The sequence below is a fragment of the Pezoporus flaviventris genome, unplaced genomic scaffold (genome assembly GCF_033815535.1).
Source record: "Pezoporus flaviventris isolate CSIRO_AGI_PZ_B2104156 unplaced genomic scaffold, CSIRO_AGI_Pfla_v1 ptg000116l, whole genome shotgun sequence".
Taxonomy (NCBI): domain Eukaryota; kingdom Metazoa; phylum Chordata; class Aves; order Psittaciformes; family Psittacidae; genus Pezoporus; species Pezoporus flaviventris.
In genome coordinates, this window is record NW_026892664.1 from 2,779,512 (window position 1) to 2,850,803 (window position 71,292).

The following is a 71,292-nucleotide window of genomic DNA, read 5'->3' on the forward strand; positions in this document are numbered from 1 at the left end:
AAGGCAAGGCAAGGAAAGGCTAGGCAAGGCAAGGCCAGTCCAGGACAGGCAATGTAAGGCAAGGCCAGACTAGGCCAGGCAAGGCAAGGCAAGGCAAGCCCAGTCCAGTCCAGGAGAGGCCAGGACATGCAAGGCAAGACGAGGTAAGGCCAGGTAAGACCAGGAAAGGCCAAGCCAGTCAAGGCCAGGCAAGGCAAGGCAAAGGAAGGCAAGGCAAGGCTAGGCAATGCCAGGCAAGGTAAGGTAATACAAGGCAAGGCAAGACAAGGCCAGGTGAGGTAAGACATGGCCAGGCAAGACATGGGCAGGCAAGGAAAGGCCAGGCCAGGCCATGCAAGGCCAGGCAAGGCAAGGTAAGACTAGGCAAGGCAAGGCCAGTCCAGGACAGGCAATGCAAGGCCTGGTAAGGCCAGGTAAGCCAAGGCCAGGCCAGACCATGAAGGCAAGGCCAGGCCAGGCCAGGCAAGGCAAGGAAAGGCTAGCAAGGCAAGGCCTGTCCAGGACTGGCCACGCAAGGCAAGGACAGGCAAGGCCAGGCCAGGCCAGGCAAGCTAGGACAGTCCAGTCAAGGGCAGGCCAGGCCAGGCCAGGGAAGGCCAGGTGAGTCTAGGCAAATCAAAGCAAGGCCAGGCAAGGCAAGGCAATGCAAGGCAGTGCAAGGCCACTCTGGGACATACCAGGACAGGCATTGCAATGCCAGATAAGACCAGGTAAGGCCAGGTAAGGATAGGTAATATCAGGACAGACAAGGCCAGCCAATGCCAGGCCACGCCAGGCCAGTAAAGGAAATTCAAGGCAAGGCAAGGCCAGGCAAGGCAAAGAAATGAGAGGCAAGGCAAGGCCAGGCAAGGCAAGGAAATGAGAGGCAAGGCAAGGCCAGGCAAGACAAGGCAAGGAAATCCAGGCCAGGCCAGGAAATGCTAGGCAAGGCAAGGCAAGGCAGCCTAGTCGGGGCCAGGCAAGGCCAGGCCAGGTAAGGATAGGCCATTAAGGACAGGCCAGGCAAGACCAGGCCAGGCCAGGCAAGGCCAGTCCACACCAAGGGAGCCCAGGCAGACAAGGCAAGGCAAGGCAAAACCAGGTAAGGCCAGGCAAGACCAGGCCAGGCCAGGCCAGGCCAGGTAAGCAAGGCCAGACCAGGGCAGGCAATGCAAGGCAAGGCAAGGCCAGACTAGGCCAGGCAAGACAAGGCAAGCCCAGTCCAGTCCAGGACAGTCCAGGACATACAATGCAAGACCAGGTAAGGCCAAGTAAGACCAGGAAAGGCCAAGCCAGTCAAGGCCAGGCAAGGCAAGGCAAAGGAAGGCAAGGCAAGGCTAGGCAATGCCAGGCAAGGTAAGGCCAAGCCAGGCAAGGACAGGCAAGACAAAGCCAGGCCAGGCCAGGCCAGGTAAAGATCAGGCAAGGCCATGCTAGCCCATGCCATGATAGGCCAGGTCATGCAAGGGAAGGCCAGGCCAGGCAAGGCAAGGCAAGGCAAGGCTAGGCAAGTCCAGGACTGGCAATGCAAGGCCAGGTAAGGCCATGCAATGCAAATCCAGGCCAGGCTAGGCCAGGTCATACAAAAACAGGCCAGGCCAGGCCAGGCAAGGCAAGGGAAGGCAAGCAAGGCCAGGGAAGGCAAGGCAAAGGCAGGCCAGGCAAGTCCAGGCAAGTCCAGGCAAGGCAAGGCAAGGACAGGCAAGGGAAGGCAAGGAAAGGCCAAGCAAGGCAAGGAAAGGCCAAGCAAGGCAAGGAAAGGCAAATCAAGGGAAGGCAAGGAAAAGAAAGGCAGGCCAGGCAAGTCCAGGCAAGTCCAGGCAAGTCCAGGCAAGGCAAGGCAAGGCAAGGTGAGGCAAGGCAAGGCCAGGCCATGCCAGGCCAGGCCAAGCCATGCAAGGAAAGTCCAGACCATGCCAGGCAAGGCAAGGCAATGCAAGGCAAGGCAAGGCCAGGGAATGCAAGGCAGGCCAGGCCAGGCCAGGCCAGGAGAGGCAAGGCTAGGCAAGGCAAGGCAAAGCAAGGCAAGGCTCGTCCTGAACAGGCAATGCAGGCCAGGTAAGGCAAGGCCAGGCCAGCCCAAGCCAGGCAAGGGCAGGCAAGGCCAGGCCAGGCAAGGCCAGTCAAGACCAGGACTGCCAATGCAAGGCCAGATATGGCAAGTTCAGTTGAGGACAGGCCAGGACAGGCAGTGCAAGTCCAGGTAAGGACAGGTAAGGCAAGGAAAGGCCAGGTCAGGCAAGGGAAGGCAAGGCCAGGACAGCCCATGAAAGGCCAGGACAGCCTATGCCAGGAAATGCAAGGACAGGCCAGTATAGGCAAACCCTTGGAAGGCCAGGCAAGGCAAGGCAAGGCAAGGCAAGACAAGGCAAGGCTCGTTCAGGACAGGCAATGCAGGCCAGGTAAGGCAAGACAAGGCCAGCCCAAGCCAGGCAAGGGCAGGTAAGGCCAGGTGAGGCTAGGCAAGCAAGGCCAGTCCAGGACTGGCCAGTACATGCAAGGCCAGGTAAGGCCAGGTAAGGCAAGCCATGGAAAGGCCAGGCCAGGAAAGGCAAGGAAAGGCCAGGAAAGGCAAGGCAAGGCAAGGCAGGCACGTCAAGGTAAGGTAAGGTAAGGGAAAACAAGGCTAGGCAAGGCAAGGCAAGGCCAGTCCAGGACAGGCAATGCAAGGCCAGGTTAAGCCAGGGAAGGCCAGGGGAGGCAAGGCCAAGACAGGCAAGGCCAGGCAACTCAAGGCCAGGGAACGCAAGGCCAGGCCAGGTCATAACAGGATAGGCCAGGCAAGGTATTTCAAGTCAAGGCAAATCAAGGTAGGGCAAGGCAAGGCTAGGCAAGGCAAGGCAAAGCAAGGCAAGGCAAGCAAAGCAAGGCAAGGCAAGGTAAGGCAAGTCCAGGACAGGCAGTGCAAGTCCAGGACAGGCCAGACAAGGCCAGGAAAGGCAAGGCAATACAAGGCAAGACAAGGCAAGGCCAGGCCATTCAAGGCCAGGCAAGCCAAGGCCACAAGAAGCAATGCCATGTAAGGCAAGGCCAGGCCAGGCCAGGCCAGGCAAGACAAGGAGAGGCAAGGCAAGGCCAGGCAAAGCAAAGCAAGGCAAGGCAAGGCAAGGCAATTCAAGGGCAGTCCAGGACAGGCAATGCTAGGCCAGGTAAGGTGAGGTAAGGATATGCAAGGCAAGGCAAGGCCAGACATTGCAAGGCAAGGCAAGGACAGTCTAGGACAGGTAATGCAAGGCCAGGTAGGGCCTGGTAAGTAAGGCAAGGCAAGGCAATGCAAGGCAAGGCAATGCAATGCAAGGCCTCTCCAGGACAGGCAATGCTAGGCCAGGTAATGCACTGCAAGGCAAGGCGAGGCCAGTCCAGGACAGGCAACGGAAGGCCAGATAAGGCAAGGCAAGGAAAGGCCAGGCCAGGGCAGGCCAGTCAAGGCAAGTCAGTCCAAGGCAAGTCCCAGGACAGGCAATGCAAGGCCAGGTAAGGCCAGGGAAGGAAAGGCCAGGCTAGGCCAGGGAAGGCAAGGCCAGGCCAGGCCAGGCAAGGCCAGGCAAGGCAAGGTAAGGCTAGACAAGGCAAGGCCTGTCCAGGACAGGAAATGCAAGGCCTGGTAAGGCCAGGTAAGACAAGGCCAGGCCAGGCCATGAAGGCAGGGCCAGGCAAGGCAAGGCAAAGCAAGGTAAGGCTAGGCTAGGCAAGGGAAGGGAAGGGAAGGGAAGGGAAGGGAAGGGAAGGGAAGGGAAGGGAAGGGAAGGGAAGGGAAGGGAAGGGAAGGGAAGGGAAGGGAAGGGAAGGGAAGGGAAGACAACCAAAGCAAGACAAGGCGAAGCAAGGCAATGCAAGGCAAGGCAAGGGCAGGCCAGGCCAGGCAAGTCAAGGCAAGGCAAGGATTGACAAGGCAAGACTACACAAGTCAAGGCAAGGCAAGTTTAGGCAAGTCCAGGACCAGCAAGGGTAGGCTTGGAAAGTCCAGGAAAAGTCCAGTCCAGGCCAGTGCAGGTCATACAAAACCAGGGCAGGCCAGGCAAATCCAGGCAAGGCAATGAAAGGCAAGACCAAGACAGGCAATGCAAGGCCAGGTAATTCCAGGTAATTCAAGGACAGGTGAGTCCAGGCCAGGCAATCCAATTCAGAGCAATGCAAGGGAAGGGAAGGGAATGCAAGGCCAGGGCATGCCAAGGCATGCCAGGCAATGCAAGGCCAGGTAAGGAACGGCCAGGCTATGACATGCCAGGAAAAGCCAGGACAGGCAAGGCCAGACAAGAGCAGGGAAGGCCAGGCCAGACCAGGCAAGAAAAGGCCAGGTAAGAAAAGGCCAGGCCAGACGAGACCAGAGAAGGTCAGGAAAGACAAGGCCAGGCCAGGTCAGGCACGGCAGGACAGGCAATCTCAGGGCAGGCCAGGCCAGGGCAGGCAGGGAGATGTAAGGGCAGGCCAGGGATTGCCAGTCAAGAAGAGGTCAGGCCAGGCCAGACCAGGCCACGCCAGTCCAGGCAAGGCCTGGACAGGCAAGGCCAGGGCAGGCCAGGTCAGGCAAGGCCTGGCCAGCAAGGCACGGCAAGGCCAGGCCTAGGCAGGCCAGGCCAGGCAATTCAGTGAAATGCAAGTCAAGGGAAGGGAAGGCAAGGCCGGGCCAGGCCAGGCCATGACAGGCAATGCAAGGCCAGGCAAGGCAAGACCAAACCAGGCCAGGCCTGGCAAGGCCAGGTAAGGAGATGCAAGGCAAGACAAGGTAAGGCAAGTCCACAACAGGCAATGGAAGGCCTGGTTACGCAAAGCAAGGCCAGGCTAGGAAAGGCAAGGCAACACAAAGTAAAGCAAGTCCAAGACAGGCAATGGATGGCCTGGTAAGGCCAGGCCGGGCCAGGTCATACAAAATCAGGGCAATGCAAGGCCAGGCAAGGCAAGGCAATACAAGGCAAGGCAAGGTAAGAGAAGGCCAGGCCAGGCATGGCCAGGCAAGGCAAGGCCAGGACAAACCAGGACAGACCAGGCCAGGCAAGGCCAGGAAAAGCAAGGCAAAGCAAAGCAAGGCAAGGCGAGGCCAGTCCAGGACAGGCAATGCAAGGCCAGGTAAAGCCAGGTAAACCAAGGCCAGGACAGGCCAGTCCGTGAATACAAGGCCAGGCAAAGCAAAGCAATGAAAGGCACGGCAAGGCAAGTCCAGGCCAGTCCAGGCCAGGCAAGGCCATGCAAGTCAAGGCAAGTCAAGACAAGGCAAGGCAAGGCAAGGCAAGGCAAGGGAAGGACAGGCCAGACAATCAATGCAAAGCAAGGCAAGCCTAGACAAGGCAAGGCTACACAACGCAAGGAAAGGCAAGTTTAGGCAGCTCCAGGACAGGCAATGGAAAGCTTGGTAAGGCCAGGCAAGGCCAAGCCAAGCCAGTCCAGGTCATACAAAACCAGGGCAGGCCAGGCAAGTCCAGGCAAGGCAAGGTAATACAAGGCAAGGCAAGTCAAGACAAGGCCAGGCGAGGCAAGACATGGGCAGGCAAGGAAAGGCCATGCCAGGCCATGCCAGGCCATTCAAGTCCAGGCAAGGCAAGGCAAGGTAAGGCTAGGCAAAGCAAGGCCAGTCCAGGACAGGCAATGCAAGGCCTGGTAAGGCCAGGTAAGCCAAGGCCAGTCCAGGTTATGAAGGCAAGTCTAGGCCAAGCCAGGCAAAGCAAGGCAAGGCCAGGCAAGGCAAGGTAAGGATAGCAAGGCAAGGTCTGTCCAGGACTGGCCAGGCAAGGCAAGGACAGTCAAGGCAAGGCCAGGCCAGACAAGCTAGGACAGTCCAGTTAAGGGCAGGCCAGGCCAGGCCAGGTAAGGACAGGTGAGTCTAGGCAAATCAAAGCAAGGCAAGGCAAAGCACAGCAATGCAAGGCAGTGCAAGGCCACTCCAGGACATGCCAGGACAGGCATTGCAATGCCAGATAAGACCAGGTAAGGCCAGGTAAGGATAGGTAATATCAGGACAGACAAGGCCAGCCAACGCCAGGCCAGGCCAGGCCAGTAAAGGAAATTCAAGGCAAGGCAAAGCCAGGCAAGGCAAGGCAAGGAAATGAGAGGCAAGGCAAGGCCAGGAAAGGCAAGGCAGGGAAAGGCAGGGCATGGCAGGGCAGGGCAGGGCAGGGCAGGGGAAGGCAAGGCAAGGCAAGGCCAGGCCAGAAAAAGCAAGGCAAGAAAATGAAAGGCCAGGCAAGCCAGGTGCTGCCAGTCCACACCAGGCAAGGCAAGGTCAGGCCAGGCAAGGTAAGGGAAGGAAAGGCCAGGACAGGCAAGGTAAGGGAAGGAAAGGCCAGGCCAGGCAAGGTAAGGGAAGGAAAGGGCAGGCTAGGCAATGTAAGACTAGACAAGAAATAGCCAGACAAGGCAAGGTAAGGCTAGGCAAGGCAAGACCAGTCCAGGACTGGCCAGTCCATGCAAGGCCAGGTAAGGATAGGTAAGGCCAGGCAAGGCCAGGTAAGGCCAGGTCAGGTGTTGCAGAATGGCGCCAAGAGCAAGGCCATGGATCCTTAGAGGCCTTGTGCGAGCAAAGCAAAGTGTAGGCCTCACAGGTAACCAGAAACCAGACATGGGAAGAGAATGTAAAGGAAGCCATGTAGAACTAACCAATACCGCTGTGACTAGTAGGCGTCGCTAACACCACGTGGATATAAGGGATGTGCGCCATGAATAAAGTAGAAGCTTGCTTATCACCCATATTGGGTTGGCGTGTCTTGCTTCTCCTCACCGCTAACAGCCTTGCCTTGTCTAGCCTTGCCTCGCCTTGCCTTGCCTTGCCTTCATTGCCTGGCCTGTCCTTCCCTAGCCTTACCTTCCCTTGCCTTGCCTTGCCTTGCCTGGCCTTACCTTGCCTTCGCTTGCCTTGTCTTGACTGGCCTGGACTGTCCTAGTCTTGCCTTGCATTGCCATGCATTACCTTCCCTTGCCTTGCCTTGCCTTGCCTGGACTTACCTTGTCTTCGCTTGCCTTGCCTCGCTTTGCCTTGCCTTGCCTCGCCTCGGCTGGCCTTGCCTGGCATGCCCTGGTTTTGTATGACCTGGCCTGGCCTGGCCTTTCCTGGCCTGGCCTTTCCTAGCCTGGCCTTGCTTTGCGTTACCCGCCCTTCCATTGCCTGTCGTGGACTTGCCTTACCTTGTCTTCCCTTGCATTGCCTTACCTGGCCTTGCCAGGCCTGGCCTGGTTTGGTCTTGTCTTGCCTGGCCTTGCATTGCCTGTCATGGCCTCATCTGGCCCAGCCTTGCCTTCTCTTCCCTTGACTTGCATTGCACTGAATTGCCTGGCCTGGCCTGCCTAGGCCTGGCCTTGCCATGCCTTGCCTGGCCAGCCCTTGCCTGGACTGGCCTGCCCTGTCCAGGCCTTGCCGTGCCTTGCTGGCCAGGCCTTGCCTACATTGGCCGGGCCTGACCTTGTCTTGCCTGGCAATCCCTGGCCTGGCCTGGCCTGAGATTGCCTGTCCTGCCATGGCCTGACCTGGCCTGGCCTTGTCTTTCCTGACCTTCTCTGGCCTCGTCTGGCCTGGCCTTTTCTTACCTGGCCTTTTATTGCCTGGTCTGTCCTGGCCTTCCCTGCTCTTGTCTGGCCTTGTCTGGCCTGGTTTTTCCTGGCATGTCATAGCCTGGCCTTTCCTTGGCATGGCCTGGCCTTGCATTCCCTTCCCTTCCCTTACATTGCTCTGAATTGGATTGCCTGGCCTGGACTCACCCGTCCTTGAATTACCTGGAATTACCTGGCCTTGCATTGCCTGTCTTGGTCTTGCCTTTCATTGCCTTGTCTTGCCTTGCCTGGCCTTGCCATGACTTGCCTTGCCTTGCCAGGCCTGGCCTGGCTTTCCTTGCCTTGCTTTGCCTTGCCTTCCCTTGCCTTGCCTTGATTGTCCTTGCCTGGCCTGGCCTTGACTTGCCTGGCCTGGCCTGGCCTGGCCTTGACTTGCCTTTCCTTGCCTTGCCTTGATTGTCCTTACCTGGCCTGGCCTTGACTTGCTAGGCCTGGCCTTCATTTTCCTCACCTTTCCTTGCCTTGCCTTTATTGGCCTGGCCTGGCCTAGCCTGGCCTTGCCTTGCCTTACCTTTCCTTGCCTGGCCTTGCATCTCCTGGTCGGGCCTGGCCTGGCCTGGCCTGGCCTTGCATTGTCTTGCCTTGCTTGTCCTGGTCTGGATTTGCCTTGCATGGCTTGGCCTGGCCTTGCCTTACCTTGCATTGCACTCACTTGCGCTGCCTGGCCTTGCATTGTCTTGCCTTGCTTGTCCTGGTCTGGATTTGCCTTGCATGGCTTGGCCTGGCCTTGCCTTACCTTGCATTGCACTCACTTGCGCTGCCTGTCCTTGCCTTCTCTGGCCTAGCCTGGCCTGGCATGGCCTGGCCTTGCTTGTCCTTGCTTTGCCTTGCTTTGCCTTGCCTTGCCTTGCCTTGTCTTTAATGGCCTTGACTGGCTTTGCCTGGCCTGCCCTTACCAAGCCTTCCCTTGCCTGTCCTGCCCTTATATTACTTGGCATTGCATTGCCTGGCCTGGCCTGGCCTTCCCTTTCCTTGCCTTGTCTTGCCTTTCCTTGCCTTGTCTTGCCTTTCCTTGCCTGGCCTTTCCTTGCCTTGCCTTACCTGGCCTTACCAGGCCTTGCATTGCCTGTCCTGGGCTTGTATTGCCTTGCATTAACTTACCTGGCCTTACCTGGCCTAGCATTGCCTGTCCTGGACTTGCCTTGCCTTGCATTGCCTTGCCTTGCCTAGCCTTGCCTTGCTTTGCCTAGCCTTGCCTAGCCTTGCCTTGCTTTGAATTGCCTTGCCTGGCCTGGCCTTGCCTGGACTGGCCTTGCCTGGCCTTCTGTTGCCTTGCCTTGCCTTGCTTTTCCCTGCCTAGCCTTTCCTTGCATGGCCTAGCCTGGACTGGCGTTGCCCTGGCTGGCCTTGATTGGCCTGAGCTTGCCTGCCCTTGCCTGGCCTTGGCTGGCCAGGCCTTGCCTTACTTGGCCTTACCTGTCCTGGGCTTGCCTTACCTGGCCTTACTTGGCCTGAACTGCAACTACTGTATGGGCCTTGCCTTGCCTTACCTTGCCTTACATGGCCTTTACCTGGCCTTGCATGGACTGGCCAGTCCTGGACTGGCCTTGCTTTGCCCTGCCCAGACTTTCCTTGCCATGCCTGGCCTTAACTTGCCTTGCCTGGCCTGGCCGGGCCTTGCCTTCGTGGCCTGGCCTGGCCTGGTCTGGCCTTGCCTTGCATTCACTTGTCTTGCCTTGCCTTGCCTTGCCTGGCTTTTTTCTTGCCTTGCCCTACCTGGCCTTATCTGGCCTTGTGTTGCCTGTCCTGGACTGGCCTTGCCTTGCATTGCCTTACCTGGCCCTACCTGGCCTAGCAGTCACTGTCCTGGAGTTGCTTTGCATTGCCTTGCCTTGCCTTGCATTGCCTTGCCTTACTTACCAGGCATTACCTGGCCTTGCATTACCTGTCCTAGACAGTCCTTGCCTTGCCTTGCCTTGCCTTGCCTAGCCTTGCCATGCCTTGCCTTGCCTTACATTGCCTTACCAGGCCTTAACTGGCCTTCCATTACCTGTCCTACACTGGCCTTGCCTTGCCTTGCCTCTCCTTGCCTTGCCTTGCCTTGCCTGGCCTTGCCTCTCCTGGCCTGGCCTGGTCTTGCCTTGCCTGGCATGGCTTCTCCTGGCCTTGCCTTACCTGGCCTTGCCTGGCCTGTCCTGGATTTGCACTGCCTGTCCTGGCCTTGCCTTGCCTGGCCTTGCCTTACCTTGCCTTGCCTGGCCAGTCGTGGACAGGCTTTCCCTTGCCTAGCTTTGCCTTGCCTGGCCTGGCCTTGCCTTGCCTTTATGGCCTGGCCTGGCCTTGACTTAGCTGTCCTTACATGATCTTGCATTGCCTGTCTTGGACTGGCCTTGTCTTGCCTTGCCTTTCCTTGCCTGGCCTTGCCTGGCCTGCCCTCCTTTTGTATGACCTGGCCTGGCCTGGCCTTTCCTGGGCTGGCCTTGTCTTGCCTTATCAGGCCTTCCATTGCCTGTCCTGGACATGCCTTACCTTGCCTTTCCTCGCCTTGTGTAGCCTTGCCTTGCCTTGCCTGGCCTGGCCTTACCTTGTCTTTGCTTGCCTTGTCTTGACTGGCCTTGCCTGGCCTAGTCTTGCTTTGCATTGCCTTGCATTACCTTCCCTTCCCTTGCCTTACTTCCCTTGCCTTGCCTGGCCTTGAATGGCGTGCCCTGGTTTTGTATGACCTGGCCCGGCCTTTCCTGGCCCGGCCTTTCCTGGCCTGGCCCTGCCTTGCATTACCAGGCCTTCCATTGCCTGTCGTGGACTTGCCTTACCTTGTCTTCCCTTGCATTGCCTTACCTGGCCTTGCCAGGCCTGGCGTGGTTTGGCCTTGCCTTGCCTGGCCTTGCATTGCCTGTCATGGCCTCACCTGGCCCGGCCTTGCCTTCCCTTCCCTTGACTTGCATTGCACTGAATTGCTTTGCCTGGCGTGCCCAGGCCTGGCCTTCCCGTGCCTTGCCTGGCCAGCCCTTGCCTGGACTGGCCTGCCCTGTCCTGGCCTTGCTGTGCCTTGCCTTGCTTTGCCTTACCTGGCCTTGCATCTCCTATCCTGCCCTGGCCTGGCCTTGCCTTGCATTGTCTTGCCTTGCTTGTCCTGGTCTGGATTTGCCTTGCATGGCTTGGCCTGGCCTTGCCTTGCCTAGCCACGCCTTGCCTTGCCTTGCACTGACTTGCCCTGCCTTTGCTTTCCTTCTCTGGCCTAGCTTGGCCTGGCATGGCCTGGCCATGCTTGGCCTTGCTTTGCCTTGCTCTGCCTTGCCTTGTCTTTAATGGCCTTGACTGGCCTTGCCTGGCCTGGCCTTCCCAAGCCTTCCCTTGCCTGTCCTGGCCTTATATTACCTGGCATTGCATTTCCTGGCCTGGCCTTGCATTGCTTTGCATTGCCTTGCGTTGCCTTGCCTGGCCTTATATTACCTGGCATTGCGTTGCCTGGCCTGGCCTGGCCTAAGTTTGCCTTCCCTAGCCTAGCCTTGCCTTGCCTGGCTTGGGCTTGCCTTGCCTTGCCTAGCCTTACCTTACCATGCCTTGCCTAGCCTTACCTTGCCTTGCCTTGTCTTGCCTGGCCTGCCCTGGCCTTGCCCTGGCTGGCCTTGATTGGCCTGACCTTGCCTGCCCTTGCCTGGACGGGGCTCTCCCGGCCTTTCTTACCTGGCCTTACCTGTCCTGCATTTCTACTACTGTATGGGCCATGCCTTGTCTTACCTTGCCTTACCTTGCCTTACCTGTCCTGCACTGCTACTACTGTATGGGCCTTGCCTTGCCTTACCTTGCCTTACCTGTCCTGCCCTGCTACTACTGTATGGGCCTTGCCTTACCTTGCCTTACCTGGCCTTTCCCTGTCCTTGCATGGACTGGCCAGTCCTGGACTAGCCTTGCCTTGCTTGGCCTTGCCTTGCCTGGCCTGGTCTGGTCTTCCCTTGCATGGCTTGGCCTGGCCTGGCCTGGCCTGGCCTTGCCTTGCCTTGTCTTGTCTTGCCTTGCCTGGCCTAGCCTTGCCATGACTTGCCTGGCCTGGCCTTGCCATGCCTGACATTGCCTTGCCTTGCCTTGCCTTCCCTTGTGTTTCCTTGCCTGGCCTTACCTGGCCTTGCATTGCCTATCCTGGACTTGCCTTGCTTTCCCGTTCCTTGCCTAGCCTTTCCTTGACTTGTCTTGACTTTCCTTGACTTGAATTGCCTTGCTTGGCCTGGCCTGTCATGACCTGGCCTGGCCTTGCCTTCCCAGGCCTTGACTAACGTGGCCTGACCTTGCCTGGCCTGGCCTTCCCTGGCTTTACCAGGCCTTGCATTGCCTGTCCTGGACTGGCCGTGCCTTGCCTTGCCTTGCCTAGCCTTGCCTTCCCTTGACTTGCCTTATCTTGCCTGGCCTTGCCAGGCCTGGCCTGGCCTGGCCTGACCTTGCATGGACTCTCCTGGCCTTGCTTTGCCTTGTTTTAACTTGCCTTGCCTGGCCTTAGCTGGCCTTGCATTGCCCGTCCTGGACTGGCATTGCCTTGCTGGGCCTTGCCTCGTCTTGCCTTGCCTTCCCTGGCATTGCCTTGCCTTGCCTTGCCTTCCCTAGCATTGCCTTGCCTTGCCTTGCCTTGCCTTTCCTTGCCTTCCCTGGCATTGCCTTGCCTTGCCTTGCCTTTCCTTGCCTTGCCTGGCATTGCCTTGCATAGCCTTACCTGGCATGGCATTGCGTTTCCTGGAGTGGTCTTCCCTTGCCTTGCCTTGCCTTGTCTTGCATTGCCTTGTCTTGCCTGGCCTGGTCTGCACTTGCCTTGCATGCCTTGGCCTAGCCTGGCCTTGCCTTGCCTTGCCTTGCCTTTGGTTGCCTTGCCTTGCCTGGCCTGGTCTTGACTTTCCTTGCATGGCTTGACATGGCCTGGCCGTGCCTTGCCTTGCTTTGAATTCCCTTGCCTGGCCTGGCCCGTCATGGCCTGCCCTGGCCTGGCCTTGCCTTCCTTGTCCTTTTCTGGCCTTGCATTGCCATGATTGGCCTATCCTGGCCTTTCCTGGCCTGGCCTGGCCTGGCCTGGCCTTGACCTGCTTGCCCTTGCCTGAACTGGCCTTGCCTGGCCGTGCTTGGTATAGCCTGACCAAGACTGGCATGGCCTGGCCTTGCCTTTCCTTGCCTAGCCTTGCCTTGCATGGCCTAGCCGGGCCTAGCCTTGCCCTGGCTGGCCTTGATTGGGCTGACCTTACCTGCCCTTGCCTGGCCTTACGTTACCTGCCCTTACCTGTCCTGCACTGCTACTACTGTATGAGCCTTGCCTTGCTTTACCTTGCCTTACCTGGCCTTTCCCTGGCCTTGCATGGACTGGCCAGTCCTGGACTAGCCTTGCCTTGCTTGGCCTTGCCTTGCCTGGCCTGGTCTGGTCTTCTCTTGCACGGCTTGGCCTGGCCTGGCCTTGCCTTGTCTTGTCTTCCCTTGCCTTGCCTTGCCTGCCCTGGCCTGGCCTTGCCTTCGCTTGCCTTGCCTTGTCTTGCCTTGCCTTGCCTGGCCTTTCCTTGCCTTGACTTACCTGGCCTAACCTGGCCTTGGGTTGCCTGCCCTCGACTGGCCGTGCCTTGCATTGCTTTACCCTGCCTTACCTGGCCTAGCATTGCCTGGCCTGGAGTGGCCTGGCCTGGCCTTGCCTTCCCTGGCCTTGCCTGGCCTGGCCTTGTGTGGCCTGGCCTTTTCTGGCCTGGCCTGGCTTTGCCTTCCCTGTGATTTCCTGGCCTTGCATTGCCTTTATTAGCCTGGCCTGGCCTGGCCTTTCCCTGACCTGCTTGGCCTTGCCTGGCCTTTCCTTACCTGGCCTTGCCTGGCCTTACATGGCCTGTCTAGACCTGGACTAGCCTTGCCTTGCCTAGCCTTACCTTGCCTTAACTGGCCTTTCCTTTCCTTGCCTGACCTGGCCTGGCCTTCCCTTCATGGGCCTTGCCTTCCCTTGTCTTGCATCTCCTGGCCTGGTCTCGCCTGGCGTTGCCTTGCCTTGCCTTGCCTTGCTGTCCTGGTTTAAACGCAGACAGACAGCTTGTTCACTCACTTCCCCCCAGGGGACTTGAGGATATCACGGAAGCACACAATGGTTTGGATTCGGAGGGTCCTTAAAGCTCCTCCAGCTCCAAACCCTGCCACTGCCAGAGACAACTTCCACTGGAGCAGCTTGCTCCAAGCTCCATTCAACCTGGCCTTGAACACTGCCAGCCATGGGGCAGCCACAACTTCTCTGGGCACCCTGTGCCACTGTCCCACCACCTCACAGGGAACAACTTCTAAGATCTCATCTCAATCTCCCCTCTCTGTCACGTTAAAATCGTTCCCCCTTGGCCCATCCCCACAGGCCCTTGCTCTCCCCACAAGAAATGAGGGCAGATCCCAGGATCATCCCTCGGCAGCCGCAGCGCTCCGCTGCCGGCTCAGCCAGCCCAACTCACACACCGAGTCCAAAGCAGCCACTCTGGGGAAGTCTCTTGAGGTGTTCTGGCAACTCCTACAGCACCCCAAGATCGCCATCGCCACCCACCTCCTTCCACGCTCCTGTGTCCACAGGCGGCACCGGCTCCGAGACACCAAGACGGGAACCACCAGAGGAGCTGCTCTTGCCTCCTCCACCGGTAGCTTGTGTTCCGTGGGGCAGCTGTCGTCTCCCGGTGCCTCCTCTGAAGAGTTCCATGGGGTTCTGTGACCTCACACACCTGAACACGGGGAGTTCCAGAATCAGCCACCCCTGTGGTCTCCATGTCCCCAAGGTCATTGTGACGCAGGAGCTCTGACTGGGTCCATGGGGTGCTCTGGAGGTGCTGCAGGCATTCTCTGGGATTCTCTAGGGGTATCCCCAGGATGCCCTGGGAGTGCACAGAGACACAGGGCCGTGGAGCAAGCTGCTCTAGTGGAAGGTGTCCTGCCCGTGCCTTTGGGGGTTGGAGCTGGCTGAGCTTTAAGGTCCCACCCAGCCCAGCCCACTCTGGGATTCCATGATTCTCTGCTGTGCCAGTGTCGGTCCCTCTCCACTCCTCGTAGGTGGCCGTGACGCCCTGTTCCATGGCCCACGTTGAGCTGTGACCCCTCGCATGCTCCACCTCCGGACCAAAGGCACTGAGGAAGAGCAGCCCGTGAGGGACCTCCCCGAGCCGGCTGGGCAGAGGCTGATCCCCCTGCAGCGACTCCCGGAGCACCCTTGGGTGCCCAGTGGCCATGGGCACGATGCTGCCGCCATCACAAAGCCCCAGTGATCTGTGGGGTGGTCTCTGGTGGCTGTAGCCCCTGTTTGAGGCCTCCATTTGTCCCCTGCAGAGCTTGGGCACATTCCCATGAACCTCCAAATCCCCCTAAACCTCCAGTTCCCTTCCGAACCTCAAATCCCTTCCATTTACTGCCATGGGCCAACAGGGGCACTGAAGAGTCAGGGTACTCTGGGTCAAATGTAACCCCTGGTTTTGGGACACTGGCTGTTCCCCAAATGCCTGCACCACCCCAGGGAGCTTTGGGGAGCTCCCCCAATGCCGAAATCCCCTTTGAACCCCCAAACTCTTCCCCTCAACACATCTCCATGCTGGGGGAATGTTGCTCACCCAAAAGCGACTGAGGGGGCCCTGGGACCCAGGTACATGGGAGATCTCCCAATATAATGTGCCTCCTACAGCGCGTTTTGGGGATCCCCCCCGAACCTCAAAATGTTCCTTGAACACTCAAATCCCTCTGAACACCCAAATTCCTCCCGCTTGTGTCAATGGGGCTCCCTAGGGCATCCAATGAGATTCGGCTGCCCTGGGATTGATGGACCCCTCAGTCTTGGTAGACAGGGAGTCCCTCAAATAAATGAGCCACCCCAAAGAGTTTTGTGGACCAGCCTGAATCCCCAAATCCTCCCTGCATCCCCCCAAATCCCCCCAAACCCAAAGCCCACAGCTCCAAAGCCACCCCGGCTCAGCACAGTGGCACAGACTTGCTAAAAAAGGGGTGTTCCGAAAAGTGGTGTTCCCCCAACACCTGCCCTGGGGATCCATCAAGATGCTCTGGAACCCCGAACACACTGGGGGGACCCCAACATTGCTTTCAGTTCAGTAGTGAATTAGGTGGGTCTAAGGGGGTGGATCCCCAAAAGGTTCACCCCAATAAAGGGGCAAACCAAAACCACACTGCACCCCAAAGGGCCCTGGAGGCACCCAAAGCAATCGTGCTGCCCCTAAATCCTAGGGTAACCCCAAATCTCCCTGAAGCAGCACAAAAGCATGCAGGACCCCCAAGTGGGGGCCTGGGGCAGCACAAAAGTCACCCACACCCTTCCATCCCCCCGGCCCCCCCCAGATGAACCCAGGGACCCAAAATCCTGGAGGGGCCCCACCAAACACCCACCCCCAACTGAGGTTACCCCAGAAAAGCTGCTCCCCCCCTCCAATGCCACCCAGCCCCAAATTGCTCCTCGTTGCCCCCAAACCACACCCCATGGGGCATCCCAGCTCCCCCGTCCCTGGTATCAGGGAGTTGGGGGGGCCAGCCCCAGAGTGGGGGTTGCCTAATTTGGGATGTCCCACCAAAAGACCAAGGAGGTGTGGTGGGGGATGGAGGGTAGGAAGCTCTGCAGAGGGATCTGGACAGGCTGGATCCATGGGCTGTGGCCAATGTGTTGAGGGTCAAGAAGGCAAAGTGCCGGGTCCTGCGCTTGGGCCACAACAACCCCCTGCAATGCTCCAGGTTTGGGGAAGAGGGGCTGAAAACTGCTCATGGGAAAGGAGCTGGGGGTGCTGATTGATGGAGCTGAACATGAGCAGCTTGTGCCCAGGCAGCCAGGAAGTTCCCAGCATCCTGGCCTGGATCAGCACCAGTGCGGCAGCAGGGCCAGGGCAGTGGTGGTGCCCCTGCACTGAGCACTGCTGAGGCCGCACCTCGAATCCTGGGTTCAATTCTGGGTCCTTCACTACAAGAGAGACATTGAGGTGCTGGAGCGGGGCCAGAGAAGGGCAATGGAGCTGGTGCAGGGCCTGGAGCACAAATGTGATGGGGAAGGGCTGAGGGACCTGGGGGGGACCTGATTGCTGCCTACAACTGCCTGAGAGGAGGATGGAGCCAGGAGGGGCTGGGCTCTGCTCCCAAGGAACAAGGGATGGGACAAGAAGAAATGGCCTCAAGCTGCACCAGGGCAGGTTTAGATGGAGCTGAGGAAGAATTTCTCCGGGAAGCTAGGGACCAGGTTAGGAAAGCTGAGACCCAGTTAGAATTCAAATAGGCTCGGGATGTTAAGGATAACAGGAAGGGATTCTTCAGGTATGTAGCAAATAAAAAACAGACTAGGGACAACATAGCCCCCTTCCGGAAGCTCTCGGGAGAACTGGCTACACAGGATTTGGAGAAGGCTGAGGTTCTGAATGACTTCTTTGCCTCGCTCTTCACTGGCAAAGGCTCTGACCTCACCACCCGAGTCTTGGAAGGCAGACGCAGGGACTGTGAGAATGAAGACCTTGGGCCCACTGCAGGAGAGGAACTGGTTCGAGACCATCTTAAAAATCTGAACGTGCACGTGTCCATGGGTACCGATGTAATCCATCCGCGGGTCCTGAAGGAGCTGGCGAATGAGGTTGCGAAGCCGCTGGCCATCATATTTGAGAAATCGTGGCAGTCAGGTGAAGTTCCCGATGACTGGAAAAAGGGAAATACAACCCCCATTTTCAAGAAGGGGAAAATGGATGACCCGGGGAATTACAGAGCAGTCAGTCTCACCTCTGTGCCTGGCAAAATTTTGGAGCAGGTTCTCCTGGAAGGCATGCTAAGGCACATGAAAATCAACAAGGTGCTTGGTGACAGCCAGCAGGGCTTCACTAAGGGGAAATCCTGCCTGACCAATTTGGTGGCCTTCTATGATGGGGCTACAGAACTGATGGACAGGGGAAGAGCAGTTGATGTCATCTACCTGGACTTGTGCAAAGCGTTCAACATGTCCCACATGACATCCTTGTCTCTAAATTGGAGCGACATCGATTTGATGGATGGACCACTCAGTGGCTAAAGAACTGGCTGGATGGCTGCACACAAAGAGTTGTGGTCAATGGCTCAATGTCTGGCTGGAGACCAGCAACGAGTGGGGTCCCTCAGGGATCGGTGTCGGGACCGGTCTTGTTCAACATCTTCGTCGCTGCCATGGACAGTGGGATTGAGCGTGCCCTCAGCAAGTTTGCTGATGACACCAAGCTGTGTGGTTCGGTTGATACCCTGGAGGGAAGGAATGCCATCCAGAGGGACCTTGACACACTTGTGAGGTAGGCTGATGCGAACCTCATGAGGTTTAACCATGCCAAGTGCAAGGTCCTACACCTGGGTCGGAGCAGTCCCAGGCACAGCTACAGGTTGGGCAGAGAAGAGATTCAGAGCAGCCCAAGGAGAAGGACTTGGGGGTGTTGGTTGATGAGAAAATGAACATGAGCCGGCTTCAGTGTGCACTTGCAGTCCAGAAAGCAACCGTATCCTGGGCTGCATCAAAAGGAGCGTGACCAGCAGGTTGAAGGAGGTGATCCTGCCTCTCTACTCTGCTCTTGTGAGACCTCACCTGGAGCATTGTGTGCAGTTCTGGTGTCCTCAACATAAAAGGACATGGAACTGTTGGAACAAGTCCAGAGAAGGGCCACGAGGATGATCAGGGGACTGGAGCACCTCCCATATAAAGATAGGATGAGAAAGTTGGGGCTGTTAAGCTTGGAGAAGAGAAGGCTGCGTGGAGACCTCAGAGCAGCTTCCAGTATCTGAAGGGGGTCTATAGGGATGCTGGGGAGGGACTCTTCATTAGGGACTGTAGTGACAGGACACGGGGTAATGGGTTAAAACTTAAACAGGGGAAGTTTAGATTGGATATAAGGAGGAAATTCTTTCCTGTTAGGGTGGTGAGGCACTGGAATAGGTTGCCCAGGGAAGTTGTGAATGCTCCATCCCTGGCAGTGTTCACGGCCAGGTTGGACAAGGCCTTGGGTGACATGGTTTAGTGTGAGGTGTCCCTGTCCATGGCAGCGGGGTTGGAACTTGATGATCTTAAGGTGCTTTCCAACCATAACTATTCTATGATTCTATGAGGATTTGTCCCAGAGGCTGTGGAGCCCCCACCCATGGACATGTTCAGAAGCTGCCTGAATGAGGCCAGGAGCAACCTGATGCGGCCATGACTAGCATGACCATGACTAGTCACTGATGTGACTATGACCAGCAGGACGTAGTTATTGGTCAGAAAGGACATCTAGGAGGTCTCTATTCCTATGATTGGCAAGTTATACACATAAACACATATATATGTGTGTATATATATCAAAACACAATATTAAATGCATTCTAAACTATATATATATAGCACAGTATATTCTTGTGTTAAATGTCAACACCAACACACACAATACTAGTTTTCCTTGCCTCAATTTAGTTGGGGTTTCAGTGATTTGTAGGGTGGGGAGGGCCCAGCTGCTATGGGCTTTTCCCAGGAAGGATGGAAACCCAAGATCTAAATGGATGAACTGATGTTTTAATGCAGTTATGGAGCAATGGGTATTGTGCATGAGCCAAGTGAGTGAAATGCAAATTCTACAACAGGTCTGTGTTTGGAACCAGGCTGCTGAGTTAAATCACATTCAAATTGGGCTTTGCCACCTCTTTTCAGGCAGCTGTAGAACTTCACCCTTTCAGTTTTCATCCTCAAGTTCTGCCTTTCTCAAAGCCTTTAAGAGAAGCTCTAAGGAGTTTTCTAATTTATACCCACAGTGGTTTGTTAAAAACGAAGGCAAGAATGTTATCAGTAGAGTTTGCCGCAGGAGAGTTGCACTTTGGTTTGAGGCAATGGGGGTTAAAGAAACCCAAAGCAAACATGCAAACAAACCAGGACCCTGAAACAGCAGGAAAATCGAAGGTAATGAAAAAACCCAACCAAAAGTCCTTATTTCCTATGCAAGAAGTCATTCCTGGCACAAATTGCAGCTCCCCCATATCTTGGTTGCTATAAAATCGCAATGCCACCAGGGAAAACAGTCACCACAGGGTTTCCCCACACACCCAAAACTTCCCTATTTCTTTAGCAGCTCATCACTCAAAGGTGAGAGATGTCCGTTGATCCAGTTGTGTTAACAAGCTCCTCTGGGAATGGATTTGGAGCTGATGGGCTGATAGGAAGGAGAAGGCTTGGCTGAGTCCTGGATGGGGATTTTCCACCTGTGTTCACTTGAGCTGTGGCATCACCAGTGGGAAAAACACTCTTTAATCCAGGGGAAAATAACCCAAACAGGGATGTGACCCTGGCCAGCACTAAGAAATAAATATTCTTTTTTTATAATTTATTCTTTATTTATACTTTATTCTTTATCTGTTCTCTTTTATTCTTTATTTATTCTTATTCTTTAGTAAAGTTACCATCCTGAAGCTGACTCTTACTGTTGCCAGCAGGACATGACAGTATTCACATATGCTGGCTCTTTAGATGTCCATTTCCCCTTCAAAACTACATTTCATCTACTTCTGAACAAAATCCATTCCTTTTCCTGTGTGATTGTTGTTCCTTCTTGGTACCATTGCTCTCTGTGGTCACCTCCAAGAGGTGCAAAATGGTCACAGGAGTCCCTTTAGGTATCAAAAGGCAGAAGATTTGAATAACCGTCTCGAAAATCATGGATCAGGATTTCTTATACAACACCACCATCTATTGGACGTTGCTGGAATAGTCACTCCTTTCATTTAAGATAAAACCACCTTTTTCTTACGTGCTGGGAAGCTTTGGGTAGCCAAGTGGCTTGTTCTCAGAAAACTGAGAAATAATAGATAAATAAACTAAGGCCATCATGTTGCCTCTACAGTTGGCTGATCCTATGTAGACAGTTTATTTCCTGACCCTGTTAAGGCAATGTCAGATAGTTTAACAGCTTCAAAGTCCTCTCACATTTAGAAATGATGCTTTAAACCCCACTTTTCCTAGTGCAGTTCTTGGCTGAGGCTTCAGGTTGTATGAAATGTAGATTATTGTAGAATCATAGAGTGGTTTGGGTTGGAAAGGACCTTGGTTCCAACCCCCTGCCATGGTCAGGGACACTACACACTAGACCATGTCACCCAAGACTCTGTGTCCAACTTGACCTAGAACATAACCAGGGATGGGGCAGCCACAGCTTCTCTGGGCACCCTGTGCCAGCGCCTCAGCACCCTCATAGGGAAGAGCTTCTTTGTTATCTGTAACCTGAACTCCCCCTGTTTCAGTTTGAACCCATCACCCCTTGTCCTGTCACTACAGTCCCTGATGAAGAGTCCCTCTCCAGCACCCTTGTAGCCCCCTTCAGACACTGGAAGCTGCTGTGAGGTCTCCACACAGCTTCTTTTCTCCATTCTGCACAGCCCCAGTGTTCTCAGCCTGGCTCCATACAGGAGCTGCTCCATCCCCTGATCATCCTCGTGGCCTCCTCTGCACTTGATCCATGTCCTTCTGATGTTGAGGATATCAAATTCACTCTGCCTTTTAAATGTTTTTTTCATTAAATAGCCTGTGCTATCCATACACAATTTGAAGTGCTAATTCCTGGTGTTTTAAATGATTCCTTTCTCCATCTAGATCCTTCCTCTAGATCCACAGATCCCTCTCAGAAAGTATCCCCATTGCACATCTTTACTCCTGACAAAGCCATCCCAGATTTCATAATGAAAGCAAACAAAAACACATCAGATCTCAAACCAGGTAAGGTCTCAACCTTTATCACATGGAGGTGAAGGATTTAATTCCTTGTTGTTGATATATGTAAATCACACCCATCACCACCTAAATAATCCCAGGGGAGCAGCTGGGCTCTCTGATGCTGAATTAAATGGGTGAGGATGCCTATACAGTAACCAAGTTCCTGGGCTACTGGTAGATCCATCCTGGTAACCTGCATGGGGTAGGAAACCCACCTTTTGTTACAGAGCATTAAGTGCTAGGCAGGAATAGCCAGGGTCATACCCTACTAGGGCTTTTGGGGAGTAAAGAAGTGACTTCTGTCCTTTCCTGGAAGGCCCTGCAGCCCCCTCTCATCTTTGGGAGCACAGTAATGGAAGCATTTCTGATTGAAAAGTAAAGGCAGCTGCATCAAAATGAAAAGGAAGTTGTGCTTTTATATTTTCATTCTAAGTAGCAGCATAAGCTGAGATAAAGGAGAGCTGGATTTCTCGTATGCTGAGGGTTGAACATGTCTAAGAGTGCTTCCCAAGAGGTAATCTTGTTTTTGAATACGGATATGACACACTACATATTGCTATGTACTAAGAAACTAGCTTTGGGGATCTTTGAAGGCTGGATAAAACTCTTAAAGACAACAATTTTGGGCTGGTATTGTTCAAATAAGACCTTCCGGTGCCATTAATTTTAAAACCTGTTGGGTGTATCCTGACCTGGCTCTTGGGAGCCCTTTGGGCTGACCCTTGCCTGGTCTGACAGCTCCCTGGCGGTTAATGTGTAATCCCCTGACTTGTTTTACCCCTGGCTCTATGAATACCACAAAGGACAAGGCTCTGGAAGGACGGGTAGATGCTGCATGGGAGAAGACAGAGCAGCATTACCCTTCTAGCTGGAGCCTGGAGAAGCTGGGAGTATTAAAACCCATTTCAAGTGGATCTGAGAGCAAAGAGGAAGAAATCCCTGATATGAAAACCCTGCTTTGTCCTGTGGCATCCACAGGATCCGCAGGCCTTGTAGCAAACCTTACCTCCTCTGCTTTATTTCAGGGCAGCAGAAACTATCACCTTGAGGAATCAGAGGGATGTTGGTGCTGTGAGCATGGGTCTCTTTTGCTTCATATTTTGAACGATCCTTTTCTTCACTCATTAGACAGTTTGTGCTGTAAGATGCTCGAAAGAGCAGCTAACCAAACAGTGTGTTATAACTTCATATATCTGGCACCTTCCCCTTGTTCCTGTACTGAGATCTTGAGGATGACATCCACTATGATGGCTTTAGACTGCCAGACTGGAAATTGAGATGAGCTCTTAGGCAGAAGCTCTTCCCTGTGAGGGTGCTGAGGTGTTGGCACAGGGTGCCCAGAGAAGCTGTGGCTGCCCCATCCCTGGCAGTGTTCAAGGTCAGGTTCGATGGGGCTTGGAGCAAGCTGCTCTAGTTGAAGGGGTCCCTGCCACGGAAAGGGTTGGAGCTGGATGAGCGTTAAGGTCTCTTCCAACACAAATAACTCTGGGATTCTATGGTTCCATGAGAGCAAGCTAACTGCTACCTAACCAGGAGGTTATGCTACAAGGTTTTGCTTGGCTGTAGGATCATAACAGCATCTGGATGTTCTCCTATCCATAATGTCAAGAGTTACATCTTGGATAATACTAGCAGCAGTCTGCTTGGTGAGTCCTAGGGCAGCTTGTTGAAAGCTTGGCCAAAAAGCAAGATCTTACCAAATCGGAATAGGAAAGCCACAAATGGAGGTCCTTTCCCCAGGAATCCAGAGATAAATATTCAGTTAACTCTTCAGCAGAGTGTGGACCCACAACCTGCATGGATAATATCTAAACGAGGGCGGCAAGGTATGGGTTTTCAGATTAATTTATCTCCATTCCAGTGAATGTGCTCAAGCTGCAGGGAGATGTGATTGCTGGGGGAAGCTGTCGTGCATAGCACAAGCTGCAGCCTTAGAAACATCCCAGCTTTCATATCTGCCCTTGGATCACTTCAGACCAAGCACTTGGTTTGTCAAGCAAGAAAAAGCGAGGGTGAGCCTTTGTTAATTGTGAGCTTCAGGTCAATTGTCCCCTGGCAGGAGATGTGTGTGTCTGGGCAGGTAGATGCTGCCTCAGGGGGAGGATTGAGCCCCAGACCCAAACACTTCGATTTTCATTACTTGGGTCACATCTTCCAGCTCCGTGGTGATGGCTCAGGAGCTGCTTTGCCTCCGGCATCTCTATGCGAGCAGTGAAAAGCAGCTCTACATCCCCATTAATAACACCAGGAGACCGCACGCATTGCTCACAGGACATCTGAACTGAGGAGTCTGGCTCTGGAGGGGGAGCTCACCCCTTCAGCAAAAGGTCATCAAATAATGATGACTCTTAAGCATGGCTCTGCTTGTCAGATACCAGCCACGCGCACTTCTGCTTTGCTCTCTGGTGTAACTCTGTCAAGTGATGATTAATGTTAGGCAGGAAAAATCAGTGAAGATTTATTCTGCCTGTTGTAAGCTGTGATTTTAGGAGCTGCTGGTTTCTCCCAGGGAGAATTTATCTTTGATCAAGCCTGAATGTATCTTTTGTCTCCATGTTAGCCATCGTGTCTAAAGCAAAGTGAGGCGAGAAATCCTGGCTCTGCACCATCCTACCCTAAGGAAAGCCACATTTGCTCTCAAAGAGCTCCTCCTGGGTCACAGAGAACAGCTATTTATTCCTCATGTATCACACTAGACTGGCAGCGCCCAAAAGATGAGAAATAATTCCCTTTTCCCAGCAGTTACTCAGGAATTCAAGGACTTCCATGTGTCAATGGCTTGAGAAGAACTATGAGGAACCCTGCAGTTTATTCATTCTGGTGTTGCCCTGCCTCCTTGCCTTAAAATACCTACTTGCTTCCAAGTGTGTTGGTGGTGGTTGTGGTGTTCAGCCAAGACTGGCCTTGGGAACTTGATGTTTTCCTCTCTCAAAAAGAATTTACCTCATATTAACATATATATATGTATGTGTGTGTATATATGTATATATACACCCTTTACATTGACTTAAAGTGGTGTAGCTGATTGATAGACAAAACGTGACATTCTTAATATTATTGAGGGATTTGGGCCTATTCAGAATTTTCAGTTGCCTCTCCTGGATGTCTGCTACTCCTCTACCATCATCTCTCAAGCCTTGCTCAATATTCTAGTGGAGCAGAAAGTGATTTTCTTCATTAGATGTGCCACTCACCTCTTCTTGTTCGCAACATGTGGCACCACCGAGTGCTACGTGCTGGCTGCTATGGCTTATGATCGCTACATGGCCATTTGTACCCCCCTTCTCTACTCCACAGACATGTCCCAAAGGCTTTGCATTGGGATGTTGGCTGGTGCCTACTTAGCTGGCCTGATCAGCTCTACCATACACACGGTTTCCATATCTCGTCTCCCGTTCTGTCGGTCCAAGACGATCAATCACTTCTTCTGTGATGGACCACCACTGCTAGGCCTCTCCTGCTCTGACACCCCTGCCATTGAGGTGATGGTTGTTGCCGTGGTGGGGTTCAAGGTACTGATCACCACGGTCTTCATCCTCATCTCCTACTTGTGGCTCCTTTTCACTGTCATGCAGATGCGGTCTGTGGTTGGTCAATGAAAAGCTTTCTCCACCTGTGCCTCTCACTTCATCTCCACTGCTTTGCACTATGGCAGCTCCCTCTTCATGTACCTCCAGCCCAGCTCCAGCCAGTCCTCGAAGCATGACGAGGTGGTCTCCATGACTGTCATGGGCTCTTAGGCAGAAGCTCTTCCCTGGGAGGGTGCTGAGGTGCTGGCACAGGGTGCCCAGAAAAGCTGTGGCTGCCCCATCCCTGGCAGTGTTCAAGGCCAGGTTGGACACAGGGTCTTGGAGCAAGCTGATCTAGTGGAAGGGGTCCCTGCCTGTGGCAGGGGTTGGACTGGATGAGCTTTAAGGTCCCTTCCAACACAAACCAGGCTGCAATTCTAAGAAATAAAGCTGCAACAGTCTATTGGTCAACAAAGCCCTTGTGTTAAATGGGGACAAGTCATATCACAGTATCACAGTATGTTAGAGATTGGAAGGGACCTCAAAAGATCATCTAGTCCAATCCCCCTGCCGGAGCAGGAACACCTAGATAATGTTACACAGGAATGCGTCCAGGCGGGTTTTGAATGTCTCCAGGGAAGGAGACTCCACAACCTCCCTGGGCAGCCTGTTCCAGTGTTCCGTCACCCTCACTGAGAAGAAGTTTCTTCTCAAGTTTAAGTGGAACCTCTTGTGTTCCAGTTTGTACCCATTACCCCTTGTCCTATCATTGTTTTCCGCTGAGTAGAGCCTGGCTCCGTCCTCGTGACACTCCCCCTTTATATATTTATAGACACTTATAAGGTCACCCCTCAGTCTCCTCTTCTCTAAACTATAGAGACCCAGCTCCCTCAGTCTTTCCTCATAAGGGAGATGTTCCACTCCCCTAATCATCTTTGTTGCCCTGCGCTGGACTCTCTCCAGCAGCTCCCTGTCCTTCTTGAACTGAGGGGCCCAGAACTGGACACAATACTCCAGATGCGGTCTCACCAGGGCAGAGTAGAGGGGAAGGAGGACCTCTCTCGACCTACTAACCACCGCCCTTCTAATACACCCCAGGATGCCATTGGCCTTCTTAGCCACAAGGGCACAGTGTTGGCTCATGGTCATCCTGTCGTCCACTAGGACCCCCAGGTCCCTCTCCCCTACACTGCTCTCTAACAGGTCGTTCCCCAACCTAGACTGGAACCTGGGGTTGTTCCTGCCCAGATGCAGGACTCTACACTTTCCCTTATTATATTTCATCAAGTTACTCCCTGCCCAACTCTCCAGCCTGTCCAGGTCTCGCTGGATGGCAGCACAGCCTTCTGGCGTGTCAGCCACTCCTCCCAGCTTAGTGTCATCAGCAAACTTGCTGATAGTACACTCAATTCCCTCATCTAAATCATTGATGAATGTATTAAATAATACCGGTCCCAGTACTGACCCTTGAGGCACTCCACTAGTTACAGGCCTCCAACTAGACTCAGCCCCATAGACTACAACTCTCTGGCTTCTCTCCTTCAGCCAGTTCGCAGTCCACCTCACTACCTGATCATCCAGTCCACACTTCCTCATTTTAGCCGTGAGGATGCTGTGGGAGACTGTGTCAAATGCTTTGCTGAAGTCAAGGTAGACCACATCCACCGCTCTGCCATCATCCATCCACCGTGTTATTTCCTCATAAAAGGCGAAGAGATTGGTCAAACATGATATCTGAGCCTCTGCTCTGCTGTGAATTTAAGTAGGGGTGTAAAGAGCAAGAATGCTGGTAAAGAGGAAGGATTTGGGGTCTTCCTCTCCCCTGAACACCCAAGGTGCTGCTGGCATGGGTATCCTCATGAGCCCGATGGAGCAAGTACAATACCCAGCTGTCTGCATCTGGGACTTCAAGCTGCATTATTCACCCTGCACAATCGCATCCAGGTATTCTCAGTGCCTCTTTTTGCCTTCATGTAGTTCTTTTCAATAATCTTTGAATTATATATTTTTCTTCTTTCCAGAATTTGATTGAGGGTTATTTCTCCCTCTGCTATACTGATTTTCCCACTTCACAAGCCTTGGTTTTAGCCCAGTACTCAATGGGGAAGAAAGACATTCAAAACCACTCAGAAATCATTTTCTACCTTTCTCCAGTGCATCTCCTGGACTGTCAGTCTGGTTCCTTCCAGCAGAAAAACAGGTTGACATTGAAAACATCTAAAGCCATCTACATTCTTCTCTTTCTTGCTTCCCCACATTTTCATACCTCGGTTTTCTCTTCTATCTGCTCCATCCTTTGTCTTTTCTAAATGCCTGGGACAAGGTTATCATTTAATATTTCTACTAAGGGTTTTATCATGTCTCTTCATCTAGGAGAAATATTCGGGACACACCGACACTCAGAATTCTTCAGATGAAGACTGGGAAATCTGACTTCATCCTGATATATCCTCAACGCAGCCACATTTTGAGCCAATGCTTTTGACCAAAGTGCTGTACAATCACTAGTCAAGTGTATGGAAATAAATGCACCTGATGGAAAGGACTCCCCATGACCAGCGCAAACCATCCACACAGAGGTTGCTTTGTTGTGTTTGTTTTCAGCTCCCTTCAATGCAATATTAGATGAACCCTGTCGATGTAAAGGGCTTCCTCAGGGAAACACTGAAAGGAAGAGTTGTGTGATAGATGGGGAAATACAAAGCAAACTGTCCTGGGCCTGTCTTCCTGGGTAGGTCTCTGCAGGAGAACTGGTCTTGGAGGTGCTGATGCGGCCAGAAGGAGTTTGGGGAGAGAGGAATTGAGAGGTTGTTTTGCTGATCAAGTCAAACTAATTATCCGATGGAGGAGGGTCCTTTGGGAGAACAGTTTGCACAACACAAGCCTCTGAGGTAATGCCTCCTGTGAGATAAAACCCCTCCACCAGCCAGCCTGGAGCATCCTGCTCGCAGGCATTTCTCCTTCAACTCATTGCATGGTCTCCAGGAGGAGCTGCAGGCACTGCATCCACCACCACCTTCCTCTTTAACCAAGCAGGTACAAAAGGGTTTGATGGGTGGTGGGTCCAGTTTGACCCTGGTCATGCTGCCTCTCACATGCTTGATGGCATGTTGAATTTCACTCTTCTTCAGGGACTGTATTGATAGGGCAAGGGGTGATGGGTTTAAACTGAAACAGGGAAATTCAGGTTGGAGATAAGGAAGAAATTCTTCCCTGTGAGGGTGCTGAGTCACTGGCACAGGGTGCCCAGCGAAGTTCTGGCTGCCCCATCCCTGGCAGTGCTCAAGGCCAGGTTGGACACAGGGGCTTGGAGCAAGCTGCTCTAGTGGAAGGTGTGCCTGCCCGTGGCAGGGTTTGGAGCTGTGTGAGCTTTAATTTCCCTTCAACCCAAACCCTTCTATGATAGACCATAGTGTAAATAAAAGTGCCCTAGTATGCCTAATAGGTTTGCTTCAAAAACACCAACCTTCGTGACCCCATCTACAACTGATTTAGTGATATTTTAGCATGAGAATATCCAAGCTAAAGCCTTAAAAGTTTGGTTTATATATGGTATATTTTGTATTTTACCCCCTTAGGTGTATATTTGGGTTGGTCATAGGAAGCTCACTGCAATCCCAGCAAAGCTCTATTAGAGCCAAGACCACTGTATTCCTTTAACCTTATGCAGTGTGGGGCTTCTTGGGAGGAGGTTGGGACTGGATGAGTTTTAAGGTCCCTTCAACCCAAAGCATTCTATGATAGCCTGAGGTGTGAATAAACATGTGCTAGTACGGGGTAGCTTTGCTTCAAAAACCCGTGTTCCTGCCCCATCTCCAACAGATTTAGGGGTATTTTAGCACTGATGTAGCCATTCATAGGTTGATATTCCATCAAGTAATTCATCTGCAGAGGAATTTCATGGCAGAGATGAGAATATTCAAGCTAAAGCCTTAAAATTTTGGTTTATATATGATATATTTTACACCCTTAGGTGCATATTTGGATTGGTCATAGGCAGCTCACTGCAATCACAGCAAGGCTCTGCTGGAGCCAAGTCCACTGCTTTCCCTTAACCTTATGCAGGGTGGTGGTTCTTCAAAAGCAGATAAACTTAGAACCTAAAGCAAATTTCAAGTACATGGCTTTGTGTTGTGATGAAAAGGATGCAGCACAAGTAATGAAGCTACAGAAGAGAATTGATCCATTCCGAAAAATACAAAATAGAGAGAAAAAAAATCCTTAAAATTCCCAGAAATCAGTGAAGAAAAGACAAAATGTTTTCTGTTTTCCACATTTTGAGATGTATTTATTTGATTTTATTGTATTATACTTTGATAGACGTGATGTTTTTCAGTGTTTCATTAGTGCAGTGTATATCAATCATGGTAGAATTATTCTCTTTTAATTTCAGGTTGTGTAATGAGCTCCTTCACCTCTTTGACTTCAGATCTTGAGCTAGAGACAGAAATACAGCATTACAAATGCACCATTTTCCATTGCATTTACTTTATGGATTAAACTCCAACTAAACTTCCACATTATTTCTCTTCTAGGGGTGTATTTCACTGATTCCTTTCAATCCAAATCCATCAACTTGTTGAAATGACGGATACAGGAAACCTCACGGTTCTCTCCGGCTTCATCCTCTTGGGTTTCTCTGATGCCCCAGAGCTACAAAACACCATCTTCACAGTCTTCTTATCCCTCTACGTTTTCATGGTGCTGGGGAACCTGACAATGATCCTCCTGATCAACACTGACCCCAACCTCCACATCCCCATGTACTTCTTCCTGAGCCACTTATCTTGCATGGATGTTTGCCTTTCCTCCGCTATCATACCAAAAGCTCTGGAGACCTTCCTGCTGGGGAGAAGCCACATCTCCTTTTGGGGTTGCTTTGTCCAGATGTATATTTTCCTGGCTCTGGGTATCTGTGAGACCTTCCTGCTTGGGGTAATGGCTTACGACCGATACACGGCTGTGTGCAAGCCCCTGCTCTACACCACTACCATGACCAGGGCGCGTTGCTATGGCATGATGGTGCTGGTGTACAGCATCGGGTTCCTCACCTCCCTGGTGCACATCACGCTGGCAGGGAGGTTGTCCTTCTGTCAGGCCAGGAGCATCAACCACTTCTTCTGTGAGCTGCCCACCCTCCTGCAGCTCTCTTGCTCAGACACAAGCACAAATGAAGTCTTGCAGGTATACAACGCTGTGTTTAATGCCATGGGCCCTCTCCTGATGATCCTGGTGTCCTACACCTACATCCTCCACACTGTCCTGCAGATCCCTTTGGCCACAAGGAGGCTGAAGGTCTTCTCTACCTGTGCCTCCCACTTGGCTGCCATCACCATCTTCTATGCACCCGGGATTCTCACCTATGTCAAGCCTCATGAGGCATCCTCATGGGATCAGGGAAAGCTGGTGTCGCTGTGTTACTGCATCCTCACCCCAACCCTCAACCCCCTCATCTACAGCCTGAGGAACAAGGAGGTGAAGGGGGCTCTGAGGAGGCTGTGGGAGCAAAAGCTGCTGCCACATCTATGCAGGGTTTGAAAGCGCATTTAGAGCTCTTCAGTACTGTGGAGGTAAGGAAGAAACATGTGGTCATGGATTTGGTAATTACTGGCCATTATTTGTCATTATTGGTCCCTATTGGTCATTATTACAGTTAAGGAGATCACAAAGCAAGTGCAGGGTATGGAGAAACTGTATGTCGTGGTTTAAACCCAGTCAGGTAACTTGTTCACTCACTCCCAGTGAGTGGTGCCAAGCTGACAACAATCAAGGTCCGTGTTCGTCTCCCCCCCCCCTCCCTGCACCGGGGCTCTCCCCTTCCCCGCTCCCGGAGGAACGGGGAGGAGGATCGAGAGAGTGCAACTCCTACGGGTTGAGACAAGAACAGTCCAGCAACAAATCACTACCGCTACTATCAGCTAAAACAATGATAAGGGAAAATAACAAGGGAAGAGAATACGATACCACCGGCCAAGAAAACGAGTTCCACCCGGAAGCTCCTGTCCTTCCGGGCAACTCCCAGTTACCCCCCACCCCGGGCATGACGTGCTGTGGTATGGAATACCTCCCCGGCTAGCCCGGGTCAGGCGCCCCGTCTCTGCTTCCTCACAGCTTCCCCTCCTCCCTGGCAGAGCATGAGCCTCACAAAGTCCTTGGTCAGGGTAAACATCACTTAGCAACAACCGAAAACATCGGCTTCACCAACGCTGTTCTCAAAACTAGAAGTCAAAACACAGCACTGCACCAGTTAACACAAAGGAAAAAACATGACTGCTACTGCTGAACCCAGGACATTATCCACCCCTTATTCCATACCATTCATGTCGTGCTCAGATCCCACATTTTTCAATACACCATCGCTCTCCCACATATATACATCCATATACATACAGACCAAGAGGAAAAAAAAAATCATTTTCTTAGTGCATGGACCAATCCCTATAATGCTGCCGAGTCCATTCGGTCCATGATGTTCCAAGTTCATTCTCTGTTGGGATGATGGCTGGAGGGAAGTCAGGGCCAGTCGCTGGTGACCTGGAGACATCTAGTTGATGGGCTATAAAAGCATTACACAGCAGGCAACAGCATACAATTGAGTTCACTGGCTGTTTTCCCCTAATATCAAATCCCCTTGAGGTATACATCGGACTTCCCCATCTTCCCGCATTACCCACCAAGTATATCCAGGTCCCTGAGCAAAAGCAATCCCACGAGTGGGTTTGCCTTTACCTGAAGCAGGAATAACCCAGACTGTCTTCCCCAGCAAATTCTTCATATGCACCACGGGAACTCTGTCCCCCTCTACAATATGTAAAAGTTCTGACTGGGCTGGGCCAGCCCTGTTGGCAGATCCTCTGGTGTTGACCAACCAGGTGGCCTTTGGTAAATGTGTATCCCAATGCTTGAAAGTTCCCCCACCCATCGCTCTCAGTGTAGTTTTTAACAGCCCATTGTACCGTTCGATTTTCCCAGAGGCTGGTGCATGGTAGGGGATGTGATATACCCACTCAATGCCATGCTCTTTGGCCCAAATATCTATAAGGTTATTCCGGAAATGAGTCCCATTGTCTGACTCAATTCTCTCTGGGGTGCCGTGTCGCCACAAAATCTGTTTCTCAAGGCCCAGGATGGTGTTCCGGGCAGTGGCATGGGGCACAGCGTATGTTTCCAGCCACCCGGTGGTTGCTTCCACCATGGTAAGCACATGGCGCTTGCCTTGGCGGGTTGGTGGCAGTGTGATATAGTCAATCTGCCAGGCCTCCCCATATTTATACTTCAACCATCGTCCTCCATACCAAAGAGGCTTTAACCGCTTGGCTTGTTTAATTGCAGCACATGTTTCACACTCATGAATAACCTGGGCAATAGTGTCCATTGTTAAGTCCACCCCTCGGTCACGGGCCCATCTATATGTTGCATCTCTGCCCTGATGGCCTGAAGTGTCATGGGCCCACCGGGCCAAAAATAATTCACCTTTATGTTGCCAATCTAAGTCCATCTGAGCCACTTCAATCTTAGCCGCTTTATCCACTTGTTGGTTGTTCTGGTGTTCCTCAGTGGCCCGACTCTTGGGTACATGGGCATCTACATGACGTACCTTCACCACCAGGTTCTGCACCCGGGCAGCAATATCTTTCCACAGTGCAGCAGCCCAGATGGGTTTACCTCTGCGTTGCCAGTTGCTCTGCTTCCATTGCTTCAACCACCCCCACAGGGCATTTGCCACCATCCATGAGTCAGTATAGAGATAAAGTACTGGCCACTTTTCTCGTTCAGCAATGTCCAGGGCCAGCTGGATGGCTTTCACCTCCGCAAACTGACTCGATTCACCCTCTCCTTCAGCAGTTTCTGCAACTTGTCGTCCAGGACTCCATACAGCTGCCTTCCATCTCCGATGCTTTCCCACAATACGGCAAGAGCCATCAGTAAACAAGGCATACTGCTTTTCACTTTCTGACAGTTTATTATATGGTGGGGCCTCTTCAGCACGCACCACCTCCTCCTCTGGTGACATTCCGAAATCTTTGCCCTCTGGCCAGTCCATGATGACTTCTAGAATGCCTGGACGACTGGGATTTCCTATTCGAGTTCGTTGTGTAATTAGTGCAGCCCATTTACTCCATGTAGCATCAGTTGCATGATGTGTAGAGGAGACCCTGCCTTTGAACATCCAGCCCAGCACGGGCAGCCGGGGTGCCAGGAGGAGCTGTGCTTCAGTGCCAATCACTTCCGAAGCAGCTCGAACCCCTTCATAGGCTGCCAGTATCTCTTTCTCAGTTGGGGTATAGCTGGCCTCAGATCCTTTGTATCCCCGACTCCAAAAGCCGAGGGGTCGACCTCGAGTCTCCCCTGGAGCTTTCTGCCAGAGGCTCCAGGTAGGACCGTTCTCCCCAGCTGCAGTGTACAGCACATTTTTTACATCTGGTCCGGTTCGGACTGGTCCAAGGGCTACTGCATGAACTATCTCGCGTTTAATTTGCTCAAAGGCTTGTTGCTGCTCAGGGCCCCATTTAAAATCATTCTTCTTCCGGGTCACATGATAGAGAGGGCTTACAATCGAACTGTAATTTGGGATGTGCATTCTCCAGAACCCCACTGCACCCAAGAAAGCTTGTGTTTCTTTCTTATTAGTTGGTGGAGACATTGCTGTTATCTTGTTGATCACATCTGTGGGGATCTGTCTACGTCCATCTTGCCATTTTATTCCCAAAAATTGTATCTCCTGTGCAGGTCCCTTGACCTTACTCCGTTTTATGGCAAAACCGGCTTTCAGCAGGATTTGGATTATTTTCCTCCCTTTCTCAAAGACTTCTTCCGCTGTATCGCCCCACACAATAATGTCATCAATGTATTGCAGGTGTTCTGGAGCTTGCCCCTGTTCCAGTGCAGTCTGGATCAGTCCATGGCAAATGGTAGGGCTGTGTTTCCACCCCTGGGGCAGTCGGTTCCAAGTGAACTGGACACCCCTCCAAGTAAAAGCAAACTGGGGCCTGCACTCTGCTGCCAAAGGAATGGAGAAAAATGCATTGGCAATATCAATCGTGGCATACCACTTGGCTGCTTTTGACTCTAGTTCATACTGAAGTTCTAGCATGTCCGGTACGGCAGCACTCAATGGTGGTGTGACTTCATTCAGGCCACGATAGTCTACTGTTAGTCTCCATTCTCCATTAGACTTTCGCACTGGCCATATGGGGCTATTGAAGGGTGAGCGGGTCCTGCTGATCACCCCCTGACTCTCCAGTCTACGGATCAGCTGATGGATGGGAATCAGGGAGTCTCGGTTGGTGCGATATTGCCGCCGGTGCACTGTTGTGGTCGCAATTGGCACTTGCTGTTCTTCAACTTTCAGCAACCCCACAGCAGAGGGATCTTCTGAGAGACCAGGCAAGGTGGACAGCTGCTCAATTTCCTCAGTCTCCAAAGCAGCAATACCAAAAGCCCACCGGTACCCTTTTGGGTCTTTGAAGTACCCTCTCTTGAGGTAGTCTATGCCGAGGATGCATGGAGCCTCTGGACCAGTCACAATAGGGTGCTTTTGCCACTCCCTCCCAGTCAGGCTGATTTCAGCCTCCAGCACAGTCAACTCTTGGGATCCTCCTGTTACTCCAGAAATATAGATGGGTTCCACCCCTTGACAGCTTGATGGCATCAGGGTACACTGTGCACCGGTATCTACTAGAGCCTTATACTTCTGTGGGACTGATGTGCCAGGCCATCTGATCCACACAGTCCAGTAAATCCGATTGTCCCCTACCTCCACCTGGCTGGAGGCAGGGCCCCTCTAATGGTCGTCACAGCATTGGACACTTAAGTCGTGTTGAAAGGGATTATTCTTCGTTATCACAGGAGCTGGAGTAAAATCAGCTCTTCCACTCCATCTGGGAAACTGCTCACCAGAGACTGAAGCCGTAGCTCTCATGGGACGATCAGTCTTGGCCCTTGCTCCCCTCTTCAGTTCACTCACCCGTTCCTCCAAAGCTGAAGTAGGTTTTCCATCCCACTTTGTCATGTCTTCTCCGTGATCCAGCAGGTAAAACCATAGGGTACCCCGTGGCGTATACCTTCTGTATCTCCTCTCTTGACAATAGGACGTCTTTTGTTAATAGCTGAGACGCGTGTTGGTACACGTGAGGAGCTGGATAAATCAGATACATCGTCCCTCAATTTGTCGAGGTCCTGGGACAGTTTTTTCACAGCTGAGATGATGGAAGGAGTGAGATTGTCTTCGAACTCTCGGAGTTTATGAACCATTTCATCCACTGTTAGTGGTACTATGTCATTCCAGGTCACTGTTGCCAATGAATGGGCATATGATGACGGTGCATTCCGTGTAAGTTTTCGCCACATGGGTCGTGTACATTCAACTTCATCTGGATCTATAGGTGTATCCCCGTTATTCGGCTTGATGTGATAGATCATCTCTACGATGGCCGATTCCCTCAGAGACTGGATGCCTTTGTCTATAGTAGTCCACTTGGCCGAACGACTCGTAACATCGTCCTTGTACGGAAACCTTTCTTTCACAGCTGCCAAGAGCCTCCTCCAAAGGCTGAGGGACTTTTTCTCTCTTGCAATTGCTTTGTCAATTCCCCCTTCTCTAGCAAGTGATCCCAGCTGCTTGGCTTCTGTACCTTCTAGTTCGTGACCATCGGCCCCATTGTCCCAGCATCGGAGTAACCAGGTGATGATGTGCTCCCCTGGTTGACGGGTAAAATCTTTTCGCATATTCCGCAGCTCGGTTGAGGTCCGAGGTCGAGAAGTTACTTCTTCTTCTTCTTCGTCATGTGAGGATGACTCCTGATCAGATTCTGGACCGGGTGGTGAATTCATTGGTTCTTCATCTCGCTTCACCCTTTTTGCCTCCTTTTTGCTTGTTCTCTTGCGTACAGGGGCAACTGATATTGGTACGAATTGGTCCTCTGGTTTGGCTGCAGTGATTATCACTGTGGTTTGAGTAGCGACTGTACTTGTTGCTGGGGGTGGTGTAGCTACCGTGCTTGGAGCTGGGGTAACCGCGCTGTCTGTTGCAGTTGAAGTTTGAGCAGCTGCTGTACTTGCCACTGGGGTAGCTGCGCAGTTCATTGCAGCCAAAGTTTGAGTAGCGACTGTCACTTTGCCCTCAAATCCGCCGACATTCTTTTCCTTTTGAAGGTGCTGAATAGTGTTGAACAAGGCCCTGTAAGCATAGGCCAAGCCCCAGCACGTTGCCGTGATTTGTCCATCTCTGGTATGGCCAGAATGACCACACACCTCATTTAAGTGTTTTACTAATTCTTCTGGATTTTGCAGTTGTTCGGTAGTGAAATTCCAAAGTACTGGAGGGGCCCACTGACCTAGATACTTGCCCATACTATCCCACACACCCTGCCACTCATGGCTGTCCAGCCTCTGGGAAAATCTCTCGGTCCTCCTACATCGTCGTTTGACCCCAGACAAGACCCAAACCTGAATCTGCTTAACTCTTGAAATCAGTAGTGGGCAAAACACACTCTGTATGCGTGTTAGCATGGTGATTCCCATCACCATCAGCAAACAAGTCTCAAGAGCATTAAAAGGCCATTTAAAAAATTCAAAACTCTCAAATGTAAATGGTCTGGGGGGACGACTAGGAGGGTAAAAGGATGTCTCCTTCACAGGTTGAGCACCTGAGAAGGAGAAAAAAGATGTGTAATTGCTAAGCACCTCCATCATATACCTCCCAAAGTATAAAGGTGGTGACCACACTGGGAACATAAACCAGATCAGTTTCATGATCAATGATTCTATTGTATTACAAGTCATTACCATAAAGTACAATGGGATAAAAACCTTAGCCCAAGCCCCACACTTGAAAAACACTAATACAGCCAATACCGGATGGACGTAAGATATGGTATACTGAAACTGTGAGATCAAGAGGAAAAACCTTGAGAGCCAATAAATCAGCATTGTGACGAGTGACTATCAATCCAGTCAGATCTGTTCTTATCTCAACCCCTCGAGCCCCACGTTGGGCGCCAAAAAGAACTGTCGTGGTTTAAACCCAGTCAGGTAACTTGTTCACTCACTCCCAGTGAGTGGTGCCAAGCTGACAACAATCAAGGTCCGTGTTCGTCTCCCCCCCCCCTCCCTGCACCGGGGCTCTCCCCTTCCCCGCTCCCGGAGGAACGGGGAGGAGGATCGAGAGAGTGCAACTCCTACGGGTTGAGACAAGAACAGTCCAGCAACAAATCACTACCGCTACTATCAGCTAAAACAATGATAAGGGAAAATAACAAGGGAAGAGAATACGATACCACCGGCCAAGAAAACGAGTTCCACCCGGAAGCTCCTGTCCTTCCGGGCAACTCCCAGTTACCCCCCACCCCGGGCATGACGTGCTGTGGTATGGAATACCTCCCCGGCTAGCCCGGGTCAGGCGCCCCGTCTCTGCTTCCTCACAGCTTCCCCTCCTCCCTGGCAGAGCATGAGCCTCACAAAGTCCTTGGTCAGGGTAAACATCACTTAGCAACAACCGAAAACATCGGCTTCACCAACGCTGTTCTCAAAACTAGAAGTCAAAACACAGCACTGCACCAGTTAACACAAAGGAAAAAACATGACTGCTACTGCTGAACCCAGGACACTGTACAACAAATGGTTCTCTTCAAAGAGCCTCTGGTGGTTTTAAGTGTGGCCTGAGAATTCAATATTTCATCCAAATAAGTATCAGCTCCTCAATAGCTGCCCTGAGACAGCACCTTGGTGTTTTGTGTCTTTATTGTGCTAAATGAAAGTGAAAGTAGAGCCCACAAAAAGGAGGCTCAGACTTCACATAAGGCACTGACCACTGTCTCCATTGCCTGCTTGATAAGCATTTTCTCAATGATGAACTGCGGGAAGGTCAAGAGGATTTGATAGAGCTCTGGTGTCTGCAACACAAGGAGGTCACGGAGCTGCTGAAGCAAGTACAGGGGAGGCAATGAGGATGGTCAGGGGCTGGAGCACCTCCCGTACGGAGCCAGGCTGATAATATTGGGTCTGTTCATCCTGGAGAAGAGAAGCTGTGTGGAGACCTCAGAGAAGCTTCCAGTACCTAAAGGGGCTACAAGAACCTGGGGAGGAGCTTTGGACAAGGGCCTGTAGGGACAGGCCAAGGAGAATGGCTTGAACCTCCAGAGGGGTGACTGAGATGAGCTCTTAGGCAGAAGCTCTTCCCTGTGAGGGTGCTGAGGCGCTGGCGCAGGGTGGCCAGAGAAGCTGTGGCTGCCCCATCCCTGGCAGTGTTCAAAGCCAGGTTGGACACAGGGCTTGGAGCAAGCTGCTCTAGCGGAAGGTGTCCCTGCCCGTTGGAGGGGAATTGGATCTGGACGAGCTTTAAAGACTCTTCCAACACAAACCAGGCTGCGATTCTGTGAAATAAATCTCTGACAGTCTGTTGGTCAACAAAACCTTTGTGCTAAATGGGGACAAGTCATATCTGAGCCTCTGCTCTGCTGTGAATTTAAGTAGGGGTACAAAGAGCCTTAGTGCTGGTGGGAGAGAGGATTTGGGGTCTTCCTCACCCCTGAACAGCCAAGGTGCTGCTGGCCTCGGTCCCCTGATGAAGCTGATGAAGTACAATAACCAGCTGACTGTATCTGGAACTTCAAGCTGCATTATTCACCCTGCACAAGCGCACCCATGTATTCTTAGTGGCTTTTTTTGCCTTCATGTAGTTCTTTTCAATAATCTTTGAATTACATATTTTTCTTATTTCCAGAATTGATTGAGGGTTATTTCTCCCTCTGTTATATTGATCTTCTCACGTCTCAAGCCTTGGTTTTAGCCCATTACCCCATGGGGAAGAAAGACATTCAAAACCACTCAGAAATCCTTTTCTACACTCCTCCAGTGCATCTCCTGGACTGTCAGTCTGGTGCCTTCCAGCAGAAAAACAGATTGACAATGAAAACTAGGTTTAAACCCAGGCACACAGTCTCTCTCACACACACACACGCACTTCACCCCCACCCCACCCCCCCCCCCCGCCCTCCCCCTGCTCTCAGAGGGATGGGGAAGAAAATCAGAAGAATGGAACTCCCACTGGTTGAGATAAGAATGGTTTAGTAACTAATGTATAACACAAAACACCACCAATAATAATAAAGGAAATAAGGGAAGAGAATACAAAAGCTCATCACCCACTCACTGATAACTCCTCCACCCCCCCAGCCCAACCATGCACCAACCAATACCTCGTCCAACCCCGCAATCCCAGCCCTTCCAGGTAACTCTCAGTTACATCCTGGGCATGACGTGCTGTGGTATGGAATACCCCTTTGGTCAGTTTGGGTCAGGTGTCCTGTCTCTGCTTCCTCCCGGCTTCCCCTCCTCCCTGGCAGAGCATGAGACTCACAGTCCTTGGTCTGTGAGCAGTAACATGTGAGCAGTAACTAAAAACGTCAGTGCTATCAGTGCTGTTCCCAGGCCGAAAGAGCTCACAGGTAAGAGTGAGGAATTTTATTGGAGGTGAGGGACAAGGTCACGAATCTTGCAAGGAAAACAAATATTTATCAGTGACGAAACCTGTAACTGAATAAAGCTGATTGGTGTTTCCTGTGAGGAAAAGAGGCCTGGTATAATTGAAGGTAATCTCTTCCCACAGGCTGGTGACTGCGAAGTGAAATGAAGTTTGAGGTTCCTTTCCTTTTAGTTTCTTTCCAAGGAAGATGTGATTTGTGGTGTGTATTTCTCATTCAATACGGTCATTGACTCATGTGCAGGAATTGTGGATGAACCTATATAAAATGATGAGGATCAGTGGAAAATCCCATTGTTTTAGTGTCCCAAAGTCTCTCACTTAAGATGAACTTGGTGTACTAGGTGATACAACTCTTTTATGTTGCCATCTGCTGAGCAATCTCCTCTCACACTTGACCAGAGCTGCCTTCACCTCCTTGTTCCTCGGGCTGTAGATGAATGGGTTGAGCATGGAGGTGAGCAAAGCGTAGAAGATGGAGGCCACCTTTTCCAGGCTCCTGTGGCTAGATGGAGGTTGTAGGTACATGAAGAATGATGTCCCCAAAAATAAGGCAACAGCCGTCAAATGGGAAGCACAGCTGTGGAAGGCTCTGGCCCTGCTCTGTGCTGAGCACACCCTCAGCACGGTGCGGATGATAGAGATGTAGGAGAGCAAAATGACCACGCTCATGACCACATTGGTGGTGAGAAAGGCAAAGGTGACCATCTCGCTGTTGTATTTATTAGGGCAGAGGAGTTTAAGCACAGGTACGATGTCACAGAAGAAACGGTCAATGTGTTTGGGTCCACAGAAGGAACCTCCAAACGTGCACCATGTGTAGATGATGGCACTGAGGAAGGCAAATAGGTAGGACGATGCTACCAGCTGCCAGCAGATGCGGCTGGAGATAATGGTCACATAATGCAGGGGTTGGCAGATAGCAACGTGCCGGTCGTAGGCCATCATGGCCAGGCGATGACACTCAATAGTAGCAAAGAAAGCAAAGGTGAGGAACTGCATCATGCAGCCAGTGAAAGAAATTCACATTTGGACCATATCTAACCTCAATCAATAACCATTGTAACTGCTACTTTTTAGAATATTCTACTACATTTTCTAACCCAAATTATGTATACTTTATTTTTTTTCAGTTGAGGTATTTAGAAATGAACAGCAAGAGCATTGAAGCAACAGGTGGCATGTATTTTTTTGAAGATGTGACACTTAAAAGTATGGATTTAATTTAATACTTGTTAGTGGCGAGGAGAAGCAAGACACGCCAACCCAATATGGGTGATAAGCAAGCTTCTACTTTATTTGTGGTGCACTTGGCTTATTTCTGCGTGGCGTTTAGCCACGCCTCCTAGTCACAACAGTATTGGTTAGTTCTACACAGCTTCCTCCACATTCTCCTCCCACATCCGGTTTCTGGTTACCTGTGAGGCCTACACTTTGCTTTGCTTGCACAAGGCCTCTAAGGATCCATGGCCTTCTCTTGCAGCCATTCCGCAACAATTCCACCCTTTTTCTTTTCTGCGAGCAAGACATTGTGGGTCGTTCTGTTCTCCTGTTTCATCACGCAACTATAAGCAAGTCTAACAACTACAATGATTGAAATAACAATGATACATAAATGCAGTCCTTCGAATAGCAGTGTTTTAAGTCAACCTGTAATGCCCCATGAGAACAACCATTTAGTAATCCCTAGGTCATTGCTCACTTGCAATTGCTGGGTAAGCTGAGCCAGGGTTTTCAGCTGTGCGTGTATCGAATTAGAATGATCAGAAAGATTCATACAATACATTCCATCAAACTCCTCACATCCATGTCCCTGTGCCAACAACAAAAAGTCTATAGCGGCTCTGTTCTGCAGCGTTGCATGTCTCACAGAATCAACATCAAAGAACAAATCAGAAACTGCCTTCGAGGTAGTATTTGTCTGCTTAGCAAGTCAGCAACCCAGTCTGTTTAATTGAACCAAGGCCCCTGCCGAAGCCACACCTGGCATGAGAAAAGAAGTTGCTATAATAGTGTCAGGTAACCAAAACTTTACATCAGATCTACAGTTGGCAGTAAAACTATGTACAAAGCGTTTTAAGCACCTTAAATGGTGCTGTCAAGACATATCAGGAATTATTGAAGTGTTGGGGTCCAACAGTGTCAGTCTTCCAATAGAACAAGGTCCCCCTTTCATTTTAGAGGGAATAAGAGGCCAGGCTCGATCGCCACAAATCAGGAACATTCCACTGGGCAACTTCAGGGGATAATCGATAGAGCAGGAAGTGTTGCGGGAAGCATACCTGCACCACATGCTGGCATTCCTGTAAACTAAAGGACTAGAATTTACATTTGTCGCGGTACCATTCACCTTGGCTTGGGCGCTTGTCCAACTAAGTGTCACACAGGCATCCATTTGCACGGCCCCTAATAATTCTAACTCCTGAGGCTCATTTGGGGCAATAGGCAAATAGGGTACCCAAGCGTCCCAACTGTCTGTTGTGCTGTTGAGGTTGGCAGTGCTACACACGGTATGGTGGACGGGCAGGGCCAGTCATCTATAGGAACACCAACCAAACAGGTTGAAAACGGGTTGCCAGGGGAAGATAAGGCGAGGCAAATGGTGTTCTGCCCCCTAAGCTTAACCATTGTCTCCCACCCGTTGGTCTTGGGCTGCGGAGGCAGATAACTGGCCGTTTCCGGAGTCTTCATTACTATCAGGAAGAGCAGGGGAAGATAAAGACACTGTTTTAGTCCACTTTGCGGGGACCCATTGTGTACCTGTGGACGTGAGCACACACATATAACCTCGCCCCATGTACTTCACTTCTGCTGGGCCCCGCCAGAGGCCCGTGCTTGGATCACGGTACGTGACCATCATGGGTGCCTTAGACTCAGACACCGCAACTCGGCCGTGCACTTGAGCAGGGGGAGAGTCCTGGTCTGCAAAAATGCACAAGTAATTCAAAACAAACAATGCCTTAGACAGTCTTTCTTGCACGTCGTGAACATCACTGAACTTTTCACGGTACTGTTTCAGGTTCTGATTCGCCTGCTCAACTATTGCCTGTCCCGTTGGTGAATGGGGAATGCCAGTCACATGTTTGACGCCCCATTGTTGACAAAATTGGTGCATTCTCTCACCTACATAAGCAGGCCCATTGTCCGTTTTTATTTGCTGAGGTACTCCCATAACGGCAAAGCAGCTAGTTAGATGCCATACTACATGGGAGCCCTTTTCTCCTGTCTGGGCTGTAGCCCATAGAAATCTGCTATATGTGTCAATTGTGACGTGCACATACTTTAGGCGTCCAAACTGCAGCACGTGTGTGACATCCATCTGCCACAATTCACAAGGGCCCAAGCCCCGAGGGTTCACCCCAATTCCCAGCCCTGGTCCATGATGGCTACAGCTGGGGCAGGCCCTAACAATGCCTCTCGCTTCTTCCATTGTAATCTTAAATTGACGGAATAGTCCTTTGGCATTCTGGTGAAAAGTATTGTGGGCCTCCCTGGCTTTTATGAAGTCGCTCAGGGGTGCAGCAATGGAAACTAATTGATCTGCTCTATCATTGCCTTCCCCCAACCTCTGTGACCATTTATGACTCTGTATATGGATGATGGCATAAGCCCACTCCCGCTGGTGAATGGTCGCCTGCAGCTGACGCAGCAGGTCAAACAACCGCCGGTTTTGACACTCTCTGAGTCGAGCATCCTCAATGCGCTGAACCACACCTGTGACGTACATAGAATCAGAGATTACATTTATTTCTGTGTGATGCCAGTTCAGAAAGGTCCAAACGACCGCCGCTAGCTCTAAGGTTTGCAGTGAGTCCTCTGCTTCCGCGGCCAATATCTGCTGATGCCATTTCTCATCCTGCATCCAGGTCGCCGCGGCACGCCGAGACTTCTTTCTGGCATCTGTAAAAACCGTTACTGCATTGGCCAGCGGGCGCTCACTCCTTTTTGGTATCTTGACCCATTCTTGCTGGCTGATCCAGCGCAAGGTGGTGAATTGCAGTTGTTCTACCTTGAGCTCCGCAGCCTGAGACAGCAGGCTGACTTGTAACGCCTGTGAATGCTGGAGATACCACTCAAGATCCCGCCATTTTATCGGCAAGTAAGTGGTTCCGGGTTCCTGGGCCGTTAATTGCAATGCCCTCATATGGTCCTTTTGGACCAACTCTGCTAAATTTTCAATTTTCTGTTGAATAGTAGTTTTGGGCCGGATAGCAGTAAAAACCCATTCCAATATCTTCACCTCCTCCCCCTTTTCCTTTTTGCACTGTGTCAGTGCATCCAAAAGTTGCTTAGGGCCTTGTAGCATTGTAAGATCTATGGGAAGATCTGGGTCTCGACGGTCAACCCATCGCTGTGCGATTTGTGTGCTAATGCGCTGGATGGTTAGCTGCTGTTCCGACGTGGGTCGCACAGGCCGTGCTGGGTAGGTACCTTGCAACAGGGATCTCAGGGTGTCAATATCATCGTTTGAAATGCCCACGACGGGACGCAGCCACTGTATATCTCCAAGTAAGCGCTGTGTGTCATGTAAGGTTGATATTTGAATGTGAAGTTGCAGGTTTTGCGGTTGTACTTGGCCCTCCGTAATATGCCAGCCTAAATATTTCCAGGCAGGGCCGCGCTGAATTTTTTCAGCCACGATAACGAGTCCATGCTTGCTCAGTTGCTGCTCCAGTAGAGTCTCTTGGTCCGTAGTGAAGGGTTGATTTTGGGCGAATAGAATATTGTCCATAGAGTGATAAATTAATGTTCCTGGCCATATTCGGTGAAGGGGCTGAAGCACATTGGCCACAAACAGTTGACACAGGGCAGGGCTATTTTTCATGCCCTGTGGCAATACACTCCATTCAAAACGGCGAAAAGGTGCTGCTTTATTTGGCATTGGCAAGGTAAAGGCAAATCGTGCGGTGTCTAGTGGATGCAGCTTAATTGTAAAAAAGCAGTCTTTGAGATCAATAATCAGCAGGTGCCAACCCTCAGGGAGCATAGCAGGGTTGGGCAGTCCTGGCTGCAAGGCACCCATCGCTTGTATCTGTGCATTGACAGCTCTCAAATCCTGTAGCAGTCTATATTTTCCTGATTTCTTTTTTATAACAAAAATCGGCGTATTCCAAGGGCTCATGGAAGGTCGTAGATGTCCCTGTTGTAATTGTTCCGGCACTAAAAGTTGCGCTTGCTCTAAACTTTCCTTTTTCAGCGGCCACTGCTCGACCCACACTGGGGTGTTAGTAGTCCATGTGAGCTGGATCGGGAAAGTCCATTGTGCAGCGACCGCTCCTAAAAATGTTGGTTAGTCAGCACCAGTCCCAGCTGGTCTAGCACATCTCGGCCGATTAGGGCATTAACCCCAGTCGGCAACGAAATGATGGTTGCATAGATGGAGGCAACCTGACCATCGACGGCCACCTGTATTAAATCAGAGCTGCATTGCACAGAAGCAGTACCGCCAACGCCTTCAACCCTGCCAAAGGTAGGGTGGCACGGCCACCAGTGTGGCCACTTGTCTGTGTTTATTATGGTGATATCGGCTCCAGTGTCCAGTAATGCTGGTAGATTTAGACGCTGATTCCCTCGAGACCATGTGGAGTCAACGACGGGTCTGGTGGTCATTGGGACAGTTAACATAACAAGGCCTCCCGTGGAGCTAAATCCTTGGGACCCACGCTTGGCCAGTGGGCCAGTATCTTGCATTGCAGCAGTTAATTGTGGCAAGGGGACTAGCTGGGCAATTTTACTCCCTTCAGGGATATGAATCGGAGGAAATGACATTTGAGCTACCATGCAAATTTCTCCAGTAAAGTCTGCATCAATCAGTCCAGGTAATATAAAACAGACCCTTCAGTCCACTGGAGGATCGCCCAAGCAGCAATGCTCCATGGGCCTGTCCATTGATCATTAGTGTTCCCCAGACTGCGGTGGGGATCTTACACGGCCGTTGATCAATGAGGGTCACATCTACTGCGGTTGCCAGGTCCAAGCCGAGGCTCCCTCTTGTGGCGGGCTGCGGGCCGCAGCTCCCGGCTGATGGTGTCGCCCTTGGCGCTGGCCACTGGGCGGCGGCCTGAACAGGGGCCGCAATTGTTATCTGCGCGCGGCAGCTATTCGCGCTCGCCTGTCCGTTTCCCAAACAGCTGCAGGCTTCTGTGCTGTGGCTGTTTCGGTGACAATTAGAGCACCAGACAGTCCTTCTGCAGTTTCGTTTCAAATGTCTTCCGCCACATCGGAAGCAACGAAGCAGCGGCTTGCATTCACGTCTTGGTTGGGCCGGCACTATGTTGTTGGACCGGAGAGGACCCAGCGCTGCAAAAGCCTGTACCTGAGCCTGAGCTGCCTCCCTCTGTGCCTGAGCTATCTCTTTTCCCATCTCTTTAACAGTTTCTACAAGTAGTGCCTGAGCTCCTACGGGCACCCTGCTGATGCGTTCTAACATAAGTTCTATGGTGGCATCTGCAGGTACGGTAACTAAAATATTTTTTGTGTAGGTGTTGCTATTTTCCATGACACACTGGTGCAACAACGGACCCCTCATATAATCTGGAGTACCTGCTATGGCTGTGGTTAGTCTATCCACAAAATCAGAAAATGTTTCATCTTTTCCCCGTTTAATGGACATGTACCAGGGGGTGTGGGGCGCCGTGCACGCCCTCTGCATGTCTTCCTGGGCAGTACGCATGGATTTCAGGCAAACGTCTGGCCCCATTTGCACTTGAATGCCTATACTAGCAAATCACCCAGTTCCCATCAATTGTTCTGTTGTAACACCAAACAGCGGGTCATTTTGACCTCTGGGCAGATTTGATGATCTATCACAGAGCTGCTGCCAATGCACCTGCCACAATAGCTGCTGTGCTTGTGTCATGATCATCCTAATTATTCCCTTAATATCTTCAGGGCATAAAACTGTACCACTCCATATATAACCTAACATCTGTTTAGTGGGCTCACGTGCAATCCTGATTCGTTTACCATACCCTGTAACTGAGTTAAAAATTTCCAATCTAGGGCATAATGGGTTCCCTGTGCTCCTCCCAGTCCATCTGGTTCGTACCGGACTGGAAAGGCTCGCAGGTCCTCCAGATCTCCCCCTAGGGCATAATCTCTATTTTCTACTGCATGTTTCAAAATGGCGTCCCAATCGATCGGGCGCCGAGGCACCACCCTCTTCCTTTCGGATTCCTCGACATTTATCATGCGTATCCCTTCTAATACACTCTCTCTGTCCTTTTCAAAGTCCCTCCTGTCGGAATCCCTCTGCCTTTCGGAACTCAACTGGGGTGGTGGGGGAGCAGGGAGTTGTGCCTCCTCCGCTGCACCTTCTGATGAAGAAGGAGGGGGAGAAAAGGAAAGGGGGGCGGGAAACCCTGCGCTCCGAGCACAGGGAGCGCCCTGCGGGTTGGGGGAAACGAGTTATAATATTCTCCCGGCCTCAACAGACCGGGGACCTCTGTTCCTAGTTTCTCTGTTGCTACAGCTGCGATTTTCTTTTACGCCTTGTATTTTTTTATACAATTTATTACTTCTCTCCAAGGCTTACCAAGTTTCCTATCATCATCAAGCATCGAGTCGAATAACTCATCACCAAACTTTTGCCACTCACTCTCCTCAAAAACTGTATTAGGATCTACAAAAAATCCCTTAGCCTTCCCTACAGCCACTAGACCTGCTAGCTGCTTTAGAGTCTCAGGCTTAATTCCCCACTTTTATAAAAAGCGCTGTAATAAATCAGGGGCTACCTCTCGGTCCATTTTCATGGCCAGCCTTTTCCAGATCATCCTTTTCTGGATTGTCCTGTAACCTCAGTCTCCGAATCGTCCTCCCGATGCAGCAGTGTCTGGTTCGCCCCAGCGCCGGACTCCTTTCGGTCAGTCCAAGCACCCGGGTCCGTCACGCCACCTCAGTAGCACTGCCCGCGCTCCCCGGCCGCTGCTGCCGGTGCCGCTCACTCGCCGTTCTGGGTCCCTGTTACTCAGGGCCCTGTATTCTGGGTCCCCATCAACTGGGGCCCTGTATTCCGGGTCCCCGCTAACCGGGGCCCTGTAGTCTGCGTCCCTGTTTGGGCGCCATTTGTTAGTGACGAGGAGAAGCAAGACACGCCAACCCAATATGGGTGATAAGCAAGCTTCTACTTTATTTGTGGCGCACTTCGCTTAAATCCGCGTGGTGTTTAACGACGCCTACTAGTCACAACAGTATTGGTTAGTTCTACACAGCTTCCTTCACATTCTCCTCCCACATCTGGTTTCCGGTTACCTGTGAGGCCTACACCTTGTTTTGCTCACACAAGGCCTCTAAGGATCCATGGCCTTGCTCTTGGAGCCATTCTGCAACAAATATTTTTTGAGATTGAAAAAAAGAATTAAATCTTTATTAGCTTTCACTTTGGAAGCAATTTGTTTCAGAAGACAGCTAAGAGGAAACTCATGATGAGTGCACGCAAGCTTGGAGCAAGAGAAAGTCCCAGTCCCAGGGAAACCCCAGATTACACGTGCATGACTTCACATGCAAGGGATATTTTCCCTTGGTTTTTGATCATCATTCTGGTCTTCAAATCACATTTATCAAACTATTTGAGATCATTCTCAAAGGATGAAATACACATTGGTAAAATCATGATTTATACCTTTGTGAGCTCCAGCATGCTGAAGCATCCTAAAAGCATGGGCATTAAGCTGCTTGCTTGAAAGCTGAGTTGATGTTAAAATGTGCTGATTCCAAAGGCTGATTTCTTAGTGACTATATTCTGCTGACAATCTCAACTGTTGCATTTCTTTATAACAGAATAAGATTCATCCTCATTTAACTCTTGAATAAATCAGTGTATCTTGCTTAAGCTGCCTATGTAACAGAAAAACAACCTGCATCAGACATTGCTCCATCTTATCATAAGGAAAACCCACAATGGTAAGGCTGTTTTCTGACACAGCTTTGCTAAAGAGGCAACTAGAACATGCAGACACAAGCCCACTACCTCAGTGCAGGTGAAGCTCTGCTTTGTGTTGGTGTTACCTCCTGTGCCTTCCCTCTGCCACTCAGTGATGGGAGCCAAGGATTTATCCCCAGTGCAGCAGAGAACATCTACGTGCCGGCATCAGCTCTGTTAAGTACCTGATGTGAAGAGAGGTGAGCTCCTGCCAGACTCCAAGAGCCCAGCTTGTGGTGCTGGGGCTGTAAATAGAGTTGCATGTGCTCTCCTGGGAGGAAGCCTCCAGGGCTGCTCATGCTTTCCCAGAGGAAAACAAAGGAAAGGAAAATCAAAGGGTGTGAAATCAGCTCCGAAAGGCATTGTGGTGCTTGGGCATCTGAGAGTCATGGAGTTGCTGAGCCATCCCTTATCACAGCTACACAGCAGCACTGATGAGCAGCTTTCATGGTGTTTCTGACACACCTGTGGGGAATGCAAAGTTTTTTGTCTGTTCTTGGCCACAGAATGAGTTTAGAGCCATTTCAGATCTTACAGAGGGTCCCAAAATGGAACATGATGCACAAGGGGCTCCCCCTCTGGATTTGCTGCTGTCCCTCTGTGGACACTTGAGAGCCCAGTTTTCCATCCCCAGTGTGGCTATCTACATGGTAAATCCAGAGGAGGCCATGAGGATGATCAGGGGCTGGAGCACCTCCTGTTTGAAGATAGGCTGAGGAAGTTGGGGCTCTTCAGCCTGGAGGAGACTGCATGGGGACCTCATAGCAGCCTTCCAGTATCTGAAGGGGGCCTATAAGGATGCTGGGGAGGGACTCTTCATTATTAACTGTAGTGATAGGACAAGGGCTAATGGGTTAACATTTAAACAGGGTAAGTTTAGATTGGCTCTAAGGAGGGAGTTCATTACTGTGAGGGTGGTGAGGCACTGGAGTGGATTGCCCAAGGAACTTGTGGAAGCTCCATCCCTGGTGGTGTTCAAGGACAGAGCCTTGGTTGACATGGTTTAGTGTGAGGTGTCCCTGCCCAATGCAGGGGGTTTGGAACTTGATGATCTTAAGGTCTTTTTCAGCCCTAACTGTTCTATGATTCTATGAAGTACCTGGATGTCCAACAGTTGAGCTGCTGACTCTGGGCTTCCACTGTACTCAAGGTCGAGAAATGGACACTTCCAGGCAATGATGAATTATCCCAGGGTGAACTAAGAGGCCTTCATCCACATGAGCAGTCTCAGTTGCAGCTCCATCCCTACCCTCTGCATATTTGACCTCCATCTCTATTTAACCTCAGCCCAGGGAGCTTGAGTTTTATTAAAGGCATTGTGGTTTCCAGTTTAGCAGGCGTTGTGCACACCTATGGAATCCTTTCATGGTGACCTAGGCTTGCTAATGGATCTCCCTAGCCATTGCTGAACCTGATCCTGAGCAGGTTGTTGACTTCTTCTGTATTGACCCGTTTTGTTCTTGGACCTGCCTCCTCATCACCAACTTGCCTGATGCTCTGGAGTCTTGTCTGAACTTGGCCCAGGTCTCTGTTCTGCCTAACTTCTCTTGCTCAGATTCTGTGGGATGGTCCCTGCACACCAGAGTGTTCCCCTTTGCCTCTCTTTAAAGAGATGAATGAGACCAACCCTGTGGCAGTCTCCAGGCTCCTGCAGAGGAGAACCCATCATGCTCTGCACCCAGCAGTGCTCACTGCTTTGGCTATTGCTTTCCATCTGGACCATGTCCCTGCATGGGCAAAATAGGAGGTAGTGTTCTCAGTGAGGGAAATAGAATAATGAATTGAACCCTATATACAAGTGTCATTCTCTGGTTCATAGTGACTTCTCCTTTACCAGGTAAACTATTAGACTTGGATTGATAGGAAATCTGGTATGTATTTGGTGTGGGAATTTTGTGTCTACAGCCAGGAGTTTCTGCATTATGTAGACCCTTTCTCTGCAAAGATTGAAGCAGAACCATGCAATGATGATCTCAGTATAAAATGTATTTCCAAAACCTCAAGCCTGTTTCATGTATTGCTGGACTTCACAGTTGTGTTTCTCCAGTACCTCTATTTTGAGGTCAAACTTGGGCTTTTTGAAGCTGCATGATTCCATACCTATAGTCTAAGCAGAAATATCCAATAAAATAGATTGGAAGAAAACAAGGTTTAGTGAAGTTTTTAAAGGAAGTTCTCTGATATCAAAGGTTTCTGTCCTGCAAATTCTATAGCGTTTAATGATGTAGGGTCTGGCCCCTTCATTGACTGCAGGTAGAAGCCACGTTCCCCTTATACCTAAGACAGTCTCCTTTCATATCATTGTTTTTCAGAGCACATAAACAGTCTCTTCACCATCCACATACTTTCCAAATATAAGTTAATTCTCAGTCACAACAGCTAAAGGAAAGATATTTTCCCCCATCAGTGTGCTTTGGCTTCTTTCAGACCCAGAAAGCTCTCAATTACCATTGATTCTGTTCAGCATTGTGTTTCATCTATGGAAGCTTTCTACAGAATTAATTCTTATATGAAATAGACAATTTGGTTTCCTGGTGGGCTTTAGCATGAGCTGGGCATGGACATGGGATGTGTGTGCTGATGTCCAGCTGGAATTCTGTTTCTCTCATTATTGAAGTAAACAGCACTGCAAATGAATGTAAAACTCCACTTAAAATGAATGGGAGACCCCCTGATGTGCCCAAATTGTCCTTTACACTGAGAAGTATCAACACAGTTCATCATCCTGTATTATGAATTATATTGTCTACAATTTCTTCTTTGAAGTGAAATTTATTGTGAAGCTGCAGACTGGGGTGGGATTCCTCATGATATTCAAAGGTGCAGCTTGAGACCTTGATTCCCACCAACTTCTTCTCTTTGGAAGGCACAAACAAATGCAATCAATCTTTTGAAGCCTTTTCTCTGACTCTTTTTCAGCAAGCAAATGTAAAACTACACTGCCTCTTCCCTCCCACCCCAGCAGCTTTAACAAAGAACTCACAGGTAAGAGTGAGGAACTCTACTGGAGCTGAGGAACAAGGTCAAGAATCTTGCAATGAAAATACACATTTATGAATGACAAATGTTTAATATGAATAAAGCTGATTGGTGTTTCCTGTGAGGAAAAGAGGCCTGGGATTATTGAGGGTAATTTCTTCTTCTAGGAGCGGGCCTGCGAAGTGAAATGAACTTTGAGGCTCAATCTCCTCTTGGTTTTCTTCCAAGAATGGTGTGATTTGGGGGTCTGTTTCTCATTCAGTACTATCATAGACTTTTGTGCAGAAACTGTGGAAGAACTTCCGTAAAGTCATGAGTATCAGTGGAAAATCTCAGTATTTCAGTGCCCCATTGGCTTTCACACTGCCCATGGACTGTTCATGTCCCAGATGACAGAACTCTTCTATGTTGCCAGTGGCTGAAGAATGTTCTCCCACACTTCAGCAGAGCCCCCTTCACCTCCTTGTTCCTCAGGCTGTAGATGAATGGGTTGAGCATGGGGGTGACCATTGTGTAGATGATGGAGGCCACCTTATCCAGGCTCCTGTGACTAGAGGGAGGTTGTAGGTACATGAAGAATGATGTCCCGAAGAACAAGGAAACAGACATCAAATGGGAGGCACAGGTGTGGAAGGCTCTGGCCCTGCTCTGTGCTGAGCACACCCTTAGCACAGCACAGAGAATAGAGATGTAGGAGAGTAAAATGACCATGCTCGTGCCCACCACGTTGATGGTGACAAAGGCAAAGATGACCATCTCACTGCTGTGGGTGTCAGAGCACACGAGCTTTAGAACAGGGACAACATCACAGAAGAAGTGGTCGATGCGGTTGGGACCACAGAAGGAACCTCCAAACACGCACCATGTGTAGATGATGGCACTGAGGAAGGCGAATAGGTAGGATGATGCTATCAGCTGCCAGCAGACACGGCTGGAGATGATGGTCACATAAAGCAGGGGCTGGCAGATAGCAACGTGCCGGTCATAGGCTATCATGGCCAGGAGGTGACACTCAATAGCAGCAAAGAAACCAAAGGTGAGGAACTGCATCATGCAGCCGGTGAAAGAAATGGTTTTGTCCTCTTATAACAGGTCTGCCAGCATCCTGGGGGAGATGACTGTGGAATAGCAGATGTCAGTGAAGGCAAAATGGGTGAGGAAGAAGTACATGGGGGTGTGGAGGCTGGGAGACACCCGAACCAATGTGAAAATGGCAAAGTTCCCCACCAGAGTGACAATGTAAATCACTAGAAACAAGACAAAAAGAGGAGTCTGCTCACATGGGCTGTCTGCAATTCCCAAGAGGATAAATTTAGTCTGCGTGTGATTTCCTCTCATGACCAGGTGTTACCTCCTGAGGCAAAAGGAAGAGAAACATCAAACTGTTCGAAAATGGACATTGAGATTTGGACCATATCTAACTCCAATCAGTGACCATTTTAACTGCCATAGAATAACTGCAAATAGAATTTTCCATTATATTTTCTAACCAAAATTATATCTATTTTATGTTTTTCAGATAAGGTGTTTAGAAAAGAACATGGAGTTTCTTGAAGCAGAAAGGGGCATTTTTGTTTTTCTGTGGTGGAATAGTTAAAACACCGGAGTTACTCAGGCACACGTGTTTTCAGGTTTGAGCAAAGATTCAGATCTATATTCACTTTCAATTTGAAGGCAATTTGTATCAGAAGACACCTCAGAGGAACCTCATAGGATTGCATTTAATCATGGATCAAGAGAAATTGTCAGTCGCAGTGAAAGCCCCGCTTACACATGAATGACCTCCAGACATTTTCCCTCAGCTTTTAGTTATCATTCCAGTCACCAAATCACATTTACAAAACTATTTGAGATCATTTACATCAAATAACATTGACATTGGTAAATTCATGATTTATACACTTCTGGGTTACAGCAGGCTATAGCATCTTAAACATATGGGCATTAAGTTTCTTGCTTTAAAAAGGAATTTATGTTCTAACAGGCTGATTCCAAAGGCTCATTTGTTAGTGATTATATTCTGATGACAATCTGAATTGTTGCATTTCTGTATAACAGAATAAGAGTCATCCACTTTTAACTCTTGAATAAATCAGTGCATCTTGCTTTAGCTGCCTATGCAAAAGAAACACAGCATGCATCAGACATTATTCCCTCTTATAAAGAAAACCCACACTGGTAAGGCTGTTTTCTGACACAGCTTCACCTAAGAGGACGCAAGAACATGAAGACAAAAGCACACGACCTCAACGCAGGTGAGGTTCTGCCTTGTGTTGGTATTACCTCCTGTGCCTTCCCTCTGCCATCGAGTGATGGGAGTCAAGGTTTTATCTCCAATGCAGCAGAGAACATCTACATGTCAGAATCACTTCTGTTAAGCAACTGATGTGAAGAGAGGTGAGCTCCTGCCAGACTCCAAGAGCCCAGCTTGTGGTGCTTAGGCTGTAAATACAGTTGCATGTGCTCTCCTGGGAGGAAGCCTCCAGGGCTGCTCATGCTTTAGCAGAGGAAAACAAAGAGAAGGAAAAGCAAAGGGTGTGAAATCAACTCTGAAAGGCATTGTGGTGCTTGGGAATCTGAGAGACATGGTGTGGGTGAACCATCCCTGAGAACAGCTGCACAGTTATGGGTAGCTCATAGGATGCTTCTGACACACGTGTGGACCATGCAAATGTTTTGGTCTGAACATACTGACACAGTGAAAATGGGTTTAGAGACATTCCAGATCTTGCACACGGTCCTCAAAAGGAACGTGAAGAACAAGTGACTCCATCTCTGGAGCTGCTGATGTCCCTCTGTGGAGGGTGAACCCAGTTTTCCAGCCCCAATGGGGTTATCCACATGTAGTGTCTAGATGTCCAGAGGCTGAGCTGGTGCATCTGGACTTCCACTGTATTCAAGGATGAAAAACAGGCATTTTGAGGCAGAGAGGATTTGTCCCAGGCTGAACTAATAGGCCTTTATCCCCCTGAGCAGCCTCAGCTGGGGCTCCATCCCCACCCTCCTCCTATTGTTCCCCCATCTCTATTTAAGCTCAGAACAGGTAGGATTAGTCTTTACTAGAGGAGTTCTGGTTTCCAGTTCAGTAGGAGTTCAGCACACCTATGCAATCTTTTGGTGGTCACCTAGGTTTTCTCATCTATCTTCCTTGCAATTTTTTCACCTGATCCTGAAAAAGAGACTGACTCGACCTGACTTGGCTTGGTCTTGAATCTGCCTCCTCATCACCAGCTTTCCTGATGCTCTGGAGCCTTGGTTAAACTTGGCCCAGTTCTCTGTTCCTGCCCTACTTCTCTTGCTCAGGTGCTGTGGGATGGTCCCTGCACACCAGGGTGTTCTCCTTTGGTTCTGTTTAGACAGATAAAGGAGACAAACCCCTGTGGTACTTTCCAGGCTTCTGCAGAGTAGAACCCATCACCCTCTGCACCCCAACAGCCCAGCCAGTGCTCACTGCTCTGGCAGTCCCACTCCACCCAGAACATGTCCCTGCATGAGCAAATTAGGAGACGATAGCAATAAATTAATCCTTACATTCAAGCGTTGTTATCCTTTCCTTAGTGCCTTCTCGTTTACCAAGTATAAAATTAGACTTTCATTCTTCAGTAGTTTATCAACACTTTTGTTTGAATGTAGCTTTAGAACAACGTTTCTGTGCTGGTTTTGTGACAGAGGACACCAGAGCTTCACGGACACCAGGGACTTTGGTTTCCCCAGCCACTTCCTTGGGTTTCCAGGCTTGGTTTGGAACCATTTCTAAGTCTTGCTTTTTTCCTATGAATGGTTTGTGTAGAAAGACCACAGACAATCCGATTTATCTACACTTTTTTATTGCCCTTAGTATCTGGGTTTTTTTCCCTGTGTCTTGGTCTTTTCTGATCCACACTGGATATTAGCACCAGGATCCTTGCTAGCCTGTCAAAAATATCTTCCAAAGCTGTCAGCATCTCCAGGTGATAGCTTAAAACCTGCATTATGACTTCATTCAAACTGCAAACTCCAGCACCTCACTGCACACCATGGGACAGGGTGAAGGATGCTGAGGCTCTACAGGAAACATTCTCATATGGATGCTGCTGGCTTCTGCCCCTGATGGTACCCTGGTGATGGAGGCAAGGGCTGATATCCCTCCCTGCTCTGCATGGAGCTGGATCCAAACTGGGACTCACCTTTCACTTCTTAGGGATCAGTGCTTAAATCCTTCCTATGGCCATCATAATGGAGAGGACACCCTCTGGCTCCCATGTCCTGCAAGGTGGCCATGGGGGCTTTGTGAGCAGTGTGAGCATTTGGGACCAGGACTGATGCAAAGCAAGGAGGGACCATACCCGTGTACACCTACTATGTCCATCACATCCATACACATATCTCATGCCCTGCGGAGAAGGCTCTCCCCCATCCATCTCCAGCTGTGCCTCTGGGGCTGGTATTGAGCAGGGAGATGAGGAGGTGTGAGAGGCAGAGCTGACAGCAGGAGCAGGATGGAGGGGGCGCATCCTCAGCATCTCACCATGTCCTGCAGCTCCTGTGAATGGTTTTACTGCTGGAGAGAGAAGGAAAGGGGAGGATGTGGCTCTGGAAGGGGCTGGAACCCAAAATGGTGCCCAGATAGTTGGGGTTTGCTCCCAGTGTGCACTGCCAGGGGATCTGGCTGATCTCTGGTGGGAATCCGTGTGACATGCACTTTCCTTTCATGTTTCGCTGTAGAAGGAGGTTCCCCACAACACCCATGAAGGCTTTAACCTGCCAGAGGGGAGACTGAGATGAGCTCTTAGGCAGAAGCTCTTCCCTGTGAGGGTGCTGAGGCGCTGGCACAGGGTGCCCAGAGAAGCTGTGGCTGCCCCATCCCTGGCAGTGTTCAAGGCCAGGTTGGACACAGGGGATTGGAACAAGCTGCTCCAGTGGAAGGCGTCCCTGCCCATGGCAGGGGTTGGAGCTGGAGGAGCTTTAAGTTCCCTTCCAACACAAACCAGGCTGGGATTCTGTGATGGGCTTGGGAGCATCCATCAGAGCCACCAGCGACAGGGGCAACCTTAAAGCACCCCCATTCAGAAGGGCCCTTTCCCCCTGTTGCTGCCCATTTCAGTCCTTCACCACACTCCTCACTGTTCCTCCCCATCTCCTTCCTTTCACTTTTGGGCACCGCTCCCTCAGGCTCTCCTTTGTCTCTTGTGCTTCCAGCACGATGGGTGGAAGAAGGTGAATGTCATCATCAAGGAGAGCACAAGGACTGGGGCTGCCTCCGTCCCCACTGAGGTGAATAACCAAATTCCCCAGGAAGCCGTCACCACGCAGAAGAAGGACAGGAGGGTGACCATGAGCAGCCAGCACATAGGTACCAAGGCCAAGTCACACCTGACCAATCTGAGTGCCTTGGGTGATGTGAGCATTGATGTTTGCATGGACAAGAAGTAGAGGACAGCATTTACCTCGTCGTTAGCAAGGTCACCACGATCTCCTGTGGGCTTCTTTGCAGCCAAACTTGTGAGCTATGATTTGAGCAAAAGGAATTGAAGATGGGTGGAAAGCTGCTTCATTGCCTGTGGCGCCTGACATTGCTGATGGACGCTGGTACCAGCTCCCATCAGCAAGGTTCCCCTCATCTACCTGCCATGATAATGTCAACCATGGCCCTTCTGAAGCTGTAACTGTCTCAGAAATGCTCCAAAAGTGGATGTGAAAGGTGGGCTTGTTCTGTGGTTTGCTCTAAGGGAGCCCAAAGTCCTGCTGCTCGCTCAAGCTGAGGTCATCTCCTCTGGGTACACTTGTTTGTAAGCGGCGAGGAGAAGCAGACAGGCCAAGCCAATATGGGTGATAAGCGAGCTTCTACTTTATTTGTGATGAAGTTCACATATATATAGGAGTGGTATCCAGCCACTCCTCCTTGGCACAACAGTATTGGTTAGCCCCACACAGCTTCCTCCACATTCTCCTCCCAGGTCCGGTTTCCGGTTACCTGTGGGGGCCACCCCCTGCCTTGCTTGCACAGTCCTCCAGGGCTCTATGGTCCTGCTCTTAGAGTCATCCTGCAACAATTCCCCCCTTTTTCTTTGTGCGAGCAAGGCATTGTGGGTTATTCTGTTCACCTGTTTTATCACACAACTATAAGCAAGTCTAATAGCTACGATGATTAACCTAACAATCATACATAAGTACAATACTTTAAACAGCAGTGTTTGACTGTAATGTCCCGTGAAGACAACCATCTAGTTATTCTTAGGATATTGCTCAGTTACTATTGCTGGGTAAGCTGAGCCAGGGTTCTCAGCTGTGTGTGCATCGAATTAGCATAATCAGAGAGACTCATGCAACGCATTCCATCAAACTCTTCACATCCATGTCCCTGTTCCAACAACAAAAGGTTCTGCAGTGTTGCATGTCTTACAGAGTCAACATTAAAACAAATCAGAAATTGCCTTCGATGTAGAATTGTCTGCTTAGCAACTCAGCAACCCAGTCTGCTTAGTTGAGCCAAGGCCCCGGCTGAAGCACTTACAGTGATTTGGCATATTATGATTGGATACATGTTTTGAAGATCCTTAGTGACTAACATATAATTGGTTAAACACAGGTGTGAGAACTCAACCTTGAAAGCTTGCCAACAGTCCACAGTTCTCATTAACTTGGTGAATTCCAGCTTCTTATCTTGCTTGCTTAAGCTTCTTTGGGCCTCTCATGACCTTGCTGTATCTTTCAGGACTATTCAAAGTTTATGTACCACTTATGCATTCTCCCGTGAGAACACTGTCTCCACATCTCCCCCCTTTATGTCTTATATATGGTTTGGGTGACCCTACTTGAGCAGGGGATCTGGGCTAGATTATATTTCCAACATATGCCAACTAGAGGCTGCCTGGGCCTGCCCCTCTTTTCTGCTGTATGGCTCTCTGATAACAGGCTGTATAGCTCTCTGATCCTTCACATCAAGGTCTGGCATGGCATGTGTCCCCACCGCTCCATGCCTGCTGGGTTGCAGCCAACAGCGGAGCTAAAGGTTCTTCTTGGTGGCAAACACAGAAGCCAACCCAGTCTTGCCCTTGATTGTGGTAGCAGGCATTTGGTCAGCCTCAGTCCTTGCACCTTGTTGTCAATGCACAGTTTCACCTGCTTCATCCAGTAACAGGTCGCTACTACAGCAAGGCACACACAAATTTACATTAGCAGAGTAACTATTACAGGGTGCAGCAGCATGCTGAAGATGCTGATGGCAGTGAGGGACTAGCCAAAGAAATTTCTTACCAGTGGAATTCTCCCCCCCTCTTTAATTTGTTCCATCACCTGCTTTATAACACTACCATTGTATTAAAATTTTTCTAGCTTTTGCCTTAGCATTTTTCTAGCAGCTACTGCAAATTTCCATACTCTAACATCTCTTTCACAAGTGACAAATCTATACAAGGTGCAGTTCCTTATTAGCAACTAGCTAGTAAATACAGGTGGTTTTATACACAAAATCACAACCTCTAATAATAGCTACTTTACAAGCACACATAGTCAGGATGTTACTTTTCATTTGCCCCCAAGTGATGTTTTGCAGTCATTCGTTTTTCTCTTCCTCTATCTCATTCTGCTTGGGGTAATCACGGTCAGCTCCTGTAGCTGAGGCATCAGGTTTATCCATTCGTCTGTCCAGCTCATGGCAAGGCTTCACAAACTTTGCAGGCAGTCGCCATGGACCTGTAGGCAGGAGGACACAAATATACCCCCTCCCCCAGGTTATCTGTTCTTGAGAAGCAGACAGGTTAAACTGCACATTGTTAACCGGCGAGGAGTTTGCTGCATCATTGCCTTTGTTTTTGTTTTTTTTAATGCAAAGTCGCTCACCCTACAAACGCCTACAAACTGCTACCGGTTAAAAAACTTTTACATGAACCCAACACCAAAAAAACCACACAGAACACGGTCTGCCCTCAACACACGCACACACACACACGTATGGGATCCCACAAGCACACTCCACACAACCACAATATTTGAAGCACAAAATCCAGACAGTCATTACTCCCACTACAGCCCCACAGACAGAACATGGCATAGAGGAGTCAAAGAGGAGTAATAGGGGAGTCATAGAGGAGTCATGGAAGAGTCATAGAAGAATAATTGAGGAGTCATAGAGTCGTCATAGAAGACTCATACAGGAGTCGTAGAGGAGTCATAGAGAAGTCATAGTGTTACAGACGGGTCTCAGAGGAGTCAGAGTGCTCATAGACGGCTCATAGATGAGTCACAGGAGACATAGTGGAGTCATAGAGGTGTCATAGTGAGGTCATAGAGACATCATAGATGTATCATACATGAGTCATAGAGGAATCATAGAGGAGTCATAGAGTTATAGAGGAGTCATAGAGGAGTCATAGGGGAGTCTTAACAGAGGCGTAGAAGAGTCAGAGTAGTCATAGAAGAGTCATAGAGGAGTCATAGAGGAGTCAGAGGAGTCATAGGGTAGTTGGAGTCATAGTGGAGACAGAGAGGAGTCATAGAGTAGTCAGAGGTGTCATAGTGGAGACAGAGGAGTCATAGAGAAGTCTTAGAGGAGCCATAGAGTGGTCATTGAGGAGTCATGGAGGAGTGATGGAGCAGTCATAGAAGAGTCATAGAGGAGTCGCAGAGGAGTCATAGAGAAGTCATAGTGTTATAGAGGGGTCATAGAGGAGTTAGAGGGCTCATAGACAGCTCATAGAGGAGTCATAGGAGACATAGTGGAGTCATAGTGGCGTCATAGTTGAGTCATAAAGGAGTCATGGAGGAGTAATAGGGGAGTCTTAAAAGAGTCATAGGAGAGTCATAGAGGAGTCATACAGGAGTCATAAAAAAGTCTTGGAGGAGTCATACGCCAGTCATAGAGGAGTCATGGAGGACTCATGGAGCAGTCATGGAGGAGTCATAGAGGAGTCATAGAGGAGTCATAGTGTTATAGAGGAGTCATAGAGGAGTCAGAGGTCTCATAGACAGCTCTTAGAGGAATCATAGGAGTCATAGTCGAGTCATAGAGGAGTTATAGAGGAGTCATAGAGGAATATTAGTGGAATCATAGAGGAGTCATGGGGAAGTTGTAGAGGAGTCATAGAAAAGTCATAGAGGTTTCATAGAAAAGTCATAGAGGAGTCAGAGAGTCATAGAAGTGTCACAGAGGAGTCATAGAGGAGTCATATAAAAATCACAGAGAAGCCGTAGTGTCACAAAGTCATAGAGGCATCATAGAGAAGTCATAGAGGAGTCATGGAGGAATCATGGAGGAGTCATAGTGGAGTCATATAAAAGTCACAAAGGAGCCATAGTGTCACAATTTCATAGAGGAGTCATAGCAGAGTCACAGAGGAGTCATAGAGGAGACATAGGGGAGTCATAGGGGAGTCATAGAGGAGTCATAGAGAAGTCGTACAGTAGTCATAAAGTAGTCATAGAGCAGTCATGTTGGAGTCATAGATGAGTCTTATAAAAGTGATAGATGTGTCACAGAGGACTCATAGAGGAGTCAAAACGGCATCACAGAGGAGCCATAGTGTCATAAAGTCATAGAGGAGTCATAGAGGCGTCATAGAGGATGGATAGAGAAGTCATAGAAGAGTCACAGAGAAGTCATAGAAGAGTCATGGAGGAATCATGGAGGAGTCATAGAGGAGTCATAGAAGAGTTGTATGGGAGTCATAGAGGAGTCAAAGTGTTATAGAGGAGTCATAGAGGAGTCAGAGGGCTCATAGACAGCTCATAGTGGAATCATAGGAGTCACAGTGGAGTCAGAAAGGGGTCATAGGGGCATCATAGAGGCATCATAGAGGTGTCATAGAGGACTCATAGAGGAGTCATAGTGGAGTTATAGAGGGGTCATATAGCTGTCCCGGAGCAGTCATAGAGTTATAGAGGAGTCATATGGGAGTCATAAAAGAGTCATAGAGGAGTCGTAGTGGAGCCATAGAGGAATCATAGAGAAGCCATAGAGGAGTCATAGAGAAGTCATAGAGGAGTCATAGAGCAGTCATGGTGGAGTCTTAGAGGACTCATAGAAAAGTCATAGAGGTGTCATAGAGGAGTTACAGAGGAGTCAGAGAATCATAGGTGTGTCATAGATGAGTCATAGAGGAGTCATATAAAAGTCAGAGAGGAGCCATAGTGTCACAAAGTCATAGAGGCGTCATAGAGGTGTCATAGAGTAGTCATAGAAGAGTCATGGGGGAATCATGGAGGAGCCATGGAGGAGTCATGCAGGAGTCATAGAGGAGTCATAGAGGAGTCATAGGGGAGTCATTGAGGAGTCATAGAGGAGTCATGGAGGAGTCATAGGAGAGTCATTGGGGAGTCATTGGGGAGTCATGCAGGAGTCATTGGGGATTCATAGAGGAGTCAATAAGTTTTCAGAGGAGTCAATAAGGAGTTATAGAGGAGTCATAGAGGAGTCATAGAGGAGCTATAGAGGAGCCATTGTGTCATAAAGTCACAGAGGAGTCATACAGGAGTCATAGAGGGGTAGTGGAGGAGTCATATAAGTTTCATTAAGCGGTCATAGAGTCGTCATAGAGCGGTCATGGAGGAGTCGTAGAGGAGTCATTGAGGAGACATAGAGGAGTCATAGAGGAGTCAGAGGTGTCATAGAGTAGTTGGAGGAGCCATAGTGGAGACATAGAGGAGTCATAAAGTAATCAGAGGAGTCATAGTGCAGACATAGTGGAGACATAGAGGAGCCACAGAGAAGTCATAGAGGAGTAATAGAGCGGTCATAGAGGAGTCATGGAGGAGTCATACGGGACTCATTAAAGAGTCATAGAAGATTCATAGAGGAGTCACAGAGGAGTCATAGATTCATAGATGTGTCATAGAGGAGTTAGAGGAGTCACAGAGGAGTCAGGAGTCAGAGACGAGTCAGAGAGGCATAGAGGAGTCATAGAGTCATGGAGGAGTCATAGAAGAGTCACAGAGGAGTCATAGAGGAGTCTTAGAGGAGTCTTAAAGAAGTCATAGAGGAGTCATAGATTCATAGATGTGTCATAGAGGAGTTACAGAGTAGATAGAAGCGTCAGAGGAATCAGACTAGTCAGAGGAGTCATAGTGCAGACATAGAGGAGTCATAGAGAAGTCATGGAGGAGTCAAGGAGGAGTTATGGAGCAGTCATAGAGGAGTCATAGAAGAGTCATAGAGAAATCATAGAGGAGTCATAGGGGAGTCATAGAGGAGTCATAGTGGAGTCGTAGAGGAGTCATAGAGGATTCATAGGGTTACAGAGGATTCATACAGGAGTCATAGAGGGGTCATACAGGTCTCATAGAGGAGTCATAGGAGTCATAGTGGAGTCATAGAGGGGTCATAGAGGGGTCATAGAGGCGCCATAGAGGCACCATAGAGGGGTCATAGAGGATTCATAGAGGAATCATAGAGTTATAGAGGTGTCATAGGGGATTCCTAGTGGAGTCATAAAAGAGTCATAGTGGAGTCATAGAGGAGTCATAGTGAGGCAATAAGGTACCAGAGGAGTCAATATGGAGTCATAGAGGAGTCATGGAGGAGTTATACATGAGTCATAGAGGAGTCATATTGGAGTTATAGATAAGTCCTAGAGGAGTCATGGAGGACTCATAGAGGAGTCATAGTGGAGTATTAGAGGAGTCGTATAGCTTTCATGGAGGAGTCATATAGGAGTCATAGAGTTATAGAGGAGCCATAGAGTCATAGGGCAGTCATAGAGTTATAAAGGAGTCATAGAGGAGTCATAGATGTGTCATAGAGGAGCCATTCTGTCAGAGAACAGTCTGACATAGATATGTCATACAGCTGTCAAAGCAGTCACAGAGGAGTCATAGAGGAGTCACGGAAAAGTCATAGAGGATTCATTGAGGAGTCATAGTGTCATAGATTAATAGAGGAGTCAGAGAGGAGTCATAGTGTCATGGAGTCATAGACGTGTCATAGAGGAGTCATAGAGCAGTCAAATATCAGTCATAGAGGATTCATAGAGGAGTCATAGTGTCATAGAGTCACAGAAAAGTTTAAGAGGATTCATAGTGTCATGGAGTCAGTCATAGAGGAGTCTGTGAGGAGCCATAGTGTCATAGAGTCATAGATGTGTCATAGAGGAGTCATAGAGGAGCCATTCTGTCATAAAGTCATAGAGGAGTCATGGAGAAGTCATGGAAGAGTCATGGAGGAGTCATGGTGTAGTCATAGAGGTGTCATAGAGGAGTCATAGAGGAGTCATAGAGGAGCTTAGAAAAGTCATAGGGGGGTCATAGAGGAGTCATAGTGGAGTCATAGAGGGGCCATAGAGTAGTAATAGAAGCATCATAGATGCATCATAGAGGAGTCATAGAGGATTCACACTGGAGTCACAGTAGAGTCGCAGTAGAGTAACAGTGGAGTTACAGTGGAGTCATAGAGGAGTCTTAGAGGCATCATAGAGGCGTTCAAGACGAGTCAATAGGAGTCATAGAGGAGTCACAGACGAGTCATAGAGGAGTCAATAAGGTGTCAGAGCAGTCAAGGAGGAACAGAGATGTCATAGAGGAGTCATAGAGGCACCATTGTGTCATAAACTCATAGAGGCGGCATACAAATGTCATAGAGGCGTCGTAGATGAGTCATAGACAAATCATGGAGGAGTCATAGGGGCATCTTAGAGGAGTCACAGAGGAGTCATAGAGGAATTTTAGTGGACTCACAGAGGAGTCATAGAAGAGTCATAGAGGATTCTTAGATTATTCTTAGAGAAGTCTTAGAAGATTCACAGAGGAGTCTTAGTGGATTCATAGAGAAGTCAAAGAGTAGTCATAGAGGAGTCACAGAGGAGTCATAGAGGAGTCATAGGGAAGTCATAGATGAGTCATAGACGAGTCGTAGTTGAGTCGTAGAGGAGTCATCGAGGAGACATAGATGAGTCAGAGGAGTCATAGAGGAGTTAGGGAAGTCATAGAATCATAGATGTGTCATAGAGGATTCATAGAGGAGTCATTGTGTCATAATGTTGTAGAGGATTGATACAGGAGTCATAGAGGAGTCATAGAGGAGTCATAGTGTCTTAGACTCACAGAGGAGTCGTAGAGCAGTCATAGCGTCATAGAGTCGTAGAGGTGTCATAGAGACATAGAGGTGTCATAGAGGAGTCATAGATCAGTAAATGATTAGTCATAGAGGAGTCATAGAGCAGTAAATGAACAGTCATAGAGGATTCATAGTGGAATCATACTGGAGTCATAGTGGAGTCATAGAGGAATCACAGTGGAGTCGTAGAGGAGTTATAGAATATTGAAAGAGGATTCATAGAGGAATCATAAAGGAGTCAGGAGTCAGAGAACAGTCAGAGAGGAATCAGAGAGGAGACAGAGATGACTCAAAGGGGAGTCAATGTGGATTCAGACAGGAGACAGAGTGGCGTCAGACAGGAGTCAGAGAGGAGTCAGAGTCATAGGGTAGTCATATAGTCATGGATGTGTCATAGAGTAGTCATGCAGGAGACATGGAAGAGTCCTGGAGGATTCATGGAGGAGTTGTAGTGGAGTCATAGAGGAATCGTATAGCTGTCATGGTGGAGTCATGGAGGAGTCAGGGGAATAACTGAGTATTAATAGTGGAGTTCTAGTGGAGTCATAGTGGAGACATAGAGGAGTCATAGAATATTCAAAGAGGAGTCATAGAGGAGTAATAGAGTATTAATAGTGGAGTTCTAGTGGTGTCATAGTGGAGACAGAGGAATCATAGTAGAGTTATAGAGGAGTCATAGAATATTCAAAGAGGAGTCATAGAGGAATCATAGAGTAGTCAGAGAGGAGTCAGAGAGGAGTCAAAAGAGTCAGAGAGGTGTCATAAAGTCATAGATGTGTCAGAGAGGTGTCATAAAGTCATAGATGTGTCAGAGAGGAGTCATACAGTCATAGATGTGTCATAGAGGAGTCATGGAGGTGTCATGGAGGAGTTATAGTGGGCTCATTGAGGATTCATATGGCTATCATGGTGGAGTCATGGAGGAGTCATGAAAAAGTCATGGAGGAGTCCTAGAGGAGTCGTACAGAAGTCATAGAGTTATAGAGGAGTCATAGGGTCATCAAGGAGACATAGAGTAATAGAGGAGTCATAGGGGACTCTTAGGGGACCCATACAGGAGTCATAGAGCGGTCATAGAAAAGTCATGGAGGAGTCATAGAGGAGTCATAGAAGATTCATAGAGGAGTCATAGTGTCATAGAGTCATAGAGGTGTCCTAGAGGAGTCATAGAGCAGTCAAATATCAGTCGTAGAGGAGTCCTATACTAGTTACATAGGAGTCATAGAGGAGTCATAGAGGGGTCATAGAAGGGTCTCCTCGGTGTCATAGTGGAGTCATAGAGGTTTAGTAGAGGGGTCATAGAGTTATTGTAGAAGCATCATAGAGGTGTCATAGAGGAGTCAGAGAGGGTCACACAGGAGTCATAGAGTTATAAAGGAGTCATAGAGGAGACATAGGGCAGTCATATTGGAGTCATAGACGAGTCATAGAAGTGTCAGAGAGGAGTCATGGTGGAGTCAGAGGAGACATAGAGGAGTCATAGACGTGTCATAGAGAAGACATAGTGGAGTCACAAAGGAGTCATACAGGAGTCATAGAGCAGTCATAGAGCAGTCATAGATCAGTCAGAGGAGTCATAGAACAGAGCAGTCGTAGAGGAGTCAGAGGAGTCATAGATAGGTCATACAGCTGTCAAAGCAGTCACAGAGGAGTCATAGAGGAGTCACGGAAAAGTCAGAGGATTCATTGAGGAGTCATAGTGTCATAGATTAATAGAGGAGTCAGAGAGGAGTCATAGTGTCATGGAGTCATAGACGTGTCATAGAGGAGTCATAGAGCAGTCAAATATCAGTCATAGAGGATTCATAGAGGAGTCGTAGTGTCATAGAGTCACAGAAAAGTTTAAGAGGATTCATAGTGTCATGGAGTCAGTCATAGAGGAGTCTGTGAGGAGTCATAGTGTCATAGAGTCATAGATGTGTCATAGAGGATTCATAGAGGAGTCATGGAGGAGTCTTAGAGGATTCTTAGAGGAGTCATAGTGGAGTCATAGTGGAGTCATTGAGAAGTCATAGAGGAGTCATAGAGGAGTCATAGAGATGTTACAGAAGATTCATGGAGGACTCATGGAGGAGTCATAGAGTAGTCGTAGTGGAGTCATAGAGGCATCATAGAGGGGTCATAGAGACATCACAGAGGCTTCAAAGTGGTTTAATAGAGGCGTCATAGAGGTTTCATAGAGGTGCATAGAGGTGTCATAAAGGAGTCATAGAGGAGTCATAGAAGAGTCATAGAAGAGTCATACAGGAGTCACAGACAAGTCACAGTGGAGTCAATGGAGTCACAGTGGAGTCTTAGAGGCATCACAGAGGCTTCATAGAGGAGTCAAAGAAGTCATAGAAGAGTCATACAGGAGTCATAGATGAGTCACAGAGGAGTCACAATGGAGTCACAGTGGAGTCTTAGAGGCATCACTGAGGCATCATAGAGGCTTCATAGAGGAGTCAAAGAAGAGTCATAGAGTAGTCATAGAGGAGTTAGAGGAGTCATAGAGTAGTCATAGGGAAGTCATAAGGAAGTCATAGACGACTAACATAGGTGTCCTAAAGCGGTCATGGGAGTCATAGAGGAGTCATAGAGAAGTCATAGAAGATTCATGGAAGAGTCTTTGAGGAGTCATGGAGGAGTCATAGAGGTATTATAGAGGAGTCATAGAGCAGTCATAGAGGAGTCAAACAGGAGTGAAATAGCAGTCATTGAAGAGTCATAGAGGAGACAGTAAGGCGTCGGATTAGTCAATAATGATTCATAGAGGGGTCATAGGGGAGTCATAGAGGAGTCATAAATGTGTCGTAGAGGAGTCATAGAGGGGTCATATAAGCATCATAGATGCGTCATATTTGCATCATAAAGGAGTCATAGAGGAGCCATAGAAGAGACACAGTGGAGTCACAGTGAAATCATAGAGGCGTCATAGAGGCATCATAGAGGCCTCATAGAGGCGTTGAATAGGAGTCAGAAAGCAGTCAGGGGAGTCAAAGAAGAGTCATAGAGTAGTCATAGAGGACTCATTGAGGCGTCATAGAGGAGTCATAGAGGGGTCATAGAGGAGTCATAGAATGGTCATTGAATGGTCATAGAGGAGTCAGAGCAGTCATAGAGGGGTCATGGAGGAGTCATAAGGGCGTCTTAGAGGGTTCATAGGGGAGTCATAGAGGAATCATATTGGAGTCATAGAGGAGTCATAGAGGAGTCATAGGGGAGTCATACAGGACTCATAGAGTTATAGAGGAGTCATAGAGAAGTCACAGAGGGGTCATAAAGGGGTCATAGAGGGGTCATAGGAGTCACAGGGGAGTCATAGAGGTGTCATAGAGGAGTCATAGAGAAGTCATAGAGAGTCATAGAAGAGTCATAGAATTATAGAGGAGTCATATAGGAATCATAGGGGAGTCGTACTGGAATCATAGAAGAGTCGTAGAAGAGTCATAGAGGTCTCATAGTGCAGTCATATAGGAGACCTACAGAAGTCATAGAGGAGTCATGGAGGAGTTATAGAGCAGTCATGGTCGAGTTATAGAGGAGTCATAGACGTGTCATAGAGAAGACATAGTGGAGTCATAGAAGAGTCATAGAGGAGTCATAGGGGAGTCATAGAGCAGTCAGAGCAGTCATACAGGAGTCATACAGGAGTCATAGCATCATAGATGTGCCATAGAGGAGTCATAGAGGAGTCATAGAAAAGTCACGGAGGAGTCAGAGAGGATTCATAGAGGAGTCATATTGTCATAGACTCATAGTGGTGTCATAGAGGAGTCATAGAGTAGTCAAATATCAGTCATACAGGAGTCATAGAGGAGATATAGAGGATTCATAGAAAAGTCATAGTGTCATAGAGTCACAGAAAAGTGGAAGAGGATTCATAGTGTCATAGAGTCATAGAGGAGTCCGTGAGGAGTCATAGTGTCATAGAGTCATAGATGTGTCATAGAGGAGTCATAGAGGAGTCATAGAGGATTCTTTGAGAATTTTAGAGGAGTCTTAGAGGAGTCTTAGAGGAGTCTTAGAGGAGACATAGACGAGACAAAGGAGTCACAGAGGAGTCATAGGGGAGTCATAGATTCTTAGATGTGTCATAGAGGAGTCATAGAGGAGTAATTATGTCATAAAGTCATAGAGGAATCTTAGAGGAGTCAGAGAGATGTCATAGAAGAGTCATGGAGGAGTCAGAGAGGAGTCATAAAGGACTCATAGAGGTGTTACAGAGGGGTCATAGAGTAGTCATATTGGAGTCATAGAGGGGTCATAGATGGGTTAAGAGGCATCATAGAGGAGTCACAGAAGTTTAATAACAGCGTCATAGAGGTGTCATAGAGGAGTCATCGGTTTATAGAGGAGTCATAGAAGAGTCATAGAAATGTCATAGAGGTGTCACAGTGGAGTCACACTGGAGTCATAGAGGCATCACAGAGGCATCATAGAGGCATCATAGAGATGTTAAAGGGGATTCATAGAGCAGTAATAGAGGAGTCAAAGAAGAGTCATAGAGGTGTCATAGAGGAGTCATAGAGATGTCTTAGAGGAGTCAAAGTGGAGTGAAATAGCAGTCATTGTGGAGTCATAGAGGAGACAATATTTTGTCAGAGTAGTCAATAAAGTGTCATAGCGGAGTCTTAGAGGAGTCATTGAGTCATAGAGAAGTCATAGGTGAGTCATAGTGGAGTCATAGATGGGTCATAGAAGGGTCACAGAGAAGTCATAGAAGAGTCATAGTGCCGTCATAGAGGGGTCATATAAGCGTTATCAATGTGTCATAGTGGTGTCATAGTGGAGTCATAGAGACGTCATAGAGGAGTCACAGTGGAGTCACAGTGGAATCATAGGGGCATCACTGAGCCATCATAGAGGCATCATAGAGGCGTTAAAGAGGAGTCATAGAGGAGTCATAGAGCGGTCATAGAGGAGTCAATGAAGAGTGATAGAGTAGTCATAGAGGAGTCATAGAGAAGTCATGGTGGAGCCATTGTGTCATAAAGTCATAGAGGCTTCATACAGGAGTCATAGAGGGGTGGATGCGGAGTCATAGAATGGTCATTCTGTGATCATAGAGGAGTCACAGATGGGTAGTAGAGGAGTCATAGCATGGTCATTCTGTGATTATAGAGTAGTCATAGAGGGGTCATGGAGGAGTAATAGGGGCGTCTTAGAGGAGTCATAGAGGATTCACAGAGGAATCATTGTGGAGTCATAGAGGAGTCATAGAGAAGTCGTAGAGGAGTCGTAAAGGAGTCATAGATTAGTCATAGAGGAATCAGAGGACTCATAGAGTAGTCATAACAGAGGCATAAATTCATAGATGTGTCATAGAGCAGTCATAGAGGTGTCATACAGGAGTCATAGAGGGGTCATTGTTCCATAAAGTCATAGACGATTCATAGAGGTGTCATAGAGGAGTCATAGTGTCATAGACTCATAGAGGAGATGTAGAGGAGTCATTGTGGAGTCGTAGATGATTCATAGAGGAGTCAGAGGAGTCATAGAGGGGTCATAAGGGAGTCATAGATTCATAGATGCATCGCAGAGCATTCATAGAGGTGTCATACAGGAGTCAAAGAGGAGTCATTGTGCCATAAAGTCATAGACGATTCATAGAGGTGTCATACAGGATTCATAGAGGAGTCATTGTGCCATAAAGTCATAGAGAATTCATACAGGAGACATAGAAGAGTCATAGAATCATAGAATCATAGAATCGTTAGGGTTGGAAAGGACCTTAGATCATCTAGTTCCAACCCCCTGCCATGGGCAGGGACACCTTACGCTAAATCATATCACCCAAGGCCTCGTCCAACCCGGCCTTGAACACTGCCAGGGATGGAGCATTCACAACCTCCCTGGGCAACCCATTCCAGTGCCTCACCACCCTAACAGGAAAGAATTTCCTCCCAATATCCAATCTAAACTTCCCCTGTTTAACTTTCAACCCGTTACCCCTTGTCCTATCACTACAGTCTCTAATGAAGAGTCCCTCCCCAGCATCCCTATAGGCCCTCTTAAGATACTGGAAGGCTGCTATGAGGTCTCCACGCATAGACATTCAAAACCCACCTGGACGCATTCCTGTGTAACATTCTCTAGGTGTTCCTGCTCCGGCAGGGGGATTGGACTAGATGATCTTTTGAGGTCCCTTCCAATCTCTAGCATACTGTGATACTGTGACAGTTGCTCCCTGGCTGTCTCTTGAACAGAACATGATAGCTTGGAGTTAGCTCCCTGCAATAGTCACTGTCACGGTTTGCATGAGCAAAACACTAGCAAAATGTACCAGGCTGAATATTTCCTAGATCCTAAAGAAGCAAGCCTTAAAAGAAATATAGGTTTTTAGATAAAGTTTTAAAGAAATATGGCTAATATGATGGAAGTTTTGTAGAGTAATGGAATCTCTGAAGGACTTGCATTTTGTTTCAGTTTTGTTTTTCTCTTCATTTCAACCGTAAGATTCCCAGCTCGGACTAAAATTACAAGTGAAAGGAATAGAAAAGGTAACAAAATCCCCTATAGCTACTTTTCTTGACCATGCTAAATCTCAAATACCTGTTAATACCATTCTAAACCTTAATACTTTATAGAGGACATTTCTACAGAAACAAACCATGTGGGGGACAAAATACATCAGTGGGAAATCACAAAATCATTCCACAGTCCTGAATAGTTTTGATATTTTCTCTCTTCTTTTGGAGGGGTGATTTTTAACTGAATCAAATAACCAAACCTACCCATACAATTTGTATTTCCAAGTAGGAAGAAAATATTCCAAGACCAGTAAGAAAATATTCCAGAATGCGCTGAATGTTTTGAGATTTTGCTATATAGGCTGAAATTTTTTCAGAATAGCCCTTGAGATTCTGGTATCTATGTGCAAGCCTCAATCTAATTTTACTCATGACATATCTTCAAATCTGAGTATCTGATTTTTGTTAAACCATAAATTTGTACTTAAACATCTTTCCAATGAACACCTCGCTTCCTTTTATGTGACTATTAAATTACTTTAAAAAAAAATCTGCAAAAATAGTCTGCAACAATATAAAAACTTAAGCAAATTTTTTCTTTTACCTAGCAAACATCGTGTTCTGTGCACATACTTTAATTTGCTTGTTACACAGAACAGACTTCTGATAATTCTAATAGAAAAACTTGGTTTCTTCACCCGTAAGTTTACTTGCTGTCTGCTTAGAAGGAGACTTTAACGCAAATACAACTGAGATGGGAAATCCACATACTACA

The 71,292-nt window shown here is 49.4% G+C and overlaps 1 protein-coding gene and 1 pseudogene across 1 annotated transcript; one reads left to right on the top strand and one right to left on the bottom strand.

Annotated features, from left to right (window-relative positions):
- Positions 1-29,598: 29,598 nt before the first annotated feature.
- Positions 29,599-30,105, top strand: LOC133282294 (olfactory receptor 5AS1-like; the record flags this gene model as incomplete). Its single annotated transcript, XM_061478330.1, has 1 exon — positions 29,599-30,105. A coding segment is annotated over exon 1 (507 nt), but the record flags the coding sequence as incomplete, so codon positions are not given.
- Positions 30,106-51,419: 21,314 nt separating this feature from the next.
- Positions 51,420-52,379, bottom strand: LOC133282295 (olfactory receptor 5AP2-like; annotated as a pseudogene).
- Positions 52,380-71,292: the final 18,913 nt, after the last annotated feature.